Genomic DNA, 72,089 nt, shown 5'->3' on the forward strand with positions numbered 1-72,089 from the left:
TGACAAGGGTCACTTTTGGTCGACCTATGGCCGGTAAACTCCATTTGCGGCCGGCACACTCCCCTAGTGGCCGACAGTAAAAACTGGTTGCTGACCCCGACTTCAAATAGGCATATCACCTTCGTTTGGACTCCTTTTCAGGTCATTCTTGAGTCTAAATTGTAGCCCCGGAAGTCTTATTTCCAATGGTGGCAGCCTCATATCAAAATTCCAAGTGTGCTAAGAGATATCCCTCTTTTAGTGAAGATTGCCCAGTTTCGGTCCAACCAAATTGATGCCTAACTTCAACCAGACATATCTCCCTCATTCGGACACGGATTTAAGATATTCTTGAGTGAAAAATGAAGCCCCAAAAGTCTTGTTTCCAACGGTGGTGGCCTCATAGCTGAAATCCAAGTGTATAAATGGATAGGCCTGATTTAGCGAGGGCTGCTCGACTTTCTCTCTTAACGGTTCATGCCCATCTTCTTTCCCAACTGGGTTTCTTCCCTCTCCTCTTATTTTCTTCCACTCCAAACCTCTAAACAAGGTGTTTTGAAATATTTTCAAAGAGTTCACCTCTCTTTCATGCATTTTCACTTTGTCCTTGCTCAGTTTACCGAAAAGTGCAACATTTGACGAAATTCGAGCCTCGGAACAGCGTAGAAACTTTTTTTCTAAAAGGTTTTGAAAGAGAGGGTTTTAAGGTCTAAAATTCGTTTTGGTCAAAATCGTTTTAGTCCAAAAATGGGGTGTAAGGTTGGGATTTGACGCTCTCATTTCTGAAGAAATCGAACATTTGCATAGCATAGCCTGCACCATCGAATGATCCAATCAGTGGCGCCCAAGTCTTAAGGACGGTAAAAAATGGGGTGTCTACAGTTGTCCCTTTTTGACAGAACTTGGAAGTCATGAAATGACGTGAGTGAATGTCAAAGCCTAGAGACGACCCATTTTTGACAAGGCCGAAGACTTGGACAAATAAACAAAATGCAAATGCAGTTTGTTGAACCCAGGGGTTGCCTACGTATCCCTTTGCAAGGAATCAAACCAGCGTAGTTCTAGGGTAGGATGCAAAATGATACACAATATAACAAAACAATACAGACGATATGCAATGCAATGAAACAATGCACATGATATACAATGTAATTGAATTATTAAACCACAGGCAGTGCAAAACCACAAAAATATCATAAAGAGATGGAGATGCAAAATCAAACTACGTTTAACATAGAAAAGGTGTCGAAATCCTCAAACCACAATTCTCTTAGTGGAATAGGCATGTGCACATGCAGAACTATGTGTTTCGCAGCAAGAATACAAGTAATTGGGTGGCATGATATGAGTGAGGAATGATCTGCTGAGGAAAGATTGTGATCCTACATGTTCCATACAACAAAACAAAATACGATGCAATGGATGCAGTGAATAAGGCGCAAGCCAAACCACATTTTACCTAGAAAAAAGGTATGTACACAAAACAGACCACGTTTAACATAGAAAAAGTGTTGAAACCCTCAAACCATAATTCTCTTAGTAGAATAGGCACATACACATTATCACAGAACCATGCTTCAATGAAGGAGCACTCTAACCACGTTAAAATCGTGTGAGGAAAGGAGCACTCTAACCACGTTGAAATCGTGAGAAGAGGTCGAAAAATAACCAATCAAGAGCGCGTTTCATGCGTCCTGAGATAAATTCCAAATAGGCTGAAATCGTGTGAGGAAATAAACACTCTAACCACGCTGAAATCGTGAGAAGAGTCCCGAAAACAAACCAATTAAGAGCGCGCTTCACGCGTCTCGAGATAAATTCCAAACGCACTGAAATCGTGTGAGGAAAGGAACACTCTAACCATGCTGAAATCGTGAGAAGAGGCCCGAAAATAAACCAATCAGGAGTGCGCGTCATGCGTCCTGAGATAAATTCCAAACACGCTGAAATCATATGAGGAAATGAACATTCTAACCACGCTGAAATCATGAGAAGAGGTCCAAGAAAAACCGATCAGGAGTGCATTCCACGCATCCTGAGAAGCCCTGGGGGACAACAATCCTAAGCGCTGCTCAGCGTAAAAGGATAAATGATACAAGATAACACAAGATGCAAATAAATGCAATAAGTGCGATGATATGATACACATTACAAGCAATGTAGTGCATGATATTTAGGGAATGCAATAAACAAACAAAGCGGCGCTTTATAAAGCACCTCATGGGGCAAGTGGCGATGAACCGCTCTACCCTGACGAGGATCTCCCCTTGTGTTCTTCGAACTCTTACCTTGTTCTTCAAACTCTTACCTTGTTCTTCGAACTCTTAACTTCAACTCATAGTACAAAGGTCCTCAAATGCTAACAAGGGGTAACCTCTACATGTAGAAGCCACGGATGCCGCTGATTATATTTGCAACTTTCCCTATTCTCCAACGGGGTGACAGACTAGGTTGGTCCAGTATCCAGAATTGAGGCGCTGTAATAACCCTGACCCGTAGTTAGCTACTAATTAGTAATTAAGGATGTTAATTAAGCGGATTAAATAAATTATGGGTTTGTTATGTAATTTGCACGATCTTCGGCTTCCTATCTGTTACTGGTGGAAATATCTGTCTAGAAATCTGCTTTAATATAAAGATTGAAAGCTTTATCGGCATCTAAAATCGGAATTAGTTACATTAATGTGTTATTTGGAATTTTTAGAACACTATGGCAAATTTTATTAAAAATGGATTCGGTTTGATAAAAATCGCATGTGAGTAAATGGAACCTTGATGGGAACTATTTTGGATTAATTGAATTTCGTGCCAACCTGAATAAATTAGGATTACTTATGTCCGATTTAAATAATGCACAAGTGATGCCTAACCTAATCCTATAATGATCCAAGATGTGATTTAGTGTGTAATGTGTTGGGGCATTTTTGTAGTGTTGAGTGTAGGGGATAAATTCTTGTGTGTGAGTTAGAAGCTTGCATGTGTGTGTGCACGTGTAGTGTGCTCAAGAAGTGAGGTGGGTGTTGTGTACTTCAGCCGAGTGAGAGAGCCTTTGTGCTATTCTCTTGCTCCTCTAGTCCTCTAGGTTGAGAGAGTTGGCCTTAGAGAGAGAGAGAGAGAGAGAGAGAGAGAGTTTGGCTAAAAGAGTGAGAGAGTGAGCTCAAGAGGTTGAAGAAGAGGAAGGAAACTGAGAGGATTCACTCCCACACTTATGAAATCAAGCTCTAGGTAAGAGTCCTTAGCATATCTTCTGCAGCTAGCTTCCATGCATCATGATTTCAACTCATCTTTGAACCATTTTCATGAAATTGAAATGAAGTTGGGTCTTTGAGCAAGAAAATGGCTTGTGTGCATGTTATGGAGGATTATTCCTTGTTCATTCGTGTCTTGGGATTTGCTCTTAGAGTCCTTGTATGCATGTAAGTTTTAATCATGTTTATAGCTTTAGAACTCATGAGTGTGTAGATCACTATTTGCATGTTTTGAAGAAAGCAAGAAAATGATTTGAAAATATTTCATGCATGAGCTTACAAGTTCAAATTTGCTAAATCCATGAGTTTTGAGCTAAAGGTTTGAAAAGGGCTACGTATCTGTGTTTTAGTAAATTTTTCCAAGTATTTTGATCAAGCTTTGCATGAACATAGCCATTAAAATAACATTCAAAGCTCAAACTCTGTTTTTGGAAACCCAGATTTTTACAGTCCGCTCGAGCAAGGAAACCTACGCTCGAGCGGAGAATGCGAGCTCTCAGTATTTTTTTTCAGACATGAGCTCTCCGCTCGAGCGACCACTTGGATGCTCGAGTGAACCCTTTACATGTTGAAGATCCGCTCGAGCGTGAGATTTGTAGCTCGAGTGTGGATTACGACCAACCAGTACTTTTTCCAAATTTGCAGGTCGCTCGAGTGAAGGAAGTCATGCTCGAGTGACCCCTCTCATTTTTATGTCCGCTTAAGCGAGGAAAGCTACGCTCGAGCGGGGGACCTTATTTTCAGAAATTTTGCCTAAGTGTTCCAACTCATGTTTTGGCATCCTCATTGCATCGTAGGCATTCCTAAGCCTTAATTAAGTTTTGATAATGAGGTTATGGATTAGAAACACACTAAGAAAAGAATGTATCAGGTTCCAAGACTGCAAGTGTGTGTGTGTTTTAATCAATGTGCTAAGTATGAACAAGAACTAACGTAATGAAAGTTAAGCTGTGTTGGCCATGTGAACGTGTAATAATGAGATATGTTGTGTTATGTACTTTTGTGATTGTAGGTCAACGTTTGAAGATTGATTAACCGTTTGTGAGAACCACTGTGAGTAACATTATCGTAAAGATACGTTTATATGAATTATGTTCCAAATGAAATATGATAAGCTATGATTTCTGAAATGTTATCTGTTTACGTGAACGAACATTCCAAGTTTGAAATCTATTATGGCATCCTTAGATAGTCCCAAGTCATGAGGGACGGCATGAAAATGCAGGTCCATGACATACAAGTAATTACGAGATCTCGTTAGCCACTTCATTGTGGTGATATGTGTTTAATCGGTATCCGGAACCGATTACTCTAGTCGGAAGACGTTCTGTGATGTGTTCTATGGGATGTACCATTATTATGTTCTGATATGAGGATGATTATGCTATGATCTATTTTCCGCTTATGATATGTTCAGATTTCGTTCACTAACCGCTTTACCTTAATGTTATTCACTGGGCTTTAGCTCACTGTTTGTATATATATATGTATAGGTGAGCATTCTGGAGTTCAAGTCTGGAGACTTTTTGTCTGGATCTGTGTTCGGTTGTCAGCCAGCCATTGTGCCTCACGTGGAGGTTCCCGAAGTGTCTTGTGTTCAAGTTCCGTTGGTTTTATGTATATGTATGACTTGATTTAATTCTGCTGGCTGTACTTAAATTACTGTTATGTGTGTGGGTATAATGTATGGTTGACTTTTGGTTATTGTATATAAAGTTTTTAAATATTCTGTTTCATATAAGTCAGCACAGCTCATTGGACAACTATATTTATATAATTGCTTCCGCTAGCCCCTTAATCTTGTTAATCTATTCAGAGGCCTTCGGTAATCCAAGGATTACTGGCCGGTTACGATGCTAAACCTATTAGGGCGGGTTTGGATCGCGACAGGCGCACACATGCTATCTCAATCTATGGGGCTGCCATACAAATTTCAAGCCAAGGATACATCCCTGGGTATTTAAACCAGACTTTAGTCTTGGAAATTCCGAACCTTTGCATTCTAGGCATCGCCATTCGAACTCTAGTTTACATCGTCGCAGTTGGTCTCCTAGGAACTCATTGCAAACACAGCCAAGATGCCTCTGGTAGGGAATGGTACTCAGGGAGAGCACTTCTGATCGCCATTCTAGCTTGAAGCAGGCTTACACTTGGGGTCGAGATACACTCATACTCCAGACAAAGACGAGGCCTGAGAAGGTGCACTTGGAATGCAGTCTCAGAATTTGCTGAAGTTGAAACACACTAAGATGCTCCAAATTTTCCCTCTTTTCTTTTGCTTTGCAGTCTGGAACCCAGATAGCTTCAGATAGGTCCTGGTTCTATTATTGTCACATGACCTGGGTTGAACCTTGCAATCTATGAATGAAAGAATCCTGTTTTGTACAAATGTGGAGAATAACACAACACTCTGGGTACAAAATGAATTTTTTTTGAAATTGAAATTGAGAATGAGTTCTTAACCGGGTATTGAGCCCATGACTGACCACAGTCAAAACGACTCAACAAAGGAAAAACAAAGGTAAAACAACCTAGACACATCTATTGACACTCAAAAAGACTCAAAGCAAGAATCGAGACAAACAAAAACACACACACAACGCTCAGATGTGTTCCAATGGCGAGAGACCTCACAGTTCACAGGGAGCCCACAGTTTCTCTAGGTATTGTTTCCCACCCTTTCTCATTTGTGATCCTCACATCACTATGGCACTCAATCTCTAGTTTTCTAAAAAAGCCCTTTTCTCACTTTTTTCTCTCAACGCACATCTCTCTATTCTTCAATTTCTCTTATTTTTTATCCCTCCCCTGGGTGGTTGATGGATAAATAGGAAGTTGTGGGCTCTTGCCTCTAGTATTCTACTAGATTCTCATTTTTCTGCTCACAACTCGTGAACTTCTCCCACAGAGGGGTTATGGTGCAACCAGATGCGCAGCAGATCAACATTTGACATAAGTTGACGATGCCCTTGGCTTAGCCTGACCGAGATAAATTACAATACGTCTCACTGGCTAGGTATTCAATTGATTAGTTCCACACACTGCGTTTTCTACGTCCCCATTTTGGGTCAGGCGCCAGTTTGAGCGTGATCGTCCCAGATGAGGGAAACGAATATCCAGCTCCATTTCCAATTCGTGCTTCGCACTTGGCTTGATACCTCGCTGCTTGGAGGATGAGAGAGCTTTCGATCCTTTGCTGTTAGCTTCAGTTGTGCCCTTTCTGGCAAATATGGTGCCCTTTCCGGCAAGTATGGTGCCATCTCTGGCATGTATGTTGACAACGGGGAAAGACAGAAAACCTGACTCAACTGTGCCCTTAGTTCATTATTTTGACCATTTTTGTTTTTTGGCTTTCAACTAATACAATTTTAATCAATATGAGAGTTAGATTAACATACTTGTTCGATTTTCTGATTCGAAATCATGCAAGTCAAGCTGTGAGCACTGAAAATTTTCCTTTTTTGGGTCCAAGAAATGGTCTAGTTTTGGAAAAATGAGATAATTTTTGAGAAAATTAGTCAACCTCATTAAAAAAAATTCTCAAAAACTGTTCTTGCAAATGGCCACTACTCGACCAACATAGAATTTACTCTTGAGATGCACAACCTCAGATCTAAACTTGAATTGTCTTGTAGCTAAATCTTGTAATGGAATAGGACACTCGAATTTGAACGAAGACAAGCTAATTTGCACATGGATAAGATAGCCGAGTTTGAACAAGGATAAACCAATCAACATGGATGAGCCAAGCAGGCTGAAAAATGATTGGGGCTGGATTTCAGGAGGAAGTTGCCTACGTATCCCAAAGATGAGAATCAAGCAGTACGTAGTTCCAAGTTGAAGTTCACTCGGGTGTTGACACTCTCCTTTTGTGCTCTAACTTTTGCCAATGCTGCCCTTTTGGGTTTTCGACCTTGCGAGCTATTTTTCTTTTCTTTTCACTTCTTTTCATTTCTTCTTTTCTTCTCTTCTTTTCTTTTTTTCTTTTTCATTTTTTCATTTTCTTCATTTTTTCATTTTTTGTTCTTTTTCTTCTTTTCCTTTGCTTTAACTTTTGCCTGGGTCGCCCTTTCGGGTTTTCGGCCTAGCGAGCCTTTCAAGGATAAAAAGTTTAACTTGCCCATGTTGATCGATTTTGAGATCTCGAAGCCATCTGAATCTAGGAGAATGGTTGCTGTTTGCTGAAGATGTAGGAGTCCATCCAATTGGGTCTGAATTTGCCCCTAGGGTTATAGATAGGAGCTCGATTGTCCTTCAACAGTAACTTTTTTCTTTTCTTCATTATAGGATTTGGCTTTCTTGCCAATCTTCATTGGTTTGCGGAATGACTCATCTTTTGAATCTTTCAGCACATCTGGCATTTTTACCCCTAGTTCAAGGGCTGCTTCTAATCTAGCTTTGCAAGCTTCCTTTGATGACATCTGACCTTCTTGATCTGATCTTTTTGCCCCTAGTTCAAGGGTTGCTTCCGATCTAGCCATACAAGCCTTATATTGTGATTGCTTGCTTGAACATTCTAAGTCAAGGTTCAAGGTTTGAAAGCAAAAGGGGTCGAGTCTCAAGGCCGAGAGTGATCCTATGCTGCACAATCTTAAGATCAATTCCATACATGTCTTTGCAGGACCACGCAAAATATTTTTTGAAATCTTTTACGAAAGCGACTAGTCGCTCACGCTGAAGACAATGTAGAACCAATCTGGATCAAGCCAGGATCTTTCTCAGTACTCACATTAAGAAACATGATCTCATTCATTAAGGGCTTAGCATGCCTCTCTTTCTCTTAATTGATCAAATTTTTGCAAATCCCAAGGAATTCCTCCCTCTTTGTTTCCATCACAGTGTTTAGAAAAGTTTTGAAAAACTTAGGTCAATGCAATGATTTCAAGGCACATAAAAGTAGGTGAAAATGTACTACCATTTCATTCAGATCTTCTGGCACAACTGGCTTCAATGGCAGAAACAGACTTAAAAGAAAGAGTGTAAAAGACAAACACAAAACAAGATAGTGATGTCCGAGGTAACACCCCCAAAATCACTCGACTCTAACACAACAGGATTGAATCGATACAACAAGACAGACTCAAAAAAACACAACAAAACTGACTCAATACCCAAGTCAGAAAGTAAAGTAAACAGCATTCGCAAAATGCTCAAAACAGTGCGTGCCATCCCCATATCTGGAGTAAAATGAGCACCATCAGTAGGTGGTTCATCCCCCGATTACACAATCACATTATCCCCCAAGTTCACCGATCCAGTACCGATAGACTTTGCAGGACCTGGTGCGACGATGACCTCTTTATCAATCAGATCTTGTATTTCATGGTGAAGAAGAAAACAAAGGTCAGTGTCATGCCTGGTTTGTTAATGGAAGGCACAGTATTTGGCCGCATCATGCTTGGTCGGAAGGGGATCCGAGAGTGGCCGAGGCTCAAGAGGTTTGAGATGGCCTGTCCAACGAGGATTTGGAGAGCTTTGGACAAAGTCATGTAAAGGGGATTGAAGACCCTTTGGCCTTAGGGTTGGTACTTCGAGGTTTGTGGAGTGTTGGATGTACTAGCAAAGGGGTTGACAGGTGTTGACTTTTGATGATCTCTTCCGAGTGTAGGATTGGAGCTGAAAGGAATGTTTCTGGTACGACATCCCTTTTCCCGGCTTGTCCCTTGATTTAGAATGCTCTAATCCTAAATGGCAAAAGTGCCGTCCACAGTTTTTGCAGCAACTGCGAGCACTTGCTGTTTGTTCAGTCCTTCAGCCTTCAAAGCCTCAACAGCCCACATAAGGTGTTCATAGGGACCAATGCTTGCCCCTACCTTGTTCTTACCACTTACCTCCACTTTGCTAAGGAATTGGCTTTCTTCCAATGCAACCCAATCCAAGATTGGGGAGCTTTTTGACATGAAATTCCCGGTATGTGATGTGGTCAATGATGGAGCCAATATCCCAAAGGCCAAATCAACCAGATCTGCCACAGTTCTCTGAAGATCTTCAATCATTCTCATTAGCACAGAAATAGTGGGTTCATGGGTTTGAAATGATTGGGGTTTGAGTGCATCCATCATGCATAATTCCGTGCTTTCTGGAATGAACACCTTAGGCTTGGTTAAATGAGTTGGGGTGATGTATATGCTGGGGTCGTAGGTGGATGGGAGTGTATGGATTAAATTAAGATGTAGAGGTGACGGGTCAGTACTAACCTGAGGTCCTTTTAGTGGAGCTATGGTCTCTTCATCAATAAGATCCTGAATCTTATGACGGAGGCGAATGCAGCGGTTCGTATCATGACCATGCTGTTGATGATAGGCACAGTATTTAGCTGGGTCATATCTTGGTGGAAGAGGATTTGGAAGGGGTTGAGGTTCTAGGAGCTCTAGGTACCCTTCTTCTTGCAGCATTTTCAAAGCTTGAGAGAGACTCATGTAAAAAGGATGAAAATTTTGGGCTTGGGGTCGAGTTGAAGTAGTTGGTTTTTGGCCATTAAGGGAAGTAGTGATAGTGTCTACTTCTGAGCATTTCGCAGCTGCGCTAGCATCAGTAGTAGCATTGGAACTGCGAACAACATTCTTCTTCATAGGCTCATTATCTTCCACAAAGATCCCTTGTTTGAGGGCATCCTCGATTTGAACCCCCGTTTCATGAAGGTCTGGGAAGGTAAACAGAGGTAGGACGATCATCTTTTGCAGGAACTTGCTATGCAAATTCCGAACAATCATCCTGATCTGATCTTTGTCGGAAGGCCTTGTAGTCATCATCGAGGCTTTTGCTCTCCATCTCGTCACAAACTCTGAGAAACCCTCATTTGGCCCTTGGCGGGTGACTTAGAGATCACGAGTTATGACCTCGATCTGTATGTTGTAAGAGTATTGAGCAATGAAGGCCTCAGCCACCTTTTCCCAGTTCTATTTCATAGAGTCCTCTAATTTAGCATACTAGATTACGGCTATCCCAGACATGGTTCGGCCGAAGAGAGACAACTTCTGGGCTGGGGTCAAACCCATTGGCCTCAGGATATCAGAAAACAGGCGAAGATGCACCATTGGGTCTCCAGAGCCGTCGAAGCGATCGATATGCGGCATTTTAAACTGTTCCGGTAAGGTAACTGTAGATTTAGTATCCTCGTCCTCTAAATTCGAGATGAAGTTCACTTCTTGTGCTCGTTTGAATAACTTCTCCAGTTTATTGACCTTAAGTGCAGTTGGGTCAACCTCAAATTCAAATGGAGCTTCAGCTTGATAGACAGGAGCTTTAGAGGCTTGCTCTGGGATTGGCTCTGCCGGATTACCCTGAGTTTCTTGGACATTAGCAGTATGGACAGTGGCTCCGGGTGTCGGGTTACCCGCGGGAAATGGATGAGATACAGAAACCGCATCCGGTTGTGGCTGTTGTTGTTGTAGCCGGGTTATCACTTCGGCCTGACGAGCTGTGACTTAAGCCTGACGGACTGCGTCCTACTACAGTGCCTCGGTTGTCTGTTGCAGGTGTTGTATCTGTTCTTCCACATTGGCTGGGGGATATTGAGCCATGGGAATGGGTGATTGATCTCGTGCTAAGCTGAATGCAGACAACTGTTCCCAAACCAGACTAAACCCGGGTGAACTGAGGGGTGACTTCTTTAGAAACTGCACTGGTGAATTTTGCCTAAACCTCCTTCGTCTTGTAACCGGTGGGGGTGAGGTAAACACAGGTTACTTTTGAACCAATTCCGACCTGACAAAGTCTATCGATACAAGTCCAGAGTATCGGGGGGATGTTGGAGCCTTCTGAAGCTATGGTTCCAAGACTACCTTGCAAAAGAGATAACAGACAGCATCACAGCTTGATTTCACTAGAATAGATATGATTTCACTAGAACAGATATGAGCATAGCTGAATGACTGTACTCTTTACTGAATTCTACCCCGAAATAGATACCGATCTTGGCAACTAATATGCACACGCTTGTATAGTTTCACTGTAAAGCACATACCAGTTAAAGAGAGCCAAAACACCCCTATGAGGGGATAAGGTTACCCTGTCCTAGTTTCGTCAGGAGCTAGGGGTTCACTACACAAACATGCGGTTTCAAACAATCCTACATCAGGTGAGTAACCTGTCCTAGTTTGGAACATTCTCTATGGCTTTCGATATGCAACTAGGTTAATTGGTCAAAGAAGGGTGCCTTAGCTAGACCATCTAATATACCTCTCGCTCCTAACACCGAGAAGTGAAAGGAGGATCAAACGGTACAACGGTGATCCAGATCCAAGGCTTGTGTTCCCATCGTGGCAGAGCTCGCAACCGGTCAGCCTTATGGCACGCTTTTCCAAGTGAACCTCCAGTAAACCGTTCAGGAATAGCAGATGGCAAACACTGTGACATAGGTGCACCTATGCAAATGCAATGCAAAGAAACACACAAATGTAGATAAAACAACATATCATGAGTACGAGTCAAGTTCTTTAAATCCCCAGCAGAGTTGCTAGAAATTGTAGACTCGACTTTCTTTGCGCGCCCCCCTTTCAGAGAGGCTCGAATTAGTCCTACAGTTCGGACTCCTGTTACGGTTCTGAATCTAATCTCACAAAGTGTAATGTGAGACTGATAAACACCAAAGAGTCCAATCTGGAAAATCATTTTGGAAAATTAGATTTTGAATCAAATAATGCCAAAACTGGATTGCTTTGCCAGATTACAGAGTCGCCACCTAAATATTTTATTTTTGGAAAATTTAGGAAACCCTGACTCGTGCCAAAGGCCATGTGTTCGTCATCACCAAAGTTGCCTCAACTCGGAACTTGGGTACGAGAGGGGAAGGTCATGAAATGAGCACCCCCGCTCACCCGATCAAAGGATCAGCCTCTACTAAGCATGACATGTTGTTTTATAAACCTCATGTGTTCTCATTCCAGTTATTAGCTAACTTTACTATGTGACGCACACAAGCAAGTATAGACTAAGTCGCGAGAATTGGAACAAAACAACTCATGTTTATTTTCGAAAATGGTTTGAAAGTGCCACCCTCAAGTGGGCTAAAGCGTGGATTTGCCATCAAACATGATGGGCTTAAAAAACATGATTTTGCCACTTCGCAAAGTGGGCTTAAAACTTACATTTATTGAATTGTCCAATTCAAGCAATAAAGCCTTCATCCACAGGCATTCATGCAGTTAATCATTTAAGCAAATAGCCTTGCGGCAAGCATGCGAAACATGGCAACACTCACACTCATGCAAGTATGCTAAAGCGTAAAAGCTTACAGAGTACTCCAAGCCAAAACAAAAGCTAGTTAGAAATATGCATGATCTTAGCTATGCTAGATGCCTAATGCAACACATGCAATAATGCAACTAAATAGGCTCGGCTATCTAAGATGGCATACGAATACAACAATTTGATAACATGCTTTTAAACACGTATTCAAGTAAGTGTATTAAAATACAATGCAGTTTGAATGATGCGCTGAGCCTCGGTGCATGCAAGATAAATGAATGATGCAAACATGCAAGCATAAGGTATGCTAATTGAAGCATGCCCTAAACTAACCATCGAAAGCGGTTAAGTAAAAGGGAGAAAGATGCGGGGTTGGAAGACATGCACACACACACGCTTATTACAACAATACGCCCTCTCGAAGGAGGGTTCGAATAAATAAGCTACTAGCTATGCTAATTAAGCTAATTATTACAAACCAACTAATTAACTATTCTAGCTAATTAATTATTATAACACAATTGAATAACTAGCTATGCTAAGCTAATTAAAATATTGCAAAATAGATTAAACTAATTAATTATAACACATGTATTAATTAGTTACAGCTAGCTAATGAAGCAATAAAGTGGCCTCGTGGGCGAGAGAGACATGCATGCTCGGTTGACTTCCTCTAAAAAATCCATCACCTTGCCATCGGTTGTCTCTGTTTGCACTCGTCTTGATCTCTGAACACTGTACCAACTTCCAGACTGCTTCTGCTCCAAAACAGGAACACTTTTTGCACAATAACTGATTGGTGGCCAGTCAGCCACATAAGGTGGCTGTCGGCCACTTTAATTGGCCGGTCTGCTAGTCTAGGTGGCCGGTCGGCTACTTTAAGTGGCCAGTCGGCAACTGCTTTTTCCAGACTCCTGTTTTTACTGCAACAAAGAGCAACAGAGGCAAAACAATGTATTTTTCAAAGAATGTGTGTATTGCTATAGACACCCCATTTTTAACCGACCTTAAGACTCATACGTCATCGATTGAGCGCTCGGTGATAGTGCATGTTTGTGCTTATTTCGAGTTTTCAGAGTTTTTGGCCGAATGCCTTGCCTCCAGGCCTCTGAACTCTTTGTGTTTTGGCTCGGTTTGTGGACCAAGCTTTGTTTTCCTTTCCTGGAGGGAGAGAGAGGTCCTTGGACCACTTTCTGTGGTCATAGACCACTTTTCCCTCTGGAAGGCCAGTCTTCGGTTTCCGGAGCCTTCGGCCGAGTGCCTTGTCTTGCTTCCTTTTTGGTTTGGTTTTGAACCAAACCTTGTTTTACCTTTCCTGGAAGGAGAAGGAGGGCTGTAGACCACCTTTTTGTGGTCGTAGACCACTTTTCCTGCTTGGAGACTAGTTTCTGATTTTTGGAGCCTTCGGCCGCGCGCCTTGTCTCGGGACCACTTAACGTTCTCTTCTTGGCTTGGTTTTTGAACCATGCCTTGTTGACCTTGGCTAGAGGGACACTGTGGTCTCGTAGACCACTTTTTGTAGTCGTAGACTACTTTTCCCTCATAGACTGCTTTCGGTGCCCGTCGACTAGTTTTTGGGGCTTCCAGCTGTGCGCCTTAACCCCCGGACTCTTGTCTTGCATCCTTTTTGGTTTGTTTTTGGCACAAATCTTGTTTTCCTTGCTTGGAGGGTGGAATAAGGGTGGGAGACCAGTTCTTCCCCCTGGAGACCACTTTTCCTGCCTATCAGCCACTTTTTTGGTCGGCCAACTGGTTTTCTTGGTCTTTGGACCACCGATAGTGGTCGGCCACCACACCATTGGCTTGCTTTCAGTGTGCAGACCACCTCCCCCCAATGCCGACCACTTTGTTCCCTGGTAGACACTTGTGGTGGTTGGCCGACCACTACAAGTAGCTGGCCGACCACGGCAGTTTTCCATCACCTTTCTGGAGATATTTTCTTGCCAGCTGTGACAGCTGGAAGGCACAAAAGTCATCCTCCATACATGTGTATGGAGGGATCACTTAGAGCCTCAAGTGTGTTCAATAAGCTTCTTGCTTGATTTTCTATAAGAGGGAGGCCCTCCCTCCCTTCTCCAGGTTCAGAAAAGTTGGCTTGAGCTATAGATATACATCTATCTCTATATCTCTCTCTTTGTCTCATTTTTGTGCTTGAAAGTGTAGTTTTTCCATACTATTGCACACAAACACACACTCAAACACCACCCTTTTGTTGTTGAGTCCCTTTGAGGTTGGTTTTGGAGTTTTTGGACTGGTTTTGATCTAAAAAAACTGCTAGAGTGTTGCTCTAAAGTGGTTCTACAAGGGTGAGCTTCTAACCACTTAATCCATTATTTTTGATTAAGCTTTTGGCCCTACTTGCATGCTATTTTAGGCCTGACTTTATACTGCAAAAAGTTCTAATTTTGCATGCTTGTAATGTTTGTTTAAGGTCCCCAAATTAACTCAAACTCATATATTCAAGGTTCCTATTTTTAATAAACAACATGCATGCCCATTTTGACTTTCATTTTCACTTCTAATGATGCAATCAGTGCTCATTCCAATGAAACTAACAAAAACATGCTTGCATGCAGGATTACACTTCCAATCTTTCATAATTTACAATTTACATGCTAGATTTTTTGATTCCATAGGTATTCTTTACATGCATGCACATATCAAGCTTTCATTCCAACAAAACCAACCTAACTCATGCTCTTGGTTACAAACAAACCTTGAACACACAAGATTACACATTAAACTCATGAATTCAAGAATCAATTGCTTACCTAGAAGCCCAATCTATGGTTAATTCTTGAACTAGACTTCAAATTTCCAAGCTTGAGTCAAAATTGCACAAGTCTCTCCCTTCTATCTCTATGGCCGGCTCCCTCTCTCCCTCAAGGCACCAAAATCAGATTTTTGAGTTCAAAAGAGGCAATGGGAGTGTATATGGCCTCAAACAAAAGGTCCCACTAACTATTATTTAATAACATTAATAATTGGGCACTAAATCATCAATTTAATCAATTTAATCCGACCCGAATAAATTTTTAATTAAATTTCACCGTATGCTCTAAAGATTACGCTAATCACAATGGCACAATCAATTTCGAGTTCTGTAGCTGATAAGGCCCTCAATTTAATTTCCAAAACAGATAATCAAATAGATATTCCTACGGTGAACAGATAGAAATTCAAAACCACATATTTTCACACAATGGCACATGAAATCATATTGAACACATAATCATACTCAAATTAAGGACCAATTAGCATACTATGGAACAGGGGCATCACAGTCTTCCCCCCTTTAGGAAGTTTGGTCCTCCAAACTTAATTTACCTTCGTCGAGAAACAAATGTGGATAGCATATTCGCATTTCCTCCTCTTTTTCCCATGTAGCATCTGTCCCATAGTGTTCTTTCCATTCCACTTTCACCATTGGGATAGACTTGCTTCTCAATTGTTTCACTTGCCGATCAACAATTCGATCCGGCCATTCGGCATATTCCATATTTTCGTCAATAGCTACCCAGTGATAATCAATCACATGAAACGGGTCTCGGAGGTAACCCCTCAACATTGACACATGAAATATATGGTGGATTTGCTCAAATCCCGGTGGCAAAGCAACTCTATAGGCAACTGGACCAAGCCTTTCCAAAATCTGAAACGACCCAATGTAACAGGGTGACAACTTGCCCTTCTTTCCAAACCTGACTTGGCCTTTCATCGGAGAAACACGGATGAACACATGGTCACTAACCTTATACACATGGTCACCAACCTCATACTCAAGAGGTCTTCTCCGAATATCTGCATAATTCTTTTGTTGGTCCTGAGCTGTTTTGAGCCTTTATCGAATAGTTTTGATTTTCTCATAAGTGTCCTGCACAATTTCAGGCCCAAGTAAGGCCCTATCCCCGACTTTTGTCCAACAATTTGGTAATCTGCACCTTCTACCATACAAAGCCTCGTATGGTGCCATACCAATGCTGGAGTGGAAGCTGTTATTATAAGCAAATTCTGCAAGTGGCAAATAGTCTTCCCAACTCCCCTGAAAATCCAAAGCACACATTCGAAGCATATCTTCCAGAGTCTGTATTGTTCGTTCTGATTACCCATCTGTTTATGGGTGGAATGCAGTACTGAACCTTAGTTCTGTCCCTATAGCTTTCTGCAAACTCTTCCACAATCTAGATACAAATTTCGAATCTCTATCCGACACAATAGATACCGGAACTCCGTGTAAACGGACAATCTCATCAACATAAATAGTAGCCAATCTATAAGCATTAAACGTAGTTCTAACTGGTAGAAAATGTGCAGATTTAGTCAGTCTATCAACTACAACCCAAATAGAATCCATACCTCAAGAAGTCCGAGGTAGGCCCACAACGAAATCCATAGTCACATGTTCCCACTTCCATTCAGGAATAGGGAGAGGTTGAAATAGACCACCTAGTTTCTGATGTTCAGCCTTAACTTGCTGACACTGAAGACACTTGGACACATATTCTGTAATCGCTTTCTTCATTGTAGGCCACCAATAGGTTTGTTTCAAATCCCGATACATTTTATTGTTACCCGGATGCATAGCAAATACGGATCTGTGGGCTTCATCTAAAATCCTCTTCTTTAGTTCCGGAATGTCTGGGACACACATTCGGTTTTGAAATCTCAACACTTCATTTACAATACTGAACTCTGCTCTCGGATTTGTCTTGAATTCATCAATCACTTTCTTGAGGAATTCATCCTCTTTCTGTTTCTACTTAATTTCATCAATGATTGCCGGCTCGACTGTAATAGCGGTTATCAATCCGTCCTGTTCACATATTACCACTTCAATTTCAGATTTCTCAAAATCTTGCAAGATCTCTCTCTGTCCAGTAAGCAAACAAGCCATACTCCCCGTTGATTTTCTGCTCAAGGCATCAGCAACTGTGTTAGCTTTCCCGGGGTGATACTGAATCTCTAGATCATAATCCTTTATCAGTTCGAGCCATCTCCTCTGTTGCATATTTAACTCCTTCTGCGTAAAGAAGTATTTCAGACTTTTATGATCTGTGTAGACTTCACACTTTGCCCCATACAGATAATGCCGCCAGATTTTCAAAGCAAAAACTACTGCGGCCAATTCTAAGTCATGTGCTGGGTAGTTTTTCTCGTACAGTCTCAACTGTCGGGAGGCATAAGCAATAACCTTTCCGTTCTGCATTAGCACACAACCCAAACCTTTATAAGATGCATCACTGAAAATTACAAAATTTTCCGTACCTGACGGTAGTGTCAACACTGGTACAGTGGTCAATCTCATTTTCAATTCATGAAAGGCAGCTTCTCTTTTGTTATTCCATTCAAATAATTGGCCCTTGCGAGTCAGCTGGGTAAGAGGTACAACTATCTTGGAAACGTTTTTCACAAACCTCCTGTAGTACCCGGCTAAGCCCATGAAACTGCGGACCTCTGTTACATTTGTCGGTGTAGGCCAATTCACAATAGCCTCTATTTTCTGCGGGTCTACTGAAATTCCCTCCTTGTTGATCACATGCCCTAAGAAAACAACTTCATCCAACCAAAACTCACATTTCTTTAGTTTAGCAAATAATTTCCTTTCCCGAAGTATTTGTAAGACCATTCTCAAATGATGTTCATGTTTAAGTCTATCTTTAGAATATATCAAAATATCATCAATAAAAACCATGACAAATTCGTCAAGGTAGGTTTTAAAAATTCGGTTCATTAGGTCCATAAATGCTGTCGGAGCATTAGTCACTCCAAATGGCATAACAAGAAACTCAAAATGTCCATACCTCGTTCTGAATGCGGTTTTCTTAACATCCTCTGCCTTAACTTTCAGCTGATGATACTCGGATCTCAAATCGATCTTAGAAAACACCTGTGATCCCTGCAACTAGTCAAATAAGTCATCAATATGGGGTAGGAGATATTTGTTCTTTATTGTTACTTTGTTCAATTCCCGATAATCGATGCACAGGCGTAGGGTTCCATCTTTCTTTTTCACAAACAACACTGGTACATCCCAAGGCGAAGTGCTAGGTCGAATAAACCCCTTGTCAAGCAGGTCTTGCAACTGTTCTATCAATTCTTTCATTTCGGCAGTAGCCATTCTGTAGGAAGTTTTAGAAATAGGCTGGGTGCCTGATACAATTTCAATAGTGAATTCTATCTTCCTGTCCACCAATTCCCCTGGTAGTTCATTTGGAAACACATCTGGAAATTCTCTAACAATAGGGATATCATTCAATTTAACATTCACAGATTGTTCAGACAACACATAGCACAAATAACCCTGGCACCCCTTCTTGATCAGTTTACATGCTTTCATTGCAGATACCAAATAAGGTGGAGGCACTACCCCATTACCCACAAACACAATCTCTTTATGTTCTGGTGGTTTAAATACAACTCGTTTTGTTACACAATCGATAGTGGCATAATACTTGGTCAACCAATCCATGCCCAAAATTACATCAAAATGCCTAAAGTTCAACGGCAGCAAATCTACATATATGATAGCATCCTCAACACGCATATCACAAAACCGGTATATAGATTCACACAATACAGATTCCCCAGATGGAGCCGACACACATAGCAGATATGGCAGTAATTCTAAAGGTCTATTCAGTCTAGATGCAAATGCATATGTCACAAAAGAGTGTGTGGATCTGGAATCAATTAATACAAAAGCATCCTGATTACATATAGAAATAGTACCTGAGACAACTGTGTTAGCATTCCGTGAATTGCCCAGAACAAGCGCAAAAACTCTCCCATGTCTCACGGTTTCCTCGGTGGTAACGGATCTCAAAGTATTTCCCGGTTTCGAGATCGATGCAGTGGAACTAGCAGCTATTTTTCCCCCATTCTGATTACAATCTCGGGCCATATGCCCTTGTTTCCCACATTTAAAGCAGGCTCCTGACACACGGTAACAAACTCCACGGTGCTTTCTGCTACAAATATTGCACATGGGAGCTGTGTCTCGGGAAGGAGTTGAAGTATTCGAGGAGCCCGTGTTTTGCTTTTTCGAAAATTTCTTCTTTGAGAAGAAGCCTTGCCTTTTGTTACTCTTCCATTCTGTTGTTGGCTTAGCTTGTCTAGCTATGTTAGCCTCTAATATGATGGCCCTGTCTAGCACCCCAATGTAGGTTTCCAGCTTCAAGACATTCACTCTCTCTAGGATGTCACTTCGGAGCACACCTTCAAAGTGTCTCGCCTTCTTATAGTCAGTATCAATTACATGAGGTGCAAACCAGGCCAATTCGGTGAATTTGGCCTCATACTCAGCCATAGTCATACTGTCTTGCTTTAGTTCCATGAACTTTGCCACTTTCCTATTCCGAACACACTGCGGGAAGTACTTGTCATAGAAAATTTCTAGAAATTTCACCCAATCAACATCTCTATGATTTTCTCTCATTAACATCTACCATCTTCTTGCCTCGTCTTCTAGCATAAAAGTGGCTAGAAGCACTTTCTATGTCTCCGAGCAGGGGAACACTTCAAACAATTTCTCAATGCCGAAAACCCATGCTTCGGCTTTCAACGGATCTAATCCACCATGAAACTGTGGTGGTTTCATTTTCTTGAATTCTTTGGTGAGAGCTATTATCCGATCATCATCCTGATTATTTGGCATGGGTGGTGCCGGAGGTGGAGGTGGCGGATGTGGTTGCTGCCACTATTGTTGCCACTCCTGTTGCTATCTCAATGTCTCCGCCATTTCCTGAATTAGTCTTTCCATCCTATCCAGTCTGGTAGTAGAAGATTCCTCTATCTCATCACGTCTTGTTCTCACCATCTGATTAAACTTGCATTATACTTTATACAAAAGACACACAGGTATGCACATACTAAGGAGCATACATCATCGAATAATTTGAAATGCAAGCAGTTCACAAATTTATAACACATAGTCATTCATATCAAAATAGTTAAGCATATTCTCGACGCTTCCGAGTTCATATTTATCACATGAATGCATCCTAGATCTTTTCTAGACATTCGTTGCTCTTATGGACATGTGTGTGAGTTATTAACTCGTGCTCTGATACCACTTTGTCATGAACCGAACCCGCCCCTACGGGTTAAGGACATAACCGGCCAGTAATCCTGAGATTACCTACAGCCTCAAACCAAAACAGACATAACTCATCAGAGTAAAGGGGCCAACCGGAATCAAAATTTAAAACTTTGTCCATAGAGTTGTGCTTACATGGCACATCAAATAAACCAAACATATAAACATTAATAACTCACAACGGAAAACAGTACCATAAAGTTCTGTACAGACAGGATCATATAAGTCTAAGTCAACCCATCAAAACTATACGCAGGTATACACAAAGTTCTCGCCAATATGACAAAATAAACAAGACAACAAAAGAGTGAGGACGGGTCTCATGCGTGAGACGCGAGGGCTGACTCTCAAAAACTCAGTTGTTTCACACAGACTTCACTGGGGCTGGGTCTGGACCTCTCTTGGCTCACCTACAAACACATGAATGAGCGTGAGCGATAGCCCAGTGAATAATATCAAATAAGAAGATACAAACAATATGTAGAACAACATACTCCGAACGGCCTTGGGCCCAATTCAAATTTTTATTTAACATTTATATACGCAATTTAAGTCAAGTGACTGTGGTTTCAAACATACTGGCCATTGGCCCATTTATCTTTCATTCCTATCAAAACGGCCTATGGCCCACTCATTCATGTCAAAACGGCCTCTGGCCCATTCATTCATGTCAAAATGGCCTCTGTCAAAACGGCCTCTGGCCCATTCATTCATGTCAAAACGGCCTCTGGCCCATTCATTCATGTCAAAACGGCCTCTGGCCAATCCATTCGTGTCAAAACGGCCTTCGGCCCATCCATTCATGTCAAAACGGCCTTTGGCCCATCTATTCGTGTCAAAACGGACTTCGGACCATCCATTCATGTCAAAGCGGCCTTTGGCCCATCCATTCATTTATATCAAACATTTGTCCATAATTCGAACTAGCAAACTCATAAGGCATATAAGGAAATAAGCAATTGGACAAATGACAAGTTTCAAATATCGATATTACTCACAGTGATTGGTTGGTTGGTTTGCCCTGGAGCTCGACCTTACATATTCCATGAACACAAAAGGGTCACAAACAATTCGATCCGTTCTAAATTCACATTTTCCTCTTTAGGCTTCATTTTTATCTCATTAACTCAATTACAATGCTCAATGCATGCCTAAGAGTGCTTACAAGTGAATGAGGACGGAAAACGAAACACAGTACGCATAAACAAAATTTCAGAAAACAAGGTCCCCGCTCGAGCGTGGACTTCCCCGCTCGAGCGGACCCATGAGGTCTGCAAAAGTACTGGTTATGTCATTTTTATGCTCGAGCATGGAACTTGGACGCTTGAGCGGAAGTCCATCCTACATAGCTCCCGCTCGAGCGTGGACTTCCCCACTCGAGCGGACATCAAATTTCTGGGTTTTCCAGAATGTGTTCTTGAGCTCAAACTCGACATTTCAACCACATTTATTGCATATGATGGCTCAAATCTCACATATGCTTGTACTAACATGGTACCAACACCAAATTACAACACAATGGAGTTCAATTTCATGAATTGATCACATGCATGCCCCAAATTAACTCAAACTCATGCATTCAAGGTTCCTATTTTTAATAAACAACATGCATGCCCATTTTGACTTTCATTTTCACTTCTAATGATGCAATTAGTGCTCATTCCCATGAAACTAACAAAAACATGCTTGCATGCAGGATTACACTTCCAATCTTTCATAATTTACAATTTACATGCTAGATTTTTTGATTCCATAGGTATTCTTTACATGCATGCACATATCAAGCTTTCATTCCAACAAAACCAACTCAACTCATGCTCTTGGTTACAAACAAACCTTGAACACACAAGATTACACATTAAACTCATGAATTCAAGAATCAATTACTTACCTAGAAGCCCAATCTATGGTTAATTCTTGAACTAGACTTCAAATATCCAAGCTTGAGTCAAAATTGCACAAGTCTCTCCCTTCTATCTCTATGGCCGGCTCCCTCTCTCTCTCAAGGCACCAAAATCAAATTTTTGAGTTCAAAAGAGGCAATGAGAGTGTATATGGCCTCACACAAAAGGCCCCACTAACTATTATTTAATAACATTAAATAATTGGACACTAAATCATCAATTTAATCCGACCCGAATAAATTTTCAATTAAATTTCACCGTAGGCTCTAAAGATTACGCTAATCACAATGGTGCAATCAATTTCGGGTTCTGTGGCCGATAAGGTCCTCAATTTAATTTCCAAAACAGATAATCAAACAGATATTCCTACGGTGAACAGATAGAAATTCAAAACCACATATTTTCAAAAAATGGCACATAAAATCATATTGAACACATAATCATACTCAAATTAAGGACCAATTAGCATACTACAGAACAGGGGCATCACAGTGGTAATGGTCTCGTACGTGCGGCTGGGACCCCCGCACATGCGACCCTATTTGGGCAGACCTGGCTTGTTTTTCGCTTCTCTTTTCCACCTTCCGAGCCTTGGTTTGCATGGTTTTCAAGTGTTTTCATGATCATTTACATCCCATGAGTGCATTAGATTGAATAAATGAAAAATTGGAACCGAATTAATAAAGACAATTAGTTCTTGAATAAGTAACAACCGAATCAAATAGAATTAGCTAGTGATATGAATGTCATTAAGTTGTTGTGCTTGAATTTGTTTGTTTAGCTCAGACACCGCATCCTTAGTGCCTTATAGTACGTGTATCGAGAAGCCCACTGTGAGTAACAATATTGTAAAGATATGTTCAAATTGTATTTATTTTCTGAATGATAAATTATATTGTTTCTAAACGGTTACTTTTTATCGATTGAATGGTGATCTTCTTTTGAATTGTATACGTGGCATCCATAGCGTATTGTTATTGTTATTGATATCACTATTGTTACAGAGATCTCCGTTAGTCCTAAATCTTGGAACTATTGTCATTGTTTGATGGCCATCAATTGATTGTTCGGCCTTTAAGACCTATTGTATTGTTACTATTGGATGTATCACGTATGACCTATATGAATATGATTGATTGAATTGAATGATTGATTGACAAAATGATACTGATTGAAAATGTTCTATTGATAATCGATTGTTTCAAAGACTGTAAGGACATCATTCTTAACCTCTTTACACATCTATTATTTATTGGGTTTTAGCTCACAGTTTATTATATATATATATAGGTGGCCAGGTACCAGATCAAAGCTAAAGACGTCAACCTAAACCCTTGTTTTGTCAAGCCAACTATTGTGCCTCGTTGCGAGATCCAGAATTAGCACGTGTCAAGGCTTTTTGGGTGGTTCAAATTCACCCTTTTTGAGTTTGCTACGTGAAAAGAATGTTTTAAGACTATTGTTAACACGATTTTTGATGATGGGATTAATTCCCTAACTTGTATTTTGTCTTGTATATATGTGTTTATGGGTATAAATGGTTATAGATATGGCTATGTATATGAAAGTTTATTTCTATTCAAGTTCTCACAGTTCATTGGACGTTATCTTATTATCGATTGGCTTTCACCAGCCCCTTTATATTGTATTATTGTCATTATTGTTAAGCAGGTCTTTGGTAATCATGGATTACTGGCTGGTTACTGCGCTAAACCTATTGGGATGGGTTTGGGTCATGACAATACTAAAGCAAACAGTGGTCGATATTTATACTGTTGTTCAAATGGTCACAATCATTGGAATTTATTCACCTAGGTTGACACTTACCATAGGTGGACATTATGTCGGAGTTAGGGGTGTAAGAATGGCCCGAGGCCTGTGGGCGGCCCGAAACCTAAGGTGGATCCAACTCATTTTGGCCCGATTAGGCCTAGGTCTCGAGCCCAACCCAGTACCTTGGACCTAGGCCTAGGCCCTCTATTTGAAGCCCGTTGGCCCCGACCGGACTCGACCCAAAAAATTTCGGGCCCTGCGAGCTGCCCGACCCAACCCATTTAGCCTTCTCTCTACTAACAGTCAAATTTCAAAAAATAAAAATAAAAATAAAAATAAAAATAAAAATAAAAAACAACTTGCAACAGTTAAATAATTAAAAAATATAAAATAAAATAAAAATAAAATAAATAAAAGATTGATCTTGCAAAAAATAAAAAAAAACAAAATAACACAACAATCAATGTCTTTTCCTTGCAATGAATGAATAAAAAAAAAATAAGAATATATATTTCAACCTACTGCCCCTCTGCTCCGCTGAACCTACTGCCGTACCCCCAAGATCACATCATCACCCTTTCACTTTGCAATGAATAATAAATATGAATAAAAAAAAAAAATTCAAACGATTCATCACTTGCTGCCTACAGCAACCCCTGCCGCCCCCTATTAGCCTACCCATGTGCTATATGCTTGCGTCACTCAACAAACTCTTCATTCATTGAATGAAAAAATAAATAAAAAAATATTCAAACGGTCATATTACCGTTTACTACAACGGTAATATATATATATATATATATATATATTTTATAAATTTACTTCACTCTTTTCAAACTACTATAAATATTCTCCATTTTTCAAAATAAATCTCACAAATAATTCAATGAAAGCAAAATTTGATAAATATTTTGATCATTTGTCTCATCTTTTACATTTAGCCATAATAATTTATCCTATGTGTAAAGAACTTGGTTTACAAGAATTTTTAAAACATATTTTCGTTGATCAAACACAGTTTGCCCCTTATTATGCAAACATGCAACAGATTATTTGAAGAATACAAGGCAGTTGCCACCTACACACTCTACACTAGCAGTCTCATATCGAGGCGGGAGATTAAGGCCTTGTTTGGTTTGGTTATGCGAAAAAGATTTTGGAGAAAAAATTTAGAAATTTTGTTTGGTTTGTAATTTTTTTCAAAAAAATTTCAAAATCACTTTCTCTCTCCTACACATCAATCAATCACTTTTTCTCTCTCCTCTCTTCTTTTCAATCACTTTTTCTCTCACATGCATCTACTCAATTACAACAAAATATCAAATCATTCCAAACTCTCAAACTCTAAAACTATTTTCAAAATATACAACCAAACATACTACAAAAATTTCTAAACTCTCTTTCCAAAATATTTTTTGAAAACTTATCCCAAAATCAAACCAAACAAGGCCTGAGTGTTTTTTCAGCAATAAAAAGTAAAAGAATATCTCAACATATAAGCATAAGTAGTTCTGAACTACAACATTATTTGGAAAGATCATCAGTAGATAATTCTGATGATTTTGACATTTTAGAATGGTGGAAACAAAATGAAACTATGTGGCGTGTAGTTTTACAAATGGCCGGTGATATACTAACCGTTCCTATTTCTATAGTTGCTTCGGAAATAGCTTTTAGTGCAGGTGGACGGGTGCTAAGCAATTACTGGAGCATGCTTTCATCCAAAATGGTTCAGGCACTGATGATATCCAGAGATCATATGTATGCATTTACAAGAAGACAAAATTATAGTGAAAGTGAGTGAATTCAAAATGATTTAGATGACATATCATCGGGCAATGCGATTGAAATGTCTGTCTCCTCCGATGATTGATCAACAATTTGTTTTTTATTATTTTATTTTATTTTATTTTTTTTGTATTAGATTATTGAGGTGAAGTATAATGCAAATGGTTAGTAGGCTAGTAGGTGACAACCTAGTTGGGATGCACTTGACTTATAGTGATGCAATTGCTTTACCATCATCAATAATCTACACCTATTTTATTTAATAATATAAATTTTTGTAATATTTTATTTCATTTTGAAATAAAAATTATTCATTCAATAAATATTATATAATTAATTTAATATTGTAATATTGAAAGTTTCATTTTCATATATATCAAATTATTCATTTCAAAACGAAAAAATTACATAATTGCATATTTTTTTAGTTATAAGTTCATAATTAAAAAAACATAAGTCATACATAATTAAATTTACATACCACCATGAAATATAACCAAACAAAACATCTCATTAATCTTAACTAAAATACTCTAGTATAATTTTTCTTTTATTTTTTATTCCTAATAAATAATTTACATAGATAATGCATTTATCATTCATTTTTTTTTAAAAAAAGGGCCAGACTAACCTGTGGTCCAGGCCCTATTATGAATGGGCTTGGGCTTGGGCTTGGGCTTGGGTCTGGGCCTCACTTTTTGGCACATGGGCCAGCCTGACCCGCTAAAAATCCGGAGCCTACGAGGCTTGCTTAGGCCAGCCTGAGCTCAGATGGGCCGAGTCGGGCCATTATTACATCAATTCCTAGTTGGAGCCGCCAATTTTGCACCTCTATTAGTGTTGGTTCACAAAAATAATTGACTCATTTGTTCATTTTGTGAATGCAACATTTTCCATATGCCTATCATTTTTACGTTCTTACTTTTTTATACTTTATACTTTGTAGTTACATGTAATAAGTTAGAATTTTTAAGTGTGCGTAAATTGATCCGGATGCCTTAGCCCTAAGACAGTTACATCTCATGATGCCCTAATATGTTGAGCCAAGAATCTCCAAGCACTGTTGGTTAAGGGACAAAGATCCCATGTTAAGTGATCACTGGTTATGAGATATCCCATGAAAAGTATTAGTGTTGCATATGTGACTAACTTGTGGAAGTATTCCTGTTTCAACATTGATAAATCCATTTATTACAGGGATTGGCTAGTTAGATCCTTTTATGCCAGCCATACTGGTACCTTTTTCTTTTTTATCAGCAATTTATTTATTTATTTATTAATGAGATCAAAGGTTTACTGTGATAGAAAAGTAATAATACATAATAGTGAGATCAAAGGTTTATTATTAAAATCTTTGAAGGGCAGGTTTTTGGACAATTTTTTGTAGGAAACAATGTTAATGGAAGACTAGGTTTATTGTGTATACGTAGAAGTCATAATAATCACTTCAGTTAGATCTTCATCGCTATTATGTATACAAGCAACGGTTTTAATGCTATACCAGACTATTAGGATTAGCTGATGACGTAATATTGAGGGGGGAGTATGAAAAGACGGCAGTTAAAGAAAGATAAGAAGTTGCGGGGAAGTATTTTGCAAATGACAGCACGTGACTAAGGTGATGTTAAGATTTCAGCCGAGGTGCCACATGACTTGGTCATGCTGCCGAGATGATATGGGTTAGGCCAAGGTTATCTGCGGAGATATCGGAATCCAGGTTAAGCAGATAAGGGACAGGAGTCCTAGAACAAGGGAGGATCTCATTTAGGATAAAGATAAAGCTCAAGAAGAGTTTATCTTTATTTGGATAAGGGTCCAGGATGAGCATTGGGCTTGAGTCCACAAAAGCTAGGCTTCTAAAGGGATCAGGTCACTACTAATTATAAAAGTAAGGCACGCTCGTGAGTCAAATGTGAGTTCTTTCTGGTGAGTTTTAAGCATAATTTGTTATGTTTGAGAGATATTTGTTTACTGACTTGATCATTGGAGTGTCCCTAGGTGGAAGAACCACCGTCGAGTTCTCATCTTCTTATTGTAGGATGTTCAAGCTTAATCTATTCTGTTGGTGCTCTCCAGCTGAGTTCCTCTTTTGGCTGTGTGGTCAATAATCTATACCCACAATTTGGCGCCGTCTGTGGGATCTTAAGGAGAATAAATGGCTAACAATGTGCACGAAGAAAAGGTCGGGGACAACATCAACAGTGAGAGTTGTGAACATGCAGATCCTAACATCAGGGAGGAAAACCGTAACGAAGGAACACAGGATCCAAATCCTAGGGAGAAAGACACCGACAAAGAGGGCAATGCCCGAAGAAAACTGGCCGAGATGAGTACTACAACGAAAATGACCTTTAAGGATAGAAGAATAGATGCCTGAGAAAGGATGGGGAGATGAAAGAGGTGGGGAAAAAGTTAGCTAATCTTCAGTCAATGGTCCACTTTATGATGCAGAACAACGTGATGCAGCCGCCATTCCCGTTGCAGGACACGTTGATGCCAGTGGCAAAAACTGATGCCCAAAAAATGGGTTAGAGAGCAATCCCAGTAGTCCCGCAACATGGCAGGGAAAATGAGCGTTCAGATTGGCCATCACGAGATGTCGGGCGAACTGAGTCAGTAAGAGGTGAGACGCAGAAGAAGCATCGTACAAAGGGAACTTATGTCAAGGAACCTTGGCCTATCCAAGGGAAGGGCCTATGTTTTGACATAGTGAATGAAGAGAAGTCCAAGAGGACATGCAATGACACTGAGAGCAATGCACCAAAAAGGCTGAAATCCATTAATAGCCGAGCTCCTGGTCGAACGAAGGAGGATTTGAGAGACTACTTCTAGAGGAAGCAGTTCAACGCCGAGGTCACATCACCTGTCAAACCGAGGACACCAATTTTAGTAGAGCTGGATACCTTTGAAGCCCTGAAGAGATTCCATATGCCAAGATTCCAGATTTATGACGGTAAGTCTGATCTGAACTTTCATGTCGGTTTATATTTAAATTCGATGGCTTTGTATAGCGGAAATGAGTAGTTTTTGTGCAAGGTGTTTCGCTCATCTTTCAAGGAGATCACATCAGATTGGTTTCACAAGTTACCGAAAAGAATTATGAAAAGTTGGGAAGGCCTGGTCGAGATGTTTGTGGCCATGTTTGTTACGAACAAGTTGCAGCCATTAAGGGTAGACTCCCTGTTGGCTTTGAAAACTAGCGAGGGTGAGAACCTCAGGGCTTATGCCAAATGGTATTATGAGGTGTTTAACCGAATACTAGCATGTAACCAGGAGCTGCCGGTTGTATCTTTCGAAAACAGCTTGGAGGATGAATGTCGACTACGACAGTCCCTTGTAAAAACTCTACCAAAGAGTATGGAGGAGCTCATGACACAGACTGAGAAGTATGACAAAGCAGAAGAAGATACATAGGGAGCAAAGATACCAAAGCAGGAGAAAAGATACAACTTGCTAAAGTGAGACCGAGGTAATTTTGGTTTTAATAGGCAGGAGACAGGGTTGAGGTGTCACGACCTAAACCCGCCCCTATAGGTTTAGCATCGTAACCGGCCAGTAATCCTTGGATTACCAAAGGCCTCTGAACAGATTGACAAAATTAAGGGGCTAGTGGAAGCTAATACATAAATATAGTTGTCCAATGAGCTGTGCTGATTTATATGAAACGAAATATTTAAAAACTTCATATACATAGTCAAAAGTCAATCATACATTATACCCACACACATTATAGAATCTGAAGTACAGCCAACAGAATTACATCAAGTCATATATATAAACAGAACCAACAGAACTTGAACACAGGACACTTCGGGAACCTCCACGTGAGGCACAATGGTTGGCTGACAACAAAACACAGATCCAGAGAAAAAGCCTTCAGGCTCGAACTCCAGAATGCTCACCTATACATATATATACACACAGTGAGCTACAGCCCAGTGAACAACATTAAGGTAAAGAGGTTAGTGAATGAATTCCGAACATATCATAGGCGTAAAACAGATCGTAGCATAATCGTTCTCATATCAGAACATAATAATGGTACATTCCATAGAACACATCACATAACGTCTTTCGACTAGAATAATCGGTTCCGGATACCGATTAAACACATATCACCACAATGAAGTGGCTAACGAGATCTCGTAATTACTTGTATGTCATGGACCCGCATTTTCATGCCGTCCCCCATGACTTGGGACTATCTATGGATGCCATAATAGATTTCAAACATGGAATATTCGTTTACGAAAAAAGATATCATTTCAGAAATCACAGCTTATCATATTTCATTTAGAACATAATTCATATGAACGTATCTTTACGATAACATTACTCACAGTGGTTCCAGTGAGCGGTCAATCAATCCTCGAGTCTTGACCTACAATCACAAAATACATAACACAAGCATGTCTTATCATTACACATTCAAGTGGCCATTAAGGCTTAGCTTTCATTACATTGGTTCTTATTCTTTCTTATCACATTGCCTAAAACACACACACTTGCAGTCTCGGAACTTAGTACATTCTTTTCTTAGTGTGTTTTTAATCCATAACCTCATTACTATAGCTTAATTAAGACTTAGAAATGCCTAAGATGCAATGAGGACGCCAAAACATGTCTTGGAATACTTAGGCAAAATTTTTGAAAATAAGGTCTACGCTCGAGCGTAGCTTTCCTCACTTGAGCGGACATGCAAAATGTGAATGGTCGCTCGAGCGCACATTCCTTCGCTCGAGCGATCTGTAAAAGACATGAAACTTCTGGGAGCTTGCAATTCACGCTCGAGCGGACTTTTGGTCGCTCGAGCGTGAACTCCCATGCTCGAGCGTAGATGCAAATTCTGGAATTTCCATATTGCACCTTCAAGTTCGAACTCGAATTCCAACCTTCAAAACACATCTCTTGGGCCCCAAAACTTGAGATAACGTAGTTGTTAATCATATTATTTAATTTTGATGATGTCTAAAATATTATTTGTATTATTTACTTTTGATGATGTCTAAAATATTATTTGTAACAATTTGGATTTTTTTAATGTACATATTTATTTGATACAAAATATTATCTTTTTAAAAAATATATATTTGTTAAATATTAGTTAAATAAAAATATTTTTGAAAACTTTACTATTCACTTTTTGAAAATTTAGGCTGATCACTATTCATTTTTTGACAAAATTAAAAATTGATTAATTATATTATTTTGAAAAAAATGATTGATTGGTTGTATTATCTTGACAAATATGATATTAATGAGTTGTCTTCTTTTGACAAAAGTGATATATCCAAATGTAGTGATAAGATATATTTAGTTTAAAAATCTCTATATTATATACAATATTTTAAAGAGGGCATATATTTTCAGATCCACCATAAATATTATTAAAGAGATTTTTTCTATGTATGCAAATATTTGATTAGAACTTTATATATATAACATTATATATACAATGCATATAATAGCATACATCACGGAAGCAATCATATATATTAGTGTGTGGAAACATTAATTATTAGCATGTGAAAAATCATACATGATATAATACAAAAAGAAATGGTTACAAAATTGCAGCATATTGAATTTTAATTCACATGTTGAAGTTTGAATTTAAATGTTAAAGTTATATCTTTATAATGTGGACTTTGCAGGATTTTTTTTCATATATATATATATATATTAATCAAAGCCTACATGTTTGTGAGTTTTGTTCAAATTCGGCCACTATGCTTGACAAAAAGAAAAGATGCCTCATGATGAAACGTTAAAACAAAGGATGCCTCATGATGAAAAGTTAAAACAAATAGATGTCATCCATGACGTCAACAAGGAGCATCCAATGGGTATATTTTTGTGTATAAATAGAAGTGTTGTGTGTGGAGAAAAATCAAGAACTTGAAGAGAAAATTTTCTGTGAGCTCCAAATTGTATTCTGCTCTTTCATTTTCAGATCTAAGTCTAGCTTTTGTTCTTACACTTCCATATCTACTCTTTGTAAGAGAATTATTGTAAAAGTGGGTTCAAGTACCACTTATTCTTATTCCTTATTTTTGTGAGAAATTTTGTAAGGGTAAGGCATTTATTGTTGAGTGAGGCTCAATAGGTAAGAGTAAGTCCTGTGCCAAATCCACAAGCTTGGTGGTGTATTTATTCAATTGATAGTAAAGAAATTCTCAAGGAGGTTCCTTGGGGAATGGACGTAGGCCTGACGTGCCGAACCACTATAAATCGCAGTGTTTGATTTTCTCTCTCTATCTCTCCTACTTTTATATTGATAATTATTATTTTATTTTTTTATTTATTAAAATTCTGAATATTGTGTTATTTTTAATATTGTGAAATTTTTAATAACCCAATTCACCCCCCCTCTTGGGTTGCCTATCTGGGATAACAATTGGTATCAGAGCCTAAACTCTAGTTTGTGTGACCTAACCGTCTTAGAGTAGATCATGGAAACCCCTAGTTATTCTTTATCCGAGGGACAAGCATCCAATAGGCCACCACTATTTAGCGGCACAAATTTTAGTTATTGGAAAACTAGGATGACCATACATGCTCAATCTAATGATTATGAATGCTGGAAAATTATTTGCAATGATCCAAAAATTCCTACCAAAATCGTAGATGGACTTAGGGTACCAAAACCTGAAGATGAGTGGGATGAATAAGATACTAGAATGGCCCAAATTAATGTCAAAGCCACAAACATATTGTATTGTGCCTTAGATGCCAACGAGTTCAACAGAATTTCCACATGTAAAATCGCAAAAGAAATTTGGGACAAGCTTATAGTGACTCATGAGGGAACCGAACAAGTTAAAGAATCTAGAGTTAGTTTGCTAGTCTATAATTATGAACTCTTTAAAATGAAGCCTGATGAGACTATTCCTCAAATGTTTACTCGCTTTACTGATATTATTAATGGTTTAACTTCTCTTGGAAAAATATATACTAATGTTGAAATTGTAAGAAAAGTGCTTAGGTCATTGCCAAAAAGTTGGGAGACAAAAGTCATTGCCATTATCGAGGCTAAGGATTTATCAAAGTTAAGTCTAGATGAGTTAATGGGATCTCTCTTAACTCATGAGCTCATAATGCTAGAAGGAAAGGAAGAGGAGGACAACAACAAGAAGAAAGGAATAGCCTTCAAATCCACCTTGAAATATCAAGAGGATAAGGAAGATGATTCAGATGAGGATGAGGAAATGACATTCATCACTAGAAAGTTTCAAAGGTTCGTGAGAAAAAAACAAGGCGTACAAAATTTTTTCAAAAAAGACTTCAACAACAGGGATTTTCAAAGAGGAGAAAATCACAAAAAATCTGAAGTAACTTGCTACGAATGTAACAAGCCTGGACATTACAAATCAGAATGTCCAGAACTTAAGAAAAAATTCAAGAAGGATAAGAAGAAAGCTATGATTGTAGCATGGGGAGAAGATAATGATGAAAGCGACACAGAAACCGAAGGTTGCAAAAATGAGGTTGCTAACCTATGCTTAATGGCACTTGAAAATGAAAATGAGGTAAATGACGAAACATTTACATTTGAAGAATTACACGCTGAATTTAAGAAACTTAGTTTGAAAAGTAATTGACAAAAGAAAGTAATTTCAAGTTTATCAAAAGAAAATGAATTATTGACTTCCAAGATAAATGTTCTAGAAAATGAAGCCATGAAAATGAAAAAGGAAAATGAGATTTTAACTCGAAAAGAGTCTTCAATTTCTGAAAAACATTTAGTTGTATTGCAAAAAGAAAATGAGTCTTTAAAAAAGGAGCAAATTATTTTGAAAGAAAATGTTGAAGACTTGAAAAATACTCTTTCAAAATTCACTCAAGGCAGAGAAACTTTAGATAAAATTCTTAAAAATCAAAATCGTACTTTTGGTAGGGCCGGAATTGGATATAAACCTTTTTCAAAAGTAAAAGCTGTCAAAAATGACTTTGTGTATGCATCTTCTAATCACTCTCACCTCACATGTCATTTTTGTGGTACAAAAGGTCATATTTCACCTTCATGTCGTGTTAAAAGAAATCCTTTTGCTAAAATAAAAAAGATGTGGGTCCCTAAGGATAGTTCAAGAGTATCAAATTCTAACTTTTATGGACCCAAGAAAAAATGGGTACCAATAGAAAAATCAAATTTTTGTAGGTATGTTTCAAGACAAAATCCAGTAACGATAGATGGTATCTCGATAGTGCATGTTCGAGGCACATGACTGGAAATAAAGCTATGTTCGCCACACTTCAACCAAAGGATGGCGGATATGTGACTTTTGGCGACAATAGCAAGGGTAAAATCATTGGTGTAGGAAGTATTGGTAAAAATCCCTCTCCTATTATTGAAAATGTTTTATTTGTTGAAGGTTTAAAACATAACTTGCTTAGCATTAGTTAATTATGTGATAAAGGTTATAGAATTATTTTTGAGAAAACTCATTGCACTATTGAAAATACCCTAGAAAACAAAACTTTATTTGTAGGTTATAGACATGAGAATGTATATGTGTTTGATTTACATGATTTATCTTCTCATTTTAACATTAAATGTTTATCTGCTATAAATGATAATGGTTGGCTTTGGCATAGAAGATTAGGACATGCTCATTCTGATTTAATTTCCAAACTTTCAAAAAATGAGTTAGTCATAGGATTACCAAAAATTGTTCTTGAAAAAGATAAACTTTGTGATGCATGTCAATTTGGAAAACAAACTAGAATTTCTTTTAAATCCAAAAATATCGTTTCAACTACTAGACTACTTCAACTCTTGCATATTGATCTATTCGGACCATCTAGAACATTAAGTTTAGGAGGAAAATCTTATGCCTTTGTTTGTGTTGATGATTATACTAGATATACATGGGTATTATTTTTAGCACACAAAAATGAAACTTTTTATAATTTCTCAAAACTTTGTAAAAGAATTCAAAATGAGAAAAATCTTAATATTTGTAGTATTAAAAGTGACCATGGTAGAGAATTTGAAAATGATGATTTTATTAAGTTTTGTGATGACTTAAGAATAGATCATAATTTTTCAGCCCCTAGGACTCCTCAACAAAACGGTGTGGTTGAAAGAAAAAATAGAACTCTTGAAGAAATGGCTCGTACTATGCTTTGTGAAAATAATTTGCCTAAATATTTTTGGACGGAAACTGTAAACACTACATGCTATGTTATAAATTGTGCCATGATTAGACCTATTCTTAAGAGAACTCCTTACGAACTTTGGAAAGGTAGAAAACCTAATATTAGTCACTTGCGTGCTTTTGGTTATAAATGCTTTGTATTAAATAACAATAAAGATAACTTAGGAAAATTTGATGCTAAATCGGATGAAGCTATATTTCTTGGTTATTCTATGTCTAGTAAAGCTTATAGAGTATTCAATAAAAGAACTCTACTTGTTGAAGAATCTGTGCATGTTGTTTTTGATGAATCTAACGATATTATTTCCAAGAATCTTGCAAGTAATGATATTGTAGAAAATCAACCAAGCATGGAGAGCATTTACAAAAAAGAAAATGAAGAAAATCTATTACGTGAACATGACGAAAAAATGACAATGGAGAAACTTCAAGAAATATATGCTCTTTTAGAAAATGACTCAAATCTACGAAAAGAATGGAAGTATGCTCATGGCCACCCAAAGACCTCATCATAGGTGATGCGGCGGAAGGTATAAAAACTCGTTCCTCTATTAGAAATATTTATGGTAACTTAGTATTTGTATCACAAATTGAACCAAAATCATTTTTAGAAGCTGAAAATGATGAAAACTGGATTTTAGCAATGCAAGAAGAATTAAATCAATTTGAAAGAAATGAAGTTTGGTTTTTGACTCCTGGACCTAAGGATCATTCTGTTATTGGTACAAAATGGGTTTTTCGAAATAAAATGGATGAATCTAGAGTTGTTACTAGAAATAAAGCTAAATTAGTAGCTCAAGGCTATAATCAAGAAGAGGGAATTGATTTTGATGAAACTTTTGCACCAGTTGCTAGACTTGAAGCTATTAGAATGTTACTTGCTTTTGCGTGTTTTAAAGATTTTAAATTATATCAAATGGATGTTAAAAGTGCTTTTTTGAATAGGTATATTTTAGAGGAAGTCTATGTTGAACAACCTCCTGGTTTTGAAAATCATAAATACCCGGATCATGTTTTCAAACTTTCAAAAGCTTTATACGGCTTGAAACAAGCTTCTAGAGCATGGTATGAAAGATTGAACAATTTTCTACTTGACAAAGGTTTTTGTAGAGGAAAAATTGATACAACATTTTTTATAAAAATTAAAAAAGAAGATATGCTAATTGTTCAAATTTATGTTGATGATATCATTTTTGGTGCTACTAATGGAAATTTGTGCAAAGAGTTTGCCAAAGAGTTTGCAAAAGACATGCAGGGTGAGTTTGAAATGAGTATGATGGGGGAATTAAATTACTTTCTTGGTCTACAAATTAAACAAACTAATGATGGAATCCATTTAAATCAAATGAAATATATCAAAGATCTACTCAAAAGATTTGAAATGGAATCTTCAAAGCTTGTAACAACTCCAATGAGCACATCGATAAAAGTCGACAAAGATGAGCAAGGTAAACTTGTAGATTAAAAGAAATATCGAGGTATGATTGGTTCTTTACTCTATCTTACTGAAAGAGTCACACATCACTGCAGTCAAACGCATTTTCAGATATCTTGTTGGCACTTCAAATTTGGGATTATGGTATCCTAAGGGAACCACCTTTGAACTTTTTGGTTACTCAAATGCCGACTTTGCGGGATGTAGACTTGACCGAAAAAGCACTAGTGGCACTTGTCATTTTCTTGGATACTCACTCACTTCTTGGTTTTGCAAAAAACAAAACTCAGTGGCTCTGTCAACTGCTAAAGCAGAATATATTGCCGCCGCTGGGTATTGTGCACAATTGCTTTGGATGAAACAATAATTTCAATATTTTGGACTTCACTATGATCATATTCCTATAAAATGTGACAGCACAAGTGCCATTAATCTTTCAAAAAATCCTATTCAGCACTCACGCACTAAACACATTGAGATAAGGCATCATTTTCTAAGAGATCATGTACTCAAAGGTGACACTGAACTCGAATTTGTGCCTACAAATTGTCAATTAGCTGACATATTTACCAAGCCTCTAAATGAAGAACAATTTTGTTATATTAGAACAGAACTTGGTATGATGAATACTCCAATATAATGTTTATATTAAAAAATGATTTTTTTTAAATAATTAAATAAAATAAATATTGTAATAAAAATTATTATTATAAAAAATAATAACAATAATAATAATATACATATATGTATATATATAATTTTTCTCTCTCGCTCTCTCCCGTTCCGTCTCTATCTCTCACCCACTCTCTCCCTTACTCTTTCTTTTTCTCTTTCTCTTGGTCTCTCGCTTTCCCTTTCTTCCTCACATCCTCAGCCGACTCCATCTCCATGCTCACCATCGTCTACAACCATCTTCACCATCCACAAAATCATCCATCACATTCATCTCTACCATCATCCACCCAAATCCCTCACCAATCCACCGAACTCCATCACTTCTCCACCCGAAATCTGCATCACCATCTTTACCAATTCATCAAGATTCATCACCGATCCATCAAGATCCGTGACTGATCCATCAAGATCCATTGCCGATCTACACAAATTCGTCACTGATCTACCCAATCTTCTCCATTTCTTACGATCATCAAGGTCATCACCGATCAACATGTTGAAATTCTTGTTGCACTGTGTTATATTGTTTTACTTGTTGTATGTGCTCCAAATTCTCTTGGATTTAATAATGGTTGCTTCTACTTTGTTTGAAGAATTTTTTTTTATTTTTATATTCTCCTTTTATGCTAGTGCACTTGGTGTAGTTGTTTATGGCCGGATCTTAATGGCCCTTGGTATTATAGATTGGTAATTTGTTTCTTCAAATTTATGTAATTTTTAGTACATTAATTCAAGGGGAGACTCATATATTTTGAGATTAACAATCATTATAAATATATATATATATATATAAGGGGCATGTGTATATTCTGTGCATAATTTTAGGGGGAGTATCAATAAATTTTTTTTTCTTATCTGCCATACTCCTTATCTACACCAACAAATAATTTTTTTTGTGTAATGACAGAATTAAAAAAATAATAATAATAATAAATAAATAAATAAATAAAATAACATAAATAAATAAATAAAGGAAGAAATGCTCGCAATTTTATTTCAGAAAAAGAAAATATTACTCGATTACATGTAAATTTTCAGAAGGCTTCACAGATTTTTTCTTTTTCACTTCTCTCAACAATTTTTCATGAGCCTCTTTTACATGCCTCTCTCTATTTTCGATTTCTGTGAGTCTTGACATTATCACCGTTGCATAATAATGCACTGCATTCTCCAACTGTGCATTTTTCCTTTTTAACTCTTTCTTCTCTTTACACATATTAACTACTTGTTGTTTTAACAAGCACACCTCATCTCTCCATTGCTGATTTTCTTGTACTCTTGCTTGTAATCGTCGCGCCATATTGAAAACTGCAGTCATGGCCTGTGTACTAAGAGCCAGTGTTATTAATAGTATCGAAATCATTTCGATTACCAATAACACTAGAACCCTCATTTACAGGCATAGCATGTGCCTGCGTCACTGGTACTCTCTCATTTGCCTGCATTACAGGCACCTTATGCAGATCCGACTCATTGATAGACAAGGTAAGGAATGACATGATTACACAAGAAGCTGAAACAAAATTTTCTCTCCCACACTTGATGATTTCGTATCTTTGCCTATGATCAGTATCACTTTTTATACACTCCATCAATCCATTACTCGATGCATATCTGCTCAAATCTTTTGTTTGTCAATATTTTCTGCGCTCGAGATGCTCCAAAATCCCCACAATGATTCCGCTAAGACAGAAGGCCAATTATTTTATTTTTGGCAGCTCAGATTATTTTATCAAATGTGTTTGTTTCATCTCTTCATCTTTTGTTTTGATGATGTCAAAGGGGGAGATGATAAAAAAAAATATGATTTTTTTGCTTTGCAGGGTTTTGTCAATTTTATTTTGTGTCAAATCCATACAAATATTGCCATCATCAAAAAGGGGAAGATTGTTAATCATATTATTTAATTTTGATGATGTCTAAAATATTATTTGTATTATTTACTTTTGATGATGTCTAAAATATTATTTGTAACAATTTGGATTTTTTTTAATGTACATATTTATTTGACACAAAATATTATCTTTTTAAAATATATATATTTGTTAAATATTAGTTAAATAAAAATATTTTTGAAAACTTTACTATTCACTTTTTGAAAATTTAGGCTGATCACTATTCATTTTTTGACAAAATTAAAAATTGATTAATTATAATATTTTGACAAAAATGGTTGATTGGTTGTATTATCTTGACAAATATGATATTAATGAGTTGTTTTCTTTTGACAAAAGTGATATATCCAAATGTAGTGGAAGGATATATTTAGTTTAAAAATCTCTATATCATATATTATATTTTAAAGAGGACATATATTTTCAGATCTATTATAAATATTATTAAAGAGATTTTTTCTATGTATGCAAATATTTGATTAGAACTTTATATATATAACATTATATATACAATGCATATAATAGCATACATCACGGAAGCAATCATATATATTAGTGTGTGGAAACATTAATTATTAGTATGTGAAAAATCATACATGATATAATACACAAAGAAATGGTTGCAAAATTGCAGCATATTGAATTTTAATTCACATGTTGAAATTTGAATTTAAATGTTAAAGTTATATCTTTATAATGTGGATTTTGCAAGATTTTTTTTTCATATATATATATATATATTTATACTATATATATTAATCAAAACCCACATGTTTGTGAGTTTTGTTCAAATTCGGCCACTATGTTTGACAAAAAGAAAAGATGCCTCATGATGAAAAGTTGAAACAAAGGATGCCTCACGATGAAAAGTTAAAACAAATAGATGTCATCCATGACGTCAGCAAGGAGCGTGTAACGGGTATATTTTTGTGTATAAATAGAAGTGTTGTGTGTGGAGAAAAATCAAGAACTTGAAGAGAAAATTTTCTGTGAGCTCCAAATTGTATTCTACTCTTTCACTTTCAGATCTAAGTCTAGCTTTTGTTCTTACACTTTCATATCTACTCTTTGTGAGAGAATTATTGTAAAAGTGGGTTCAAGTACCACTTATTCTTATTCCTTATTTTTGTGAGAAATTTTGTAAGGGTAAGGCATTTATTGTTGAGTGAGGCTCAATAGATAAGAGTAAGTCCTGTGCCAAATCCACAAGCTTGGTGGTGTATTTATTCAATTGATAGTAAAGAAATTCTCAAGGAGGTTCCTTGGGGAGTGGACGTAGGCCTGGCGTGCCGAACCACTATAAATCATAGTGTTTGATTTTCTCTCTCTATCTCTCCTACTTTTATATTGATAATTATTATTCTGTTTTTTTTATTTATTAAAATTCTGAATATTGTGTTATTTTTAATATTGTAAAATTTTTAATAACCCAATTCACCCCCCCTCTTGGGTTGCCTATCTGGGATAACAATAGTAAACTTGTAAAACATGAAGAATTACATATTATTTCATAAAATCACGGCCCAAGAGTTTGTTAAAAACTCACAATTTCAACTTAAAACATGATGAATATTCATGAACACAACATGCATGGGTTTTCTTGGTCTTGAGCTTCCCAAAGCATGATCAAATACCACAAAACAACTTGAAACTTGATGATTTCCCCAAATGAAGATGAATTTCAAACATGCAAGAAAGGATTCATGGAAATCATGCTCAATTTGTAAGAAAATGTACATACATGCATGAATTGCCACTCAAATCTTCCTTCTAAGCTCCATACACACCTTTAAACACATAATCTTCAAGTTGATAACTTAGATTCATAATTTAGGGGTTGAATTCATACCTATAGTCTTGAATTAATCTAGCTCTAGCTTAGTTTTGATGAATCTAAGCCAAGGTCTTCAATTCTCCTTCAATTCCTCCATCTCTCTCTCTAAAATTGCACACACTCTCTCTCTAAAAGAAAACCTCAGATTTTTGCACTAAGAGGAGCAAAGAATTGAGCTCAAAAATGAGTTAAGGCTCATATATATATTTATGGTGCTAAAACATATTAATTAGAATATTAGGCTAACCAAACATGACTTAATTAATCGTTCTGAATCAATTTTTAATAAAACTTGCCATATGGTTCTAAAAATTCCAAATAACATATCGGTGTAGTCAATTTGGGTTTCGGATGCCGATAAGGCTTTCAATTTACAAATTAAAGTGGAATTCCAAACAGATATTTCTATAAGTAACAGGTAGAAGGCCAAATATCGTGCAAATTACATAATAAACCATAATTTATTTTAATCCTCTCGTTAACATCCTTAATTACCGATTAGTGGCTAATTGTGGATCGGGGTTATTACAGTCTCCTCACCTTAAAAAGTTTGGTCCTCCAAAATCAAGTTATCTTATATCAAAAGAAGTGATGTCCAACAAAAATAAAACTGCAATTCTTTACAAAACAAAAGCATAACTTTATTCATAAATATGCTCATAACCCAATCTCGACCGTATCTGCTATGCATAACTTTATTCATAAATTTACAGAAACAAAATCATAAATCATATACAGAGATTAGGGTTCATATCAAAATAGAGTCTTATACATATCCAGATTTTAATCAGAAACAGATTCATATACATGTTCATATTCACATTCTTGTCCAGATCATACACAGATGTCACAATTCATGTTTAAGCATATGTGGTGCATTCATTAGCACTAACAGAGCAAATACAGAACAGATGTATACATAGCAGATACGGGACAAATGCAGACACGTGATGGTTATGAATAACCAGTTCCATAAAGGAACCTCTGAATTCGGGAACAGAGAACAGATAAGCTGAGCCTCCATGACGAGGCCTCCGGTACGTGTAACAGAGTGCAGACAGATATAAGTTCCATAAAGGAACCTCCGATACTGGGTAACAGCCAACAGATATCACATAATACCAAGAGTCACACGAATACATATCAGAGATTGGACAATTATTCATTGCACAACACATAATATTTCAGAAAACAGATCCTCATTAGACACACAGAAAACAAATACAGTTGAACACAACTTTACTACGTTATTATTCACATTACTTATATCAAGTACTTCTCGGGGTCTTAGATTCACATTGTTTCCATTTTCATAAGTAATTTCCCCCGCTAAGTTACAGAGATTTGTGTAACAAGCCCGCGGGGGAGGACCTCGCTACAGTTCGGACTCGATTTGTGTCGCGGTTCTTAATCTGAACCAAAGAGTCCAAATCTGGCAAATCGTTTTGAGAAACAGATTTTTGAAAAAGTAGTGCCAAACATGGACTGCTTTGCCAGATACAGAGTCGCCACCTAAATATTTTTTTAAAATGGGAAATTTAGGAAACCCTGACTCGGTGCCGAAGGCCACATGTCCGTCATCACCGGAGTTGTCTCGGCTCGGGAGCTTGGGTACGATCGGGGAAGGTCAGCTATGAGCACCCCCTTTCGCCCGGTCCGAAGACCGGCCTCTACTAACCGTGATATCCGTATTTGAAAACTTTATGTGTTCTTATTCCATTTATTAGCCTAGAATTACTATGTTATGCGCGCAGCAAACAAGTATAGACTAGATTGCCTAATTTGGAAAGAAACATTGCATATCCGTTTGTTTTGAAAATGCTTTGAAATTTGCTACTCGCAAGTAGGCTAAAACACGGATTTCAATGAGTTTTTCCAACTCAAACAATCCAACCTTCACTCACAGGCATTCGAAACAGTTTAACACATAAGCATCTAGCCACATGTTAAGCATGCTGTCATGGCAATATTCACACTCATGTGATATGCTAAAGCGGAAATACTTACATAGTACTCCGTGCCAAAACAAAGAACTTGTTAGCAAACATGCATGATCCAAGTCCATGTGAAGTGCCTAGTGCATCGCATACAAAATGTTGCTAGAATAGGCTCGGCTATCCTAAACATGTCATGTGAAAATGCACAATTATCACGTATTCAGTTTGGGAGTTGAAGTATTGATGCAATTAGCGTGATGTACCGAGCCTAATGCATGCAATACAAATGTATGGATGCACACATGCATAGCATAAGGTATGCTAAATTAAACGTGCCCTAATCTACCATCATAAGCAGGTAAATAAAAGGGAAGAAAGACGTGAGGTTGGAAGACATACACACACTCACGCACACTTATTACAGATTTGCCCTCACTCGGAGGGACCGAATAAATATTACAAATTAATTAACTACACAAGCTAATTAATATTACAAATTAATTAATTTAATTAACAAATTAAATAAATTAATTAAAGCAGGAAAACGCCTCGGGAAGCGCGCCACCATGCATGGGCTGCCTCTGTTTTCCTTCCTTTCCTCCTCTGGAGGCTGTCAAAGCCTCAGGACTGATCCCTTGGATAGAGAGGAGTACCACCGGCTGAATGAAACTTCCACCGGCAGTGTAGTATGTCCATCGGCACAAAATAGGGTCTGTCGGCAGAGAAAAAGGTGCCGGTCGGCACATTACATTGCCGGTCGGCAGAGTATTCCTGCAGAACCTGCAACTCACAGCAACAGAGGGCAAAACAAAGCATGGCAACACAATTCAAGGCATGTATGCACCAATCATGTCTCTTATCATTGTGATGACTCAAAGGGACATGTGCCTCGGTTCTCGGACCACCAATCACGCATTTCCATGCATGATGGCCCAAGGAACCAAGTATGCAATTTTGATTTCAAATGTATGCAAACCAATCAAACAAAACTCCCAATCCCTATCACCCATTCAAGGAACAAGGAATGCATGCAAGATGCAATGCAACCTAGGCATACAAGCTAGGAATGCAACATGGCAGGGTAATGAACTCATGCAATCATGCAAACATGCATGAGACAATGCAAATGGATGGCAAGATGGTCTTATACATGAATTAGGCAACTCTAATAAGGCCTAAAACAGTGGCCAAAATGACCAAAACAAGAAGCCAAAACACATGCACACATACACATGATGGAAGGCCTACACTTGGGCATAAATCAAGCAACATTCAAGCACACTTGAAAGGGACAAACATGGACAATTAGCATGCGACATGAGCCCTAAAATCATATTATAAAATGATGCCAAATCAAGTTATAAATCAAGTCAAGCATGCAACAAATGGCCTAAGTGTTTAAAGCAAATCAATGAGGCATTGAACTACACTTAACAAGACCAAACAAGGCATGCATCAAGCGACCAAAGACAGGTTTATAGCACGTTAAAACAAGGCTAAAGGACTCTTTAGATGGCATCTAAATGGCCCAAATACAAAGGCATACACCATGGCCAAAACATGGAGCATTGCAACACATGCTTTCAAAGCATTAAAGAGGCATGCAAGGCAATCAAATAAGCATGGAAATGGGACTGAAATGGCATGTAGGATGATTCCAAATCATCAAAACAATGCAAAGATGGCATGCTACACATGCACATACTCATGGCCAACAAGCCCAAATACAAAGGAGCTATATAATGCATGCAAAGATCAACCCAAACGACTATGGACAGAGCTAAAACATGGCAAGATAAGCACATAATCTTCACAAATACAAGCCTAAAACATGCTCTAACAAAGGCTAACAACCTAGAACATGTTAAGGCACAAATAAGGCATTACATAGCAACTATGCTAAGCATGCATGAAGTTCCAAAACCAACTTAAAATCATGTTATATCATGGATATATAAGCATGAAAAACAAACCAAACATGCTCAACACACACTCAAGCATAGGCTTCCTTAGGAGGCCAAAATATGCCCTTTTCAAGGACAACAAGGAGAGGGGGTGGCCCTCTCCTTCTTGGGACTTCAAAGCATCATCTTCACCACTGAAATCCCTCAAGATTTCAGTGGTGAAGAGACCTCAACACCAAAATCCCGGAGCTAACACAAAATGGCTCAAAATGAGGCCTTTTGAGGCCTAAGGGTGGTCAACAACCCTCAAACAACAAAACACTCTTAATAAACAATAAAGAGGGCCTAAAAACAGAACTTTTTTATGTTATACAATAAGCACAAAAACAGCTCTAAGATAGGTATAAAAGGACTTGAATCTCACCATTGAAGACCCCTTCACAAATGGTGCTCCAATGGCTTCCTTTGGCTTGAATCCAACACCAAAATCTCAAAACAAACTCTTTAGAACCTCAGCTCCAAGAGAAAGGTGAAACACTAGGTGTTTGTGTGCAATAGTGAGACACAAAACACCTAGTGCACAAATAAGAGGGAAAGAGAGATAGAGAGTGTATATCTAACCCTAACCCTAGAAAAACCAGAGCTTGGTCTGTATTTTTCTCTCTCAAAAATGTCTAAAAGCCTCTCCCTTGCCTTAGAGAGAGCTTCTCTCTATATGCCTCTTGTAAAGCTTACAAGACAAGCTTTGCAAGAGGGAGATCCCTCCATACACGTGTATGGAGGGGAGCAAAAGTAATACAGCTGTCTAAAAATATCTGCAAAAGCAGATGAACAGCAATCGGCCGGCCAAAAATGTCATCTTGGCCAAAAGGAGTGCCGACCGGCACAAAAAAGTGCTGACCGGCAACAAATAGTGCCGGCCGGCAAACTGTATTGCCGGTGGCAGCAAAAACCAGCCGGTGGCATCTAGCCACTGCCGGTGATGGGTGGGGATGGTCTACAAGCCCCACTCTGCCTCTCAAAGGCAAGATGCAAGTGTTTGGTGCAAAACCAGACACTAAACGGTCGAGTTCGGGGATCCTGAGGCAAGGCGCGTGAGCCGAGACCTCCGGGAACTCCAAACGAACACAAACATGGATAATCGCCGAGTGTTCAAACGGTGACGTCCAAGTCTTGAGGACGGTCAAAAATGGGGTGTCTACAGTTGCCCCTCTTTGGCAGAACTCGAAAGTCATAACAATGACGGGAGTGAATGTCAAAGCCCAGAGACGACCCATTTTTGACAAGGCCGAAGACTTAGACAAACATGCAAGACAATCAAGATATGCGCCCGAAGGCAGGGGCAAAATGCAAGACAATATACGAAGCCGAGCATAACTTATGATCATGCAAATAAAGCTGTAATGAAGCAAACATGCGACAATTTTAAGCTAGCATACCAAACTACACTACAATGCAGAAAGGATGTAAGAGAATTATGGAATTCTCAATACGTCTCACTCGGGAGATACAACACCTGTGCGGCTCGTCTGGTTGCACCAGCCTCAAATGAACCGTACATACAATATCGTGCCTGCAAAGAAAACAAACTTAACAGGTACAATATGGTTAGCCACAAGCATGACAATGCAAGGATAGTGGTGTACTCGAAATGCGTGACAGCGCAAAGCAAGTGGGGAGCATAACAATGCTGTGGAAATACAAACATGTAAGTGGGGCGTGCGGTCTACGCAGGCGACGAAATTGATCATAAGCACGCGGTCTACGCAGGTGACGAAACAAACAAGCGGTCTACGCAATTAACACATGCGGTCTACGCAGGTATTAGAATTAACAAGTATGCGGTCTACGCAATCAAAACATGCGGTCTACGCAGATGATGAAACTAAACATGCGGTCTACGCAATCAAAACATGCGGTCTACGCAGGTATCGAAATTGGCAAGTATGCGGTCTACGCAAGCAAAACATGCGGTCTACGCAGGTATTGAAGTTAAACATGCGGTCTACGCAAGTAATGAAATTAAGCATGCGGTCTACGCAATCAAAACATGCGGTCTACGCAGGTAACGGAATTTAAACATGTGGTCTACGCAATCAAAATATGCGGTCTACGCAGGTAATGGAGTCAAGCATGCGGTCTACGCAATCAAAACATGCGGTCTACGCAAGTAATGGAATTAAGCATGCGGTCTACGCAATCAAAACATGCGGTCTACGCAAGTAATGGAATTAAGCATGCGGTCTACGCAATCAAAACATGCGGTCTACGCAAGTAATGGAATTAAGCATACGGTCTACGCAATCAAAACATGCGGTCTACGCAATCAAAACATGCGGTCTACGCAGGTAATGAAATTAAACATGCAGTCTACGCAAGCAATACATGCGGTCTACGCAAGTAATGAAATTAATAAACATGCGGTCTACGCAATCGAGACATGCGGTCTACGCAAGTAATGAAATTAATAAACATGTGGTCTACGCAATCGAGACATGCGGTCTACGCAAGTAATGAAATTAATAAACATGCAGTCTACGCAATCAAAACATGCGGTCTATGCAGGTAGTGAAATTAAACATGCGGTCTACGCAAATCAAGACATGCGGTCTACGCAAGTAATGAAATTAAACATGCGGTCTACGCAATCAAAACATGCGGTCTGCGCAAATAAAGAATTAACATGCGGTCTACGCAAATAAAGAATTAACATGCGGTCTACGCAAGTAAAGAATTGACATGCGGTCTACGCAAATAAAGAGATGATTACAAACATGCGGTCTACGCAAGTAAAGAATTGACATGCGGTCTACGCAAATAAAGAGATGATTACAAACATGCGGTCTACGCAGGTAATGTAATTAACATGCATGACAATGCAAAATGCAATGAGATGCGCAAAACAGCGCGACGGAATGCAATGCACAAAACAGTGCGACGATTTGAAATGCACAAAACAGTGCGACGATTAGTGTGACACGCACGCCACACGGAATGTAAACGGGCTTAAATGCGCAACAACGCATGTATTCCGGAATGCATGACAATGCATGGAATGAAAATGCAATGACGATGCATGAGAAATGTGCACGACAATGCAAAGGGGTGCATGTTGCGACGCATGTAACACGTGCATAACAATGCAAATGTGTGGCGCATGACAGCGCGATGCAATGCACCGAAGTAGTGTGATGAACCCGTGCAACACACATGGGGCAACTTTTGAATTCAAAAGGATACAAAAAGGATACACCTTGCACGAATTCGAGTGCCACGCACTAGAGACACGGCCCGCGGTCAGAACGGAGGCCGGTTGAACGTCGGAGATGCACTTTCTTGCACTTTCTTGAGCTATGAAGACCAAAAACAACTCAAATGGCCTAAACAAGGCTGTGGGAACCCCACCGGCCGAAAGGGGAGGCCACCGGCTGGCCATCGGCACAAAAACAATTCTATCGGCACAAAAAAGTGCTGGCCGGCACAAAACATTGCCGACCGGCAAACAGTTGCTAGTGCGGGGCAGTTTTGTCTTTTCACCTTGGGTGTTATAAAATAGGGCTTCAAGCCCTATTTTCTCATTCCTCTCACGCTGAAATCTCTTGCTCTCTCTCTCTAGAGTTTTTCTTTCTCATTTTTCGTCCATTTCTTCGCGTTCTACGCTCGTTTCGTCGTCGGATTCGCGATCCTCTTCGCGTTTCGGACGTTTTCCACCGATCACATTTTCGTTTCGGTGCCTCGTTTGGCGTTCTAGCCTTTTCGGGGTTTGTTCCCCCCACTTTGCTCTTCGTTTCCGTGCCTTTTCACATTCCGGCCTTCCCGGCCATTTCCGACCCTCTCGGGAGTTGACTTTTCAGTTGACTCTTCACATTCCGGCTCGGTTTTCCTTTTCCGGCCATTTTCACACCACTCTCTTCATGGCGGACGACATTCCACGCGACGGGACTCCCCCGGACCACGAGATGGATCCCGGGGTCGAGCTCTTACCACTGAGCGAGCGCCTGTTCGACCCGGCGACCTACCGGCCGGCGATCCACGTTCTGCCCCCAGACGGCCTGCGTCAGTTCCGGAGCTTTGAGAGGTACGCGATGCCTGAGCTACTACTACGCGAGCCTACCTCCCACATTTCATTCGGCACTTCCGAGGTAACTCTTCATCTTCTGCTTTACTTTCTGCAATGTAGGATACAAAACTGCCATAGTTAGTTGTATTCTTTAACTGCTGAAAACTGATATGCCGTAGACCGTAGTTGACTGTAAACATACATACAACTGATATCTGCTTGAGACTGACACATGCACACACACTGCACTAGCCCTGAATCACCCAAACACACGTCATTCACTGTATTTTACTGTATTCACACTGGCGCCCAGTATTTGTCTGAATCTGTCAAACTTGCACATATGCTACATCTGTTCTGAAACACTCAAACACGCTGACACAGCACACGTATTTCACTGTAAGCACACCGGCACCCGGTATTTGCCTGAATCTGACAAACTTGCATACATGCCATATCTGTCCTTTCAAAACTGCATGTTGAATGTTGTCTTGCAATTGTTGTTTTCTGTTTGCAGGAGGGTTCCCATACCATTCGCGGGTATGGGAATACTGGTGCGCGGGAGTGGTATGATGAGCTCCCTGATGCGGTCCAGCGCATTGTGGACCGAGCGGGCTTCGGCACCTTCTGCCGAGGGCTCTCTAGGTTGTCCACATGCAGACCTCTTCTTGCTGCTTTGGCGGAGAGATGGTGGGACACCACCGATTCTTTCCACTTCTCTGCTGCAGGGGATATGACGATGACCCCTTATGACTTCTCGATGCTCACAGGCATCGGGGTAGGGGGGATCCGATCCCTTTCGACATTGCGATGGATGAGTGGACCGCCGCTCAGGTTTATCTGTTGGGGGAGGCGCCACCCCTAGCTCGTCCAGGTTTCGTTCGATACTCCTGGTTCGAGGCACAGTTTCGGGTCCAGCCCGTTTTGGAGGAGGTGCAGATGACCCCAGAGGACGAGGAGAGGTATGCTCGCGGCTTCCTCATGTTCCTGTTCGGGACTACCATATTCGCCGACCGGGCGAACACCGTGCCTCTCTGCCTTCTCAGCGCACTGGTGGATGTCCGGGATATCTTGCACTACGATTGGGGCGGCGCTGCTCTGGCCACCCTGTACGGATATATGAGCTCGGCTTCTCGCGGCAGCGGCCAGCTGCTTGGAGGTTACTGGCGGGCTTGGGAGGTACATTTCTTCTCCGCTTTTTTTCATTCTTGTCCGATATTCTCTGTACTCTGTACACTGCACACACTGTGGTCTGCTTTACACTTACTGTATACTGCTCACACTGCACACTGCACACAATACACTGCACAACACACGGCTCTGCCATTTCTGCTTTATTCTGTATATCCTGCTTTATCTGATGGTCATACTGACATCTGTTTTGCAGCTGTGGGTTTATGCCTACTTCCCTAGGCTTGCACCTGTACCAGTCGCGGAGCCTCCTCCGGCTGTCCCGTTCTCGAGTCGCTTTGACGGGAGATGCACCCAGCGACCACGGGAGACATTCGGCTTCTTCCGCCGATATTTCGACACCATCACCCCGGCCGAGGTATGCTTTACTTTCAGTTCATTTAGCTTCGCTTTCCCACTGCATATTTCAATAACAGTAGATAACAAACTGTCTGTCACTTTCAGATCACATGGCGGCCATGGGCTTCCTTGCCGTCGGCGATGCGGGGTCGGTTCCCTGGTGCTGAGGAGACTTCGCGTTTCCGGATTCTGCTTGAGGGCCCGGTCTGTCGGGCTTGGTACCTGGGGGAGCGTTTTCTACGCCAGACCCGCGGGTTACCTGAGCAGATAGTCCCGGCTCACCCTCCTGCAGAGATGAGGGAGACCGAGGGGCTTACCACTGAGCAGCTGGATGATTACTCCATCGGCTGGGAGGAGGCTGGCTTCCGAGGCACCGGCGACTATCAGGAGTACGTGCGGACGTACCTGTTGCGTCCCTTGAGCGGCCGTCGAGCAGAGGTGGCCAGGCCTGTAGCATCAGCGGCTGGGGCCGGAGCGGGAGCAGGGGTTGGATCTTCGAGGAGGTCCCGGGTCCGTGGTAGGGGCGGAGTGCGGGGAGGACGAGGAGCTGGCTGGCCTGCCCTGCCTGCTGTACTGACTTTCCAGGGGCAGGGTGGGTCGACCTATCAGATCCCCTTCGCCCCTCCACCGGCTGGGCACGAGTTTGTTGACGTCCCCGACTTACCGCCGGTATGTTCTACTGCATTTTGTACAGTTATTCAATTCAGTTTACTTGATATTCCACAGAATATTGATGCATCTGATACTTTTACAGGCTTCTTCTGAGTACACCCGTCAGTCGTTGGCGATGAATGCCTCGATGATGGGGATGCTCCAACGGACTTTTGACCTCCTAGCCGTCTACAGCATACCGGTATGTTCTTCTGACACTGGCCTCAAACCATTCATACACTGCTTTGCATAATCTGATGCATGGCACAACACCTGATACACTGATCTCACAGTATCTGATACACTGCATACACTGCATTCTGCACGGTACTCTGTACTGATAAACTGCTCACGGCATTCCTATACTGTACTCGAACACTGCATTGCTAAACTGCTCACGGCACTCTTACTGTATTCATACGCTGCATTCTGCACCTTTAAACTGTTCACAGTGTACTGATGCATTTCCCTTTTTGTGTACTTTTTCAGCCTCCTTTCCAGATTCCCATGGCGGGAGGTGCTCCAGCTAGACCTTCTGTCCCTACCCGGGGGAGAGATGAGGAGGGCCGGATATTTCCCCGTACCAGGGGAGGGCGTACTCATGTTGGGAGTAGCTCGCGAGCTCCAGTCCCGGATGATGACGACGACGAGGAGTCAGAGGCGGAGGCAGAGTCATCGGAGGAGGAGACCGGAGACGGTTCTAGCTCGGGCTCTGACGACGACGCTGATGATGCTCCTGGACCCTCGTCCAGGAAGAGGACCAGGACGGAGTGACAGCCCCCCGGAGTGCTCGACATGGATGCAGATTTTTGCTATCTTTTCTTTCTTGTACTTTTCTTTTTGTTGGTAGATAGATTACCTTGTACTGCCACAGGCATATTTTTGTTTTCAAAACTTGTACATTTGAAAAGATAATGAAACGGACTTTTTATCTGAAAAAGTGTTTACATTTACACATCTCATGCATTGCATCGCATCTCATCACGCTACACCTCAATGTAAATGGAATTGATTGGTTGTCTGAAAATTGAACACTTGCACTGTAATAATCAGATAACTTAAACAGCCAACAGCAAAATAACCCAAGCAACCCACTGCCTGATTCTGGACACATGGCCCTTGCTCTACTGGGGATTAATCTGCACACAGCCCATAACACAACATTCGATTCATTCTGCACACGGCAATTCTCAAACAAAACAGCCCAATCTGACAAGACGGACCTCAAAGATGGAACCGGTTGGAGTCAAAACACATTCAAATGTAGAGAATGGCACAGCAGTCTGAGCATAGATGATTTTTGAAATCGAATGAGGGTTTTTCAAACCGGGATATCGAGCCTACAACTGAACACAGCGGGGAGGACTCGAATATAAAGGTACACGACCTAACACGACGAGACACGCTCGGAAAAGACTAAAAACAAAAGACGAGACCGTCAAATGAAAGAGACACGACACACAGACGCGTAAACGAAGATGGGAGACCTCGGACCACGAGGAGCCAGTTCAATCTGGGCATTGTTTCCCACCCTTTCTCATTTGTGATTCTCACATCACTCGGCTCTCGAGCTCGGATTTTCTCTCAAAACCCTTTTCCTCACTTTTCTCTCAACTTACACCTCTCTATTCTTCAATCTCTCATTTTTCATCCCTCCCCGGGGTGATTGATGGATAAATAGAAAGGTGTGGTTTCACGCCCGATGCCGTTAGCTCACAGCTATTTCTTCCGGCGGGCAAAGCGCCCTTCTGGCAAGTACGTCGATGACGGGGGAAAGACAGAACGCCTGGCTCAACTGTGCCCCTAGTTCATCATTTTAACCATTTTTTGTTTTTGCCTTCTACTAAAACGGTTTTGATCAAAATGAGAGTCGGATTAACGTACTTGTTCAATTTTTGATTTGAAAACCGTGCGAGTCAGGCAGCAAGCACTGAAAGTTTTCCTTTTTGGGTCCAAGACAGTGGTCCAATTTTGGAAAATGAAATAGTATTCGAGAAAATAGTCAACCTCAACGAGCATGGAGCTTACCCTTTGAGATGCGCAACCTCGGATCGGAGGCAATGGAAAATTGCCCCTAGTTTGAAGGGGGGGTGGGAGGCAACGGAAAGTTGCCCCTAGTTTGAATGGCGGCTCACGGCGGCTCGCGGCAACGGAAAGTTGCCCCTTGTTTGGGATGGTGCCGCAGCAATCTGTAAACAGTCTTCATTGGCGGTGGTCGAGCTTTTGGACACAGCGATGACGAAGACGGTCACAACACTTATATGGACACAATCACCTTGAAGGGTGTTGGCCACTGGACTTTGAGGTGAAATCGAAACCATTGCATGGACTGAGACGCTTATGAAAGCGTCGGGGGCTGGACTTCATGATGAAGTTGCCTACGTATCCCGAACATGGGAATCAAGCCTTACGTAGTTCCGGTTAAGGTCCACTCGGGTATTTTAACCTTCACTTTGTTTGGCTCTCACTTTTGCCAAGGCGCCCAATGCGGGTTTTCGACCTTGCGAGCTTCTTTTCATTTTCTATTTCTTTTTCTTCTTTCTTTCTTCCTTTTTTTTTCTTTTGCATTTTTTGTATTATATTTTTTCTTTTTTTTTCTTCTTTGTATTTTTCTCTTGCTCTAACTAGGGGTGAGCAGCGGATATACCGATCCGCCAAAACCGACCGAACCGAACCGATCCGCCGCATTTTGGACGGATGCGTGATGACGAGCGGACGGTTGCGGATTGATTTTCTCAAATCCGCCAATTTGGCGGACGGATGGCGGATTTGAGATTTTTTGGCCGCAACCGAACCGCCAAACCGCCAAATCGCGAGCACCCCTAGTAATTTATAAGACTTTGTATTTTCAATTTGTTTAAATATTATGTTTGTGTTTTCAATTGAAAAAGAGTTTAAATATTCTGTTGAAAAAAAAATTTCAACTAGAATATATTTTTTGAATTGAAAAAAATAAACGTATTATTCATATATATTTTTTAGTTTTTAAATGTAACTCTAAAAATAATAAATAGAAAATATAATATATGCTGGTTGGTTTTTGTTTTCAAAAACATATGTAGATGTAACAATACAGAGACATTCAATCTCTACTACTGCTCTGTTCATCGTTTTGATGGTTTGAATTGTTATTATATTTTAAGAATCACATATTGTAATACTTTATGGGGATGAATCATGCTGTGATTGTAATATATGGATGAGGCATGCAGTGATCGTGATATTCTAAAGTTTCAAACTTTTTTTCTTTGGATAAGGCATACAGTGATTGTAATACTTTTTTAAGTCATTGACTGTACTACTTTCTTTTTCTTTTTTTTCTTTTTTTTTTGTTTGAGAAAGTGCACAAGTTGAATTATGTTGAAAATTTATATAATTTTAAACCGCCAAACCGATTCGCATCCATCCGCCAAACCGCCAATCCGCTCAATCCACATCCGCCGGATTGGCGGATGGATGCGGATTGATTTTCTTCAATCCGCCAATCTGGCGGACGGATGGCGGATTGGAGGTTCCGTGGCCGCAACCGACCCGCGCCCACCCCTATCTCTAACTTTTTCCTGGGCCGCCCTTCCGGGTTTTCGGCCCAGCGAGCCTCTCAAAGGGTAAAAGTGTAGCAAGTCCATGCCAAATGGTTTTTTGAATTGAAGCCTCTCTGTGTCCAGGAGAACGGCTGTTACACTGATTTGCGGGGAATCCATCATGGCTGCTTTACGAGCTTCTTCCGGCGAGATCTACTCCTTCCGATTCGGCTTTGATGCTTCTTGATCGAAGGCTACCTCAAAACTGGCCACACGGGCCTTTCATGGCGTTTGTCCGTTGAACTTTCTGAACATTCTGAACGGGTTCAAAGTCGGAAAACAAACAGGTTGGATCTCGAGGCTGAGAGCGATCCTAGGCTGCGCGACCTCAAGAGGGATTCCACACAAGTCTTCGCAGGGCCGCGTAAAACATTTGTTTTTGAAAGTTTTTAAGAAAGCGACGAATCGCTCGCGCCGAAGATAGTGTGGAACCGATCTGGATCAGGCCAGGGTCCTTCTCAGTACTCACGCCGACAAGCATGGCTTTATTCATTAAAAGGCTCGGCACGCCTTTCTTTCTCTCAAAATGATCAAAATTTTGCAAAACCCGAGGAATTCCTTCCTCTTCGTTTTTATCACCGCAGTGTTCAAAAGTTTGTTGTTTGAAAACTTAGGTTAATGCAATGAGTTTGGAGCGCAGGAGAGCAGGCGAGATGTACTGTCAGCCCAATCAAATTCTCTGGCACTTATGCTGAAAGCAAGCATGAAGTTTGAGATAGCAACAGCTGTTTCAATCGGCTCTGTTGGTGCAACTGGCTCCTTGGCAGAAACAGACTCAAAACAAAAACAGATAATTACAAAACAAAACGGTATTTGGGACAACAACCCCAGAATCACCTAGTATTATATACAACGGGGACTGACTCGATACAACAAGACAGACCCTTAAGTAAAAAAAAAAGACTGACTCAAGGCAAAGAGATAGACTCAAAACAAAAGACTGACTCGACATCCAAGCCAGGATTTACAAAAACTCGGTTTCACCGATGCTCAAAAATGCGTGCCAGACGCTTCATCCAAAATGTACCAAATGTTGCCCGCAGGCGGTTCGCTTTACATACTCGCAGTATCTGAGCCCTCGAAATCCAGCAACTGAGTGGTGACGGGCTTGCCTGGGGTGGGTGGTAGGATAACCTTGTTATCAATCAAATCCTGCACTTCATGACGAAGGCGGGAACATCCATCGGTACTGTGACCGGACTGTTGGTGGTACGCGCAGTACAAGGTAGCATCATGAGTGGCAGGGAGATTCTTCGGGAGTGGCCGGGGCTCCAAAGGCTTAAGATGCCCATTCTTCGCCAATATTAACAATGCCCTAGACAAAGGCATGTGGAGGTCATGAAAAACCCTGCGCCCTCGGGGCAGGTACTTTGCAGTTTGAGGATTCTTGCCAGATGCGCTGGCGAAAGGATCAGCTGGCGCTGCCTTGGCTTTTTGAACCTTTCCCGGTGCAGGGTTGGAAACGACTGGAATTGTCTGGGCATGACGGGGCCCATCCCGGTTTTCTGTCTGGCTTGAACTGCCTTTGGTTGGAGCGGGGAAAGCATCATCTACAGCTTTGGTCACTATTGCAGATGTTTGTTGCTTGTTCATCCCTCTGACTTTCAGAGCCTCGACTGCCCACAGCAGTTGCTCAATGGGGTCGGCATCTATCTTTGCCTTATCCTTTCCTCTGGCCTCAGCCTGATCAAGGGTCGGGGTTGGTGCTGGTATGCCGTGGCTGTAGCCGGAAGCCACCTCTGGCTGGCTGAGCTCTATCACAATCTGCCCCAGTAGCGGGGGCTCCTGTGGTACAAAATTCCCGGCATACGGTGCCGCTGGCGGTGAAGCTGACATTCCATAGGCGAGGTCTGCCACAGACCTTTGGAGATCGCCTATCATCCCCATCAATTCGAAGGTGGTGGGCTCACGAGCCTGATATAACTGGGGAGCCCAGACTGGGTGCACAACGGGCATCCTGGGCGGGTGTGACATACTGAGGCTGGCCTCATTCTGCGGAGTGGTTCCCTGCTCCGATACAGCCGTCATAACCACAACTTCTTCTGAACTTTGTGCCGCCATAAATCCTGCCTCAGCAAGGGGGGACACTGGCTGTTCTGTATCAACTCTGCAACTCTCTGAACCTAAAGAAAAACAGACAGCACTTCAGCCCAAACTGATCAAACATGGGTGTAGCCAAACAACTGTACCCTACTGCTGATCACTGTTCCCAGATTTCTGTTCCCAAAATACTGAATCTGATACCCGCGGATAACTGATTCCTGATAACTGATTCTCAACAATACTGATTCTGGCACCTTCGGGCCCGATACTCAAACTCGCAAACTGGTATATGCGTTCCCTGTAGAGCAACACTCTAAAAGCACATAGCAAGTAAAGAGAACAAAGCACCCCTATGTTGGGGTAGGGTTTCCCTGTCCTATTTTGTCAGGAGCTAGGGTTTTACTACGCACACAGCGGTTTCAAACAACTTAGCATCGGGTAAGCAACCTGTCCTAGCTTGGAAGGGTCACTATGGATCCGAATATGCACTAGGTCGAATGGTCAAAAGGGTGCCCCGGTAAACCGGGGTTTGTGTTCCCACACTGTCAGAGCCCATAGCCGGTCAGCCTTATGGACATGCCTTGACAAGACAAGCCTCCGGCAAACCGTTCAGGAATGGCAGATGGCAAACACTGTGTTCCTAGGCGCACCAATGCACATGCAATGCAAAGAAACACATAAATGAAGTCAAAATGGGATATCACGAGTTCGAGTCAAGCTCTCTAAAATCCCCAGCAGAGTCGCCAGAAACTGTAACAAGCCCGCAGGGGAGGACCTCGCTACAGATTTGTGTCGCGGTTCTTAATCTGAACCAAAGAGTCCAAATCTGGCAAATCGTTTTGAGAAACAGATTTTTGAAAAAGTAGTGCCAAACATGGACTGCTTTGCCAGATACAGAGTCGCCACCTAAATATTTTTTTAAAATGGGAAATTTAGGAAACCCTGACTCGGTGCCGAAGGCCACATGTCCGTCATCACCGGAGTTGTCTCGGCTCGGGAGCTTGGGTACGATCGGGGAAGGTCAGCTATGAGCACCCCCTTTCGCCCGGTCCGAAGACCGGCCTCTACTAACCGTGATATCCGTATTTGAAAACTTTATGTGTTCTTATTCCATTTATTAGCCTAGAATTATTATGTTATGCGCGCAGCAAACAAGTATAGACTAGATTGCCTAATTTGGAAAGAAACATTGCATATCCGTTTGTTTTGAAAATGCTTTGAAATTTGCTACTCGCAAGTAGGCTAAAACACGGATTTCAATGAGTTTTTCCAACTCAAACAATCCAACCTCCACCCACAGGCATTCGAAACAGTTTAACACATAAGCATCTAGCCACATGTTAAGCATGCTGTCATGGCAATATTCACACTCATGTGATATGCTAAAGTGAAAATACTTACATAGTACTCCGTGCCAAAACAAAGAACTTGTTAGCAAACATGCATGATCCAAGTCCATGTGAAGTGCCTAGTGCATCGCATACAAAATGTTGCTAGAATAGGCTCGGCTATCCTAAACATGTCATGTGAAAATGCACAATTATCACGTATTCAGTTTGGGAGTTGAAGTATTGATGCAATTAGCGTGATGTACCGAGCCTAATGCATGCAATACAAATGCATGGATGCACACATGCATAGCATAAGGTATGCTAAATTAAACGTGCCCTAATCTACCATCATAAGCAGGTAAATAAAAGGGAAGAAAGACGTGAGGTTGGAAGACATACACACACTCACGCACACTTATTACAGATTTGCCCTCACTCGGAGGGACCGAATAAATATTACAAATTAATTAACTACACAAGCTAATTAATATTACAAATTAATTAATTTAATTAACAAATTAAATAAATTAATTAAAGCAGGAAAACGCCTCAGGAAGCGCGCCACCATGCATAGGCTGCCTCTGTTTTCCTTCCTTTCCTCCTCTGGAGGCTGTCAAAGCCTCAGGACTGATCCCTTGGATAGAGAGGAGTACCACCGGCTGAATGAAACTTCCACCGGTAGTGTAGTATGTCCATCGGCACAAAATAGGGTCTGTCGGCAGAGAAAAAGGTGCCGGTCGGCACATTACACTGCCGGTCGGCAGAGTATTCCTGCAGAACCTGCAACTCACAGCAGCAGAGGGCAAAACAAAGCATGGCAACACAATTCAAGGCATGTATGCACCAATCATGTCTCTTATCATTGTGATGACTCAAAGGGACATGTGCCTCGGTTCTCGGACCACCAATCACGCATTTCCATGCATGATGGCCCAAGGAACCAAGTATGCAATTTTGATTTCAAATGTATGCAAACCAATCAAACAAAACTCCCAATCCCTATCACCCATTCAAGGAACAAGGAATGCATGCAAGATGCAATGCAACCTAGGCATACAAGCTAGGAATGCAACATGGCAGGGTAATGAACTCATGCAATCATGCAAACATGCATGAGACAATGCAAATGGATGGCAAGATGGTCTTATACATGAATTAGGCAACTCTAATAAGGCCTAAAACAGTGGCCAAAATGACCAAAACAAGAAGCCAAAACACATGCACACATACACATGATGGAAGGCCTACACTTGGGCATAAATCAAGCAACATTCAAGCACACTTGAAAGGGACAAACATGGACAATTAGCATGCGACATGAGCCCTAAAATCATATTATAAAATGATGCCAAATCAAGTTATAAATCAAGTCAAGCATGCAACAAATGGCCTAAGTGTTCAAAGCAAATCAATGAGGCATTGAACTACACTTAACAAGACCAAACAAGGCATGCATCAAGCGACCAAAGACAGGTTTATAGCACGTTAAAACAAGGCTAAAGGACTCTTTAGATGGCATCTAAATGGCCCAAATACAAAGGCATACACCATGGCCAAAACATGGAGCATTGCAACACATGCTTTCAAAGCATTAAAGAGGCATGCAAGCCAATCAAATAAGCATGGAAATGGGACTGAAATGGCATGTAGGATGATTCCAAATCATCAAAACAATGCAAAGATGGCATGCTACACATGCACATACTCAAGGCCAACAAGCCCAAATACAAAGGAGCTATATAATGCATGCAAAGATCAACCCAAACGACTATGGACAGAGCTAAAACATGGCAAGATAAGCACATAATCTTCACAAATACAAGCCTAAAACATGCTCTAACAAAGGCTAACAACCTAGAACATGTTAAGGCACAAATAAGGCATTACATAGCAACTATGCTAAGCATGCATGAAGTTCCAAAACCAACTTAAAATCATGTTATATCATGGATATATAAGCATGAAAAACAAACCAAACATGCTCAACACACACTCAAGCATAGGCTTCCTTAGGAGGCCAAAATATGCCCTTTTCAAGGACAACAAGGAGAGGGGGTGGCCCTCTCCTTCTTGGGACTTCAAAGCATCATCTTCACCACTGAAATCCCTCAAGATTTCAGTGGTGAAGAGACCTCAACACCAAAATCCCGGAGCTAACACAAAATGGCTCAAAATGAGGCCTTTTGAGGCCTAAGGGTGGTCAACAACCCTCAAACAACAAAACACTCTTAATAAACAATAAAGAGGGCCTAAAAACAGAACTTTTTTATGTTATACAATAAGCACAAAAACTGCTCTAAGATAGGTATAAAATTAATGCAAGAATGGGGAAAAAAAGGACTTGAATCTCACCCTTGAAGACCCCTTCACAAATGGTGCTCCAATGGCTTCCTTTGGCTTGAATCCAACACCAAAATCTCAAAACAAACTCTTTAGAACCTCAGCTCCAAGAGAAAGGTGAAACACTAGGTGTTTGTGTGCAATAGTGAGACACAAAACACCTAGTGCACAAATAAGAGGGAAAGAGAGATAGAGAGTGTATATCTAACCCTAACCCTAGAAAAACCAGAGCTTGGTCTGTATTTTTCTCTCTCAAAAATGTCTAAAAGCCTCTCCCTTGCCTTAGAGAGAGCTTCTCTCTATATGCCTCTTGTAAAGCTTACAAGACAAGCTTTGCAAGAGGGAGATCCCTCCATACACGTGTATGGAGGGGAGCAAAAGTAATACAGCTGTCTAAAAATATCTGCAAAAGCAGATGAACAGCAATCGGCCGGCCAAAAATGCCATCTTGGCCAAAAGGAGTGTCGACCGGCACAAAAAAGTGTTGACCGGCAACAAATAGTGCCGGCCGGCAAACTGTATTGCCGGTGGCAGCAAAAACCAGCCGGTGGCATCTAGCCACTGCCGGTGATGGGTGGGGATGGTCTACAAGCCCCACTCTGCCTCTCAAAGGCAAGATGCAAGTGTTTGGTGCAAAACCAGACACTAAACGGTCGAGTTCGGGGATCCTGAGGCAAGGCGCGTGAGCCGAGACCTCCGGGAACTCCAAACGAACACAAACATGGATAATCGCCGAGTGTTCAAACGGTGACGTCCAAGTCTTGAGGACGGTCAAAAATGGGGTGTCTACAATTTGATTATTCATTTCCGAGTCATTCATCCAGTCTTTGTTCAACTTGGTTTTCAATTCGGTAATCCATTACAGTTAGTCCAGGTCATCCAAGGTATAACAGAAATAGAAGGCAATTTCGTACATTAACCCCATTGCAGTAAACAAAATTCTGAAGTAATCATTCATATACTATTCATTAGCCTCAGTTTCCACAGATTCAATCGTACTATGTGTCAATACAGAAGCAGTCATACTGATTGCGTATCCTCCCAGGTAGTCAGAGTTTGTAATCGAACCAGTCTGCTGTCAATAGATTCCATCAGTTTTGAAGTGCAGTAACACAAAAGCAATCATTCACTTAGTCAAACAAGTTCATGATAGTAACGGTAATACCGGAGTAATTAACCACGTGTCATGTATACGGTATTCCCATATTTCCCAAGCACAAGTTACCAAATTTCATAATCTCATTCACGTGTTTTCCTAATCGATTACAGGCATATGGTAAGAAGCTATTCGTAATCACATAGTCTGTTGCTGACGGTTCACATTCTTCCTAAAGGTTCAAGATTGATTATAGTTCTCATTCGGTTAGTTCCCTTAGCAACACGGCCCTGTTATTCAATCGTAAGTAATTCACATTCCCCCATAATGTAACCAAATCAGATAATAGCTCTCAATAAGGGTCTCCGCAAATCAAATCAATAAAGGCTCAACCAGGTCATGGCGGATGCAAGTTCTACCCAGTCATATCAAGTCAAAGTTAAGCGTGAGTCATCAAACAGAAGTTCTCTTAGGTAAATAAAGGTCTCATCAAACCATAGTTCTATTAGATTGGATCAGGTAAAGGTTCTAGCCTTATTATTTCCAAACGAGGTACATTAATTCTATAGTTCATACTTCATTCGCTTAGGTGCGTAGTCAATAGTTCTACAGTTGTTCTAAGTTCCTCGGTTCTCAAATCACATCAGAGTTATGTATCATAATAGTTCATATCGAAGAGTTCAGGTCATATACAATGTTACATTCTCCAAGTAAGTTCACATGTGGGTGCACAGGTATGTCATTGTTCATATCAAGAAGTAAGCATCACAGTCAATATAACAATTTCCCAGAGTCATGGTCCCAACGGTCAAGTTATCAACAAATAATCATATCAATCATTCTGGGCAACGGTAGAGTCATATGTAAGTCCAAACATGTTCCATATCTAGTCAATAATATTGTTTCTCCATATTTAACAGTTCAAGCATAGTTCAACAGGTCAGTCACGATAGTTCATATCAACCAGTAAGTCTCTAAGTGTTCATTAACCACGGTTCAATCCCATCAATTCTAATAGTATTACAAGCATGGAAACATACAGACAGGCGCAAGTCCAAAATCAATTATCATTTAGGCATTCGTTCACAATTCATAAGCAAAAGTTCGTTCTTTCAAACTGACATAGGTTCTCAATTTCAAAAATTTCGTACGTGGCTGATTCATGTATATAATTCGAGATCACGAGTCTACTCATTCGATGATGTCAGTCAATATATAACAGTTCAGTTCAAGTCATGGTCGTACAGATTTCCCAAACTATAGTCAATCATGATGTGTTCCCATGTTCAATAGTTCTAGCATAGTTCAAAGGTCATACCTAACAGTTCATATTAAATTTTGCAATACGGTACGAGAATTTAACCCAGCAAGTTCTCGTTGTCCATAAGTCTCAACAATTCCCAAAGCTCAAGTAATTCATTATAGGGCTTCGGGCATCTCACATAAAATTAGCTAGTTTTCGAGGCAGTCAATAACTAGGGGTTCATAATTCTAATAATTCAATTGGTTCAATTAACATGCCCACAATCTATATCAAGTTAAGGAATGTACACTTCCACACAAATTCCCATATAAACAATTGCACATAGTTAAGGTAATACCTGCGTCAGTTGTTTCAGTATTCCGAGCCTTTTCTGGAACTAGAGTGTAGGAACAAAACCAGTTGTACTAGCATTAGGCCTAGTGTTGTTCGGATGAGTTCACGGGCAAGATTTAGCCAAGTGCCCTCTCTGACCACATCTAAAATAGGCCCCTAACAAGCGGCGACAAATGCCCTAATGTTGTTTCCCACATTCTTTACAACTAGGTATACCATTGTTCACATTGCTTCCCCGGCTTTCTTTGTTTACAGTTTTCGCCCTAGATTTTTCATTCACAGAAGTTATCGAATTACTAGTCATTTCAACCTTCTGTTTCTTCTGTTTCGCTCTTTCTGATTCAGTTGATGATGTTGATTTTGATATTTTCAAGGCTGCTATGTTTGCCTCAGACATTAAGGCCCTATCAAGAACATCCACGTATATTGGCAATTTTAAGATGCCAACTCAATCAAACACATCTAAGTCAAGCCCACCTTCAAATTTTCTAGCCTTTTTGTAGTCAGTGTCTATCATGTGGGGTGCATATCGGGCCAGTTCGGTGAATTTTGTTTCATATTCGGCCACAGTCATATTGCCTTGTTTTAGTTGTTCAAATTCAGATACCTTCCTATCCCGGATGCATTGGGGAAAGTATTTTTTGAAGAAAATTTCTTTAAACCTCTCCCACGTCACACCTTCATTATCATTTCGTACTAACATCCACCATCTCCTAGCTTCTTCTTTAAGTGTGAATGTTGCCAACAAAACCTTATGTGCCTCAGTACACGAAAATACCTCAAATATTTTCTCAGTTTCTAAGACCCAAGCCTCGGCTTTTAACGGTTCAATACCCCCCTGAAATTTCGGTGGTTTCATCTTATTGTATTTTTGTGTCAGTGTTATCATATCATAATTAGCTGGTTCAGGTACGTGTATTTTCCCTTGTTGCTGTTGTTTCAGATTTTCGGTTAAGGCTTCAACCATTCTTTCTAACCGGCTAATTCTAGCGTCAGAAGATTTAGATTCGTCTATATTCCTTGTCCTTTCCATAGGCTACACACAAACAGGGTGCTTATTAATATAAGGAAAGCTCTCATTGATTCTACATTTCATTTCATATCAGACGTGTTTATACTTTTATTTCAATTCAGATACAGTCACATGATCCCTTGCTTTCACACGTTCACGTTCACATAGATTCCACATTCGGTATTGAAATTAACATCACATGTTATTTCACTTAACTTCTTTGATCATGCTCAAAGGTTTCATTTCCAATAAGGACGTGTTCATAATAGCTCACACACTTACACATGATAATGCAATGTCCCTATTTCATTTCTAGGACATCCTATAGCTCATATGGACATGTGTGTGTGGTATAACTCGTGCTCTGATACCACTCTGTCACGACCTAAACCCGCCCCTATAGGTTTAGCATCGTAACCGGCCCGTAATCCTTGGATTACCGAAGGCCTCTGAACAGATTGACAAAATTAAGGGGCTAGCGGAAGCTAATACATAAATATAGTTGTCCAATGAGCTGTGCTGACTTATATGAAACGGAATATTTAAAAACTTTATATACATAGTCAAAAGTCAATCATACATTATACCCACACACATTAAAGTGTTTGAAGTGCAGCCAACAGAATTACATCAAGTCATATATATACACAGAACCAACAGAACTTGAACATAAGACACTTCAGGAACCTCCACGTGAGGCACAATGGTTGGCTGACAACAGAACATAGATCCAGACAAAAAGCCTTCAGGCTCGAACTCCAGAATGCTCACCTATACATATATATACATACAGTGAGCTATAGCCCAGTGAACAACATTAAAGTAAAGAGGTTAGTGAACGAATTCCGAACATATCATAGGCGTAAAACAAATCTTAGCATAATCATTCTCATATCAGAACATAATAATGGTACATTCCATAGAACACATCACATAACGTCTTCCGACTAGCGTAATCGGTTCCGGATACTGATTAAACACATATCACCACAATGAAGTGGCTAATAAGATCTCGTAATTACTTGTATGTCATGGACCCACATTTTTATGTCGTCCCCTATGACTTGGGACTATCTATGGATGCCATAATAGATTTCAAACATGGAATATTCGTTCACAAAAACAGATATCATTTCAGAAATCACAGCTTATCATATTTCATTTAGAACATAATTCATATGAACGTATCTTTACGATAACATTACTCACAGTGGTTCCAGTGAGTGGTCAATCAATCCTCGAGTCTTGACCTACAATCACAAAATACATAACACAAGCATGTCTTATCATTACACATTCAAGTGGCCATTAAGGCTTAGCTTTCATTACATTGGTTCTTATTCTTTCTTATCACATTGTCTAAAACACACACACTTGCAGTCTCGGAACTTAGTACATTCTTTTCTTAGTGTGTTTCTAATCCATAACCTCATTACTATGGCTTAATTAAGGCTTAAGAATGCCTAAGATGCAATGAGGACGCCAAAACATGCCTTGGAACACTTAGGCAAAATTTCTAAAAATAAGGTCCACGCTCGAGCGTAGCTTTCCTTGCTCGAGCGGACATGCAAAATGTGAATGGTCGCTCGAGCGCACATTCCTTCGCTCGAGCGATCTGTAAAAGACATGAAACTTCTGGGAGCTTACAATTCATGCTCGAGCAGACTTTTGGTCGCCCGAGCGAAGTGCACGCACTCAGAGTGGTCGCTCGAGCGTGAACTCCCACGCTCGAGCGTAGATGCAAATTCTAGAATTTCCAGATTGCACCTACAAGCTCGAAACTCGAATTCCAACCTTCAAAACACATTTCTTGGGCCCCAAAACTTGAGATAACATAGTAAACTTGTAAAACATGAAGAATTACGGATTATTTCATAAAATCATGGCCCAAGAGTTTGTTAAAAACTCACAATTTCAACTTAAAACATGATGAATGTTCATGAACACAACATGCATGGGTTTTCTTGGTCTTGAGCTTCTCAAAACATGATCAAACACCACAAAACAACTTGAAACTTGATGATTTCCCCAAATGAAGATGAATTTCAAACATGCAAGAGAGGATTTATGGAAATCATGCTCAATTTGTAAGAAAATGTACATGCATACATGAATTGCCACTCAAATCTTCTTTCTAAGCTCAATACACACCCTTAAACACATAATCTTCATGTTGATAACTTAGATTCATAATTTAGGGGTTGAATTCATACCTATAGTCTTGAATTAATCTAGCTCTAGCTTAGTTTTGATGAATCTAAGCCATGGTCTTCAATTCTCTTTCAATTCCTCCATCTCTCTCTCTAGAATTGCACACTCTCTCTCTCTAAAAGAAAACCTCAGATTTTTGCACTAAGAGGAGCAAAGAATTGAGCTCAAAAATGAGTTAAGGCTCATATATATATTTATGGTGCTAAAACACATTAATTAGAATATTAGGCTAACCAAACATGACTTAATTAATCGTTCTGAATCAATTTTTAATAAAACTCGCCATATGGTTCTAAAAATTCCAAATAACATATCGATGTAGTCAATTTCGGTTTCGGATGCTGATAAGGCTTTCAATTTACATATTAAAGTGGAATTCCAAACAGATATTTCTATAAGTAACAAGTAGAAGGCCAAATATCGTGCAAATTACATAATAAACCATAATTTATTTTAATCCTCTCGTTAACATCCTTAATTACCGATTAGTGGCTAATTGTGGATCGGGGTTATTACATGAGGGCTGCTGTAGACACCCCATTTTTGACCGTCCTCAAGACTTGGACGTCACCATTGGAACACTTGGTGATTACCCTTGTTTGTGTTCGTTTGGAGTTCCCGGAGGTCTCGGCTACGCGCCTTGCCTCAGGATCTTCGAACTTGACTGTTTAGTGTCTGGTTTTGCACCAAACACTTGTGTTTTGCCTTGGAGGGGTAGGGAATGCCTTGTGAGACATCCCCACACACCACCGGCAGTGGCTAGAGGTCACCGGCTAGTTTTTTGTTTCCATCAGCACTTTTTGTTGCCGGTCGGCACTAAATTTTGTCAAAATGACATTTTTGGGCAGCCGACCACAGTTCATCTACTTTATGTAGATATTTTGTGCCAGCTGTGATAGCTGGCACCAACTTTGCTTCCCTCTATACACGTGTATGGAGGGATTGCCCTCTAACCAAGCTTGTTGTATAAGCTTTGCAAGAGGGAGTTCTATAAAGAGGAGGAGCCTTCTCTTTGATTTAGGCTAGAATTTTTGGAAGGCAAAACTAGAGCTTCCATATATAGATACACCCTATCTCTATATCTCCCTTTCTCTCCTCCTTTGTGTGTGTTTCTTGGCCTAAAAGTGTGATTTTACCTTACTTTTGCACCAATACACACACTATTACACCTTGCTCCGAGATTGAGGACTTTGAGGGTTGATTCTTGAGTTTTTTGGCTATTTTTGATCAAGAGAAGGAGGCTGCCTTGGCTGTTCTTGAAGTGTGCTTGAAGGGTGAGCATTTTACTTTAGTTTCCCCAAACTTGCACTAGCTTTTTACCTATCTTACTTGCTGATTTAGTTTTTGTGAATAACATAAAAAAGGCTTGTATTTTCATGCTTAAGAACTTTCATTAAGAGTCTTTCATGGTTTGAGTTCAAACTCACCCTCTTAGGCCTTATTTGGCCCTTTTGTTGCCTCTTTGATAAGGCTTTGTTTACTTAAGTGTTTTGGTCTTCTCACCACTGAAAACCAGTGGATTTTCAATGGTGAGGAAGGTGGTTTGAAGTCTTGCATAGGGGAGGGACACCCCTCTCCCTTCATTGTCTTGTTTCCTTGCATTTTGGCTTAAGAGGGTAGCATGTATGCTTGATCATTTTTGGCCTCATTTCAGAAGTTTTTTGGGTGTTTTGGGTCATGTGTGATCTTTGTTTTTGGCCGGATTTGTACCCATTTGCATGCTTAATATACTTGCTTTACATTCCTCCATTTGGCCTAGAATTGTATCTTGTGTTTAGGCCATGATTCTTGCATATGTTGGCTTGATTCCATGAAGATGTTGGCATTATTTTACCATGTTTAAGGTCTGTTGGCCGTCCATTTCAGTCATGCTTGCCTTGTTTGGTGTCATCTCTTTGTGTTTTGGCTTGTAAGCTTTGAGCATATTGACCTCTAGCATGCATAACTATGATCATCCTCATGATTTGGCATCATTTAGGACCATATTTTAGTCCATAAATCATGCTTGTATGCTTGCATTTGTGACCTCTTCCATGCCTTGAGGGTGTGCCCTTTTATGCCTAGATATGAGCCTTGGTGCACACACCTCTTTGGAGTCACTTTAGCTGCCATATTAGGAAGTTTTGGAGTCCCTTTTTACATGCTAAAATTCTGTTTTGGCTTGTCCAAGTCATGCCATAAGTGGTCATGTTAGTGGGAGTGAAGTGTCTCTTTTTGGTGCCTTAACCTTAGGACCTTTGGCTTGCTTGTTGGCATGAGTATTGGTCCGCCTTTTGGACACTTTTGGCCACTGTTTTGAGGAGGGTGAAGGTCTGCCCCTTTACCATTTTAAGCCACCATTACATGCTTGTTTCATGTTTGATGTATGGTTGTTTCATTAGGTGTTGTAGCATGATGATTTTATTGCTTAAAGTGTCCACATTTACATTGCATTTGCATCTTGTGTGCCTAACATTGCATGCTTGCCGTACTAGTTGCATGACACTTGGCATGCCTTGCATATTGTTATCATGTTGCATTTTGAGCCATGTTTACATGACATGCATTGCATTACTTGGCTTGGGGTGTCAAACCAAGTGTGAGGGTTAAGGGGCGTTCATACCATAAGTGATGTAACGTGCCTTAACTTTCGGTCACCGAGGCCTTTGACTTCAACATGATAATGCCTTGGTCTTCATTTGTGTGATTGCATGCATTTTTCTATCAAATGGCAAGCTCGATCTCTTGGGCTATCATGCACCATTGATGGCTCGAGGATCAAGGGCCATGCTTCCCTGAGCTCAAAGCATGATGAGAAGCATGACCATGCTCACATGTGCCTGAAATCCCATGCCATATATTGTCTGTTCTCTGTTGCTGTCAAATCTATCTTCTGCAGGAAGCTTCTGCCGACCGGCATAATTCAGTGCCGACCGGCCATTGATGGATGGCCGATAAACCCAAGAACAGCCGATGGAAATTCTGCACTGCCGGTGGGAATTTCCCCTAGCCGGTGGTACTCTGCAGTATGCAAGGAACTTGTCCTAGGGCTTTGGAAATTTTCAGAGAGACAGGGCAGTATAAACAGAGGTGGCAGGGGTATGGTACGGGTTTTCCGGGCAAGACGGGTTCGAGCATGCATCACACGCGCACGGACTGTAATATTCATTTGGCCCCTCCGAGTGAGGGCAGTTATGTAATAAGTGTGCGTGAGTGTGTGTATGTCTTCCAACCTCACGTCTTTCTTCCCTTTTATTTACCTGCTTATGATGGTAGATTAGGGCATTTTTTGAAATTAGCATACCTTATGCTATGCATGCGTGCATTCATGCATTTGTATTGCATGCATTAGGCTCGGTACATCATGCTAACTACATTTGTACCTCAATTCCAAATTGAATACGTGCATCAAATTGATCACATTTTCACATGCCATGATCAGGTTAGCCGAGCCTACTCTAATTACATCCTGCATGCGTTGCATTAGTCAACTTGACATGAACTAGGACATGCATATTTGCTAACTAGTTTATTATTTTGGCACGAAGTACGATGTAAGTATTTATGCTTTAGTATACCGCATGCGTGTGAGTGTTGCCATGACAGTATGTTTGCCATGCAGCTAGATGCTTATGTGATAAACTGTTTGAATGCCTGTGGGTGAAGGTTGGGTTGCCTGAGTTGGAATAGCTTATTGAAATCCGTATTTTAGCCTACTTGCGAGTAGCAAAATTCCAAAACATTTTTTTTTAAGACAAACGGATATGCAATGTTTTTTTTCCCAAATTAGGCAATCTAGTCTATACTTGTTTGCTGCGCGCATAACATAGTAATTCTAGGCTAATAAATGGAGTAAGAACACATAACGTTTTCAAAATCAGATATCATTGTTAGTAGAGGCCGGTCTTTGGACCGGGCGAAAGGGGGTGCTCATAGCTAACCTTCCCCGATCGTACCTAAGCTCCCGAGCCGAGACAACTCCGGTGATGACGGACATGTGGCTTTCGGCACCGAGTCAGGGTTTCCTAAATTCCCCCTTAAAAAATATTTAGGTGGCGACTCTGTATCTGGCAAAGCAGTCCATGTTTGGCACTTCTTTCCTAAAATCTGTTTTCTCAAAACGATTTGCCAGATTTAGACTCTTTGGTTCAAGATTAAGAACCGTGACATAAATCGAGTCCGAACTGTAGCGGGGCCCCACGCGGGCGCGTCTACAGCTGCACAGACAATCACCACTGTATTTAGGATCCCTATTTACAAAGTTCTAGAGAGGATCAGGAACCAACCATATTACAGAGCGCCAGAGAAGGTTCACAACGAGTTTATGGGAAGGAGCATTAGGAAGCACTGTGCTTACCACAATGAGGATGGGCATTTGAAGCAAGGATGCAGGGCCTTGAAAACACACTTGGATGATTTGGTCTGACAGGATCGCCTGAGAGACCTAGTGGATGAGGCCAGGACTAGGGAGGAACATGCCAGGTTTCCCTCGGCACCGGTAGCACCTCCATCCCCACTGCCGCCGCAATAGGCAGATGGACCTCGGGTGATCAATGTGATTAATTCAAAGGTCAACGAGAATGATGTACGAGGGGAGACCCAGAGAGTAAGGCATTTGCAGCATGTGTATCAGGTCCAGCAAAAGAAACCCAAGACAAAAGAGTACCAAGGACCCATGGTTTCATTTTCTGAAGTAGATTTGGATTTGGTACAGCATCTACACAATGATGCCCTAGTGGTAACCCTAAAGATTGGAGAGTGCCAGGTAAGGCGCATATTGATTGACTAAGGCAACTCTTGTGGCATCATGTATGTTAGGTGTTACAAGGAGCTTAGCCTTCACCTAGATGATTTGGAGCAGTCTGATAGCCCCATGATCAGATTAGGAGTTGTGAATTTGGAGGTGCAGGCATGTACCAGGAAGGTAAACATGTAATTTATATTAATTGATACCCCCTCCCTTTATAATGTTATTTTGGAAAGACCGTGGTTGCACACATAAGGGTTGTTCCTTCAACATTGCACAGTTACTGCGGTTTCCAACTGAACATAGAATTGAAGAAGTTAGAATGGATCAAGTGCAGGCAAAAAACTGCTCCATGGCGGCAATGAAGTCCACATGCAGTGTGCGAGAAGCAGAGACAATAGAAATTGAAGAGGAGGACAGAGAGGTCCTAAATGATGTCAACAAAAAACCTGCCGACAAAAGTGAGAAAGCTTTGAAGAAAATTCTAGTCCTGGAATGTGGTGAGGAACGTTTCTTCTTTCTCAGCTAAGGCTTAGCTAAGGAGAAGGAAAAGGAATTAGAGACCTTTTTGCAAACAAAGATAGATGTGTTTGCCTGGACTCCCTATGAGATGCCTGGCACTGACCCCGAGGTCACTTGTCATAGGCTCAATGTGAACAGGTCGGCTAAACCTGTTATCCAGCGAGCAAGAAGGCCGACATTGATACATGTGGAGGCAGTTGAAGAGGAAGTGGACAAGTTGTTAGAAGCCCAGGCCATTCAGGAGGTGAACTACCTTACTTGGCTATCCAACATAGTAGTTGTGAAAAAGAAAAATGGAAAGTGAAGGGTTTGTGTTGATTTCACCAGTCTGAATAAAGCTTGCCCCAAGGACAGTTTCCCACTGCCCAAGATTGATCAACTAGTTGATGCCATTTCAGGGTATGGGAGGATGAGTTTCCTGGACGCATACAGAGGCTACCACTAGATAGCAATGTATGCCCCGGATGAAGAGAATAGAACATTTATCACCTCGAAAGGACTTCATTGTTACAGAGTGATGCCTTTCGGATTGAAGAATATAGGAGTAACCTACCAAAGATTGGTTACCAAGATGT

The sequence above is a fragment of the Camellia sinensis genome, chromosome 1 (assembly GCF_055761805.1).
Source record: "Camellia sinensis isolate YWXY chromosome 1, ASM5576180v1, whole genome shotgun sequence".
Classification (NCBI taxonomy): Eukaryota; Viridiplantae; Streptophyta; class Magnoliopsida; order Ericales; family Theaceae; genus Camellia; species Camellia sinensis.